Source organism: Hemiscyllium ocellatum, chromosome 8, assembly GCF_020745735.1.
Source record: "Hemiscyllium ocellatum isolate sHemOce1 chromosome 8, sHemOce1.pat.X.cur, whole genome shotgun sequence".
Taxonomy (NCBI): Eukaryota; Metazoa; Chordata; class Chondrichthyes; order Orectolobiformes; family Hemiscylliidae; genus Hemiscyllium; species Hemiscyllium ocellatum.
Genome location: NC_083408.1, coordinates 2543900 through 2615988, shown reverse-complemented (window position 1 = coordinate 2615988; position 72089 = coordinate 2543900).

The following is a 72089-nucleotide window of genomic DNA, read 5'->3' as shown; positions in this document are numbered from 1 at the left end:
AGGCATTTGTGTAGCCCCATCTCTGCAACTGTTCACTTCAGTTTTTGCTGACATTCCATCTGCCTTGTTATAAATGCATGGAGAGTTCCAGTGAGAGTGGGGTGAAAAGATGGACAGTGGTTACAGAGATAGGGATTAATTCAGAGACAAAAGGATGCTGCAGTGTTAATTATTGTTGACTGGGGTGGAGACAGTTAGTGGTAGAAAAGGGTTTTGGGGTGGTGAGTGGAGTGCAGACATGCCTTTTGGGAAAATCGAGAATGTTGCACGCTGAAGAATGGGTATTGCACTTCGGAAATATTACAGGGTATGGGGTGGACAGTACAAGCTGGATAGCGTTACGGAGTGAGAATGTACAGGCCTGAAGGTGGTTCGATACAGCGTTATAGCTGTAGGGTCTGGAGTGTGCTACCCAGAAAGCGTGGGTCAAAGGGACAAGAGGCATTTACATAGACAGGGAGAGTACTTGTGGCAGGTAGGGTTTACACAGATAGGGAGGACTGTATGCACAAGAATATCAAAGGGCGGCACGGTGGCTCAGTGGTTAGCACTGCTGCCTCACAGCGCCAGCGACCTGGATTCGATTCCAACCTGGGGCGACTGTCTGTGTGGAGTTTGCACATTCTCCCCGTGTCTGCGTGGGTTTCCTCCAGGTGCTCCAGTTTCCTCCCACAGTCCAAAAATGTGCAGGTCTGACCATGATAAATTAGTTAGGGGGAATGGCTCTGGGTGGGTTACTCTTCCGAGGGTTGGTGTGGAATAGTTGGGCCGAAGGGCCTGATTCCACACTGTAGGGAATGTAATCTAAAATGTAGGGAACCTAATCTAATCTTAGAGAGAACGAGAAGGTTGTAGAGTCTGGAGGATGGAACAGACATGGTGAAGTTAAAGATCACTCAAGTTGGTTCGAGATGAAATGAGATGAAGGGATGAAACATGTCACACAGATGTACTAGATTGTCAGGACTGAGGAGTTACAGAGATAGGGGCGGTTGTAGAGAGTGGAGATTATATGGACAGGGCGGGAGATGGAGATGCAAGAGTTTATGGAGATAAGGGGGCTGTAAGAGATTGAGGTCACACAGATGAGGGTTCTGGTTGGAGCTGTCGGTGTTTACTGAGGTGGGAAATTTTTAATATGCTGGGTCCCTTCACAAAACTAGAGAGAATTGTAGGGCTGCAGGGGTTCCACGAGTTAGCGAGGGTTTTGAACGCAGGTTTGCAGCAGTCCAATCAGGTATGCAGAGATGTAGAGTGCTGCTCTGGACGAGGCCGCAGAAATCGAAAGTGTTGTAGATGCTGGAAGATATTGCAAAGACAGTGACCTGTAGTACTTGAGGAGGTTACTTGGACAGGGTGCATTGAGGGGTTGCAGAAAGCGACAGCTTTTAAAATTAATGCAAGAGAAGATTAACCTTACTTCGATCAGGTGGGTTAGTAGGTCTGGAGACAGAGAACGATAGTTGCATTGACAAAAGAACAACAGTTTGAAAAGGAGTGATAAGGAAGTCTCCAATGCAAGACAAAGAAGGTGAGGTTCGTTGTTCTGAATGATCCATTACTACTTCACATTTGTTTTTACACAACGCACAGCAATTTGAAGTGGTAACAAACAACGAGGTCGTTTGGGACTGCAGGAGGTAACTGATCATGGCCGGGTTGTAAGGGCAGGAGGTGGTTGTGTGGTGGTGTGATATTCAGCAGCTGAAGTGGGTTACAGTGAGAATGTACTGCAGGGACTGGAGAATGGAACACACTTACTGAATGAGAGGGAGATACTCCTTGGCACAGGTTCGCAAAGATCAGGAAGACCCCACAATCCATATCTGTCGTTTACTGAGTGAGCTATTCTCACACAGTCTGGTGCAAAGCCTCAAATACAAACAGCATGAGGTTTCCCAGGTCCTGGTGCTCAGAGCTCAGTGCACTGACCTCTGGGCTAGTCGGTGAGACACCATCGGATAGTTAGTTACACTGTTACAGACTGTTCAGGATGACAGTCACCGAGCAGGGGTCTTAAGGTATGTGGTATTCAATTCAAATAATGACTAGCTCTGCGAATCAAACAAAACATGCATCCAGACGTCCCGGTTATTCAATCCCACTGCAGAAAAAAAAAGCATAATGCATGGACGTGCCCGGCATGGGTCAAGGTCAATGCCAAAGTTTTCATTCTTCCTACTGGAGTCCAATTTTTGATTTTCGTAAATCTTCCACTGAAAAGTCAGGTCAAAAATTCCAAACGAAGACTTTGATGAGGTGATCTCTGGTAAGCCATGTAGATCGGGAGGTCACCAGATGCACGGACAATGCCTTCTACCACAGCAGCACCAGGTCAGTGTCTGGGTCAGTGTCTGGAATGCAGGCAGAATAGGTGGACAGATTCACGTCAAAACTCACATCTCACAGCGTGGGATTCTGATGCTGTACTCATCCATTCCATTAATGAGCTTCAAAGATCACCTCAGCAAGATCCCATAATTGGGCATTTGCAGAAACAAAACATTTTGCGTAAAATTCCCATGATCCAATCAGGAAATTCCGTGATCCAAATTGTAACTTGCTTCTGGTTTTTGAACCCTTTATAATTCAACACTCTCCAAAAGGTTCTGTACTTCCTCCCATCGCTAACATCCTGCAGAATCCATGTCTTGTCCTGCATGTGCACCGTCGTCCTGATTCTGAAATACGTCCCACCCCTCTGTAACATGCCACTGGTTTTACACCCCATCCTCTCTCAAAAACGACTCCCAGGATGGCATTGGAGGTTAATCACGGTTACCAGGATAGGGAAGGATAACAAGTCAGGCAGACACTCCAGAAAGTGGGAAAGTCACGGTAACATGAAGAGCTTTCAATAAATTTGAGGGTCCATCATGAGCAAGTAGAATACAGAGAAAGGAAGGATTGCAGAGAATTGAAGATGTTTCAGACTTTCGCAATATTTTAGGGACTGGTGGAGGTGACTGTGATAGGGATAGTTTTAGGCACAGGAAGATTTGGCATCAATATGGACAGTCACAATGACAAGAAGTAGTTTCAAGAAGTGATGGATGTGGGCGGGCTGAAGGAGGTGACAGAAATGAATAGTTGCTGGCAGTGGAGGTGATTACAGTAACAACAATAATTGTCTGATCTGCGTCAGACTACTCAGACTAAGAGGGTTACAATTACTGGACGTGTTTCCTTTATGATGGTGAAGATTACAGAGGCACAAGAGGTTACACAAATGTGGAAAACTGTGTTGGGGCTGCATGAGTTCATGGAGTTGGGGAGCTTGGGAGGACTGGGGCAGTTTACAGAGTTAAGGATGTTTGTAGGTACGGGGTGGTTTACATAGACTGCCAGTGTTTTAGGGAACGTTGCAATTTACAGAGGTAAATAAGGGTTTTTCAAATTGGAAGAACTAAAAGGGATATTGAGGGTTATAGTAAATGAAGATATTTAGGGGAATAGGAAGGCTTAACGTCTTGAGGTTTTATTGCTAGGGAGGCTGTGAAGTCTGGAAAGGCTAACAGAGACAGGAACAGCAATGGGGCGGCTGGAGACGGATGCACAGATCGGGCGCATTGCACAAGTTGAAGGAGCTTCCTGAGGGAGGGATTAGCAATAAACCACTGGTCATCTAGAGACCACCCATGAGTGAATAAATACTCACTGGAAATGTGCTGGGACCAATCGTATCAGCAGGTTAATAGACACAGCTTTAAAATAATAGAGAGGTTGCAGGGACAGGTTTCAGGTGAAAGGAGCTTTCCACGTCCAAATACAAAAGATAGAGCATCATAAAAGCATGGGAGTGAGGCTGAAGACAAACAGAAAGGAACAACTAGGATCAGAGTTAAATTCAAACTGTACATCGACGGATAGGTTTGTGACTGGAAATTGTTCTGAAAACATAAATTATAATGTTTTTGAATGGACAAGTATCTGCAGTAAGACAGATGGCCTTGTGACACCGAGATAAATGGTATGGAATACACAGAGAGAAGTCGTTTCAGTGCGGTCAAAAGTTGTAAAATAACATCTATGCCTCAATCAGAACAATCATCAAGGATTTGTTTTGATAAAAAGATGCTTAGAAGACCAGAAGTAAACCTACCCATTCGGAAAAAGGCTAAAGTTATAGACACAGACAAAAGGCGGCAAAAAATTGGAAGATGGTGTTCAATGTACCTTAAGGAGTTTCCCAGAAGGAGGAGTGCAGTAGGAAGAGGAAAGAATGTCAGTGTTTTATATGATGACAGAAAAAAGGAGAGATGAAGGTGCTCGAGGTGGTAAGAGTGTTACCGAGAGTGGCCAGGGCCTGAATCGTATTGCAAAGCCAGTACGAATTGATGCAGCAATAGATGTTTGCAGAGTAAGGGAGCGAAATGTGCACTTACTCTTATTCATTCATGCAGTAAATGTTTCATGGTCTGAAGTCACACATAGACTCGAACAGGTAGGAATATCATATGTCCTTCCCTAAAACACGCAAGTGAACCGGACGAGTTTTTCCTGATGATCAACAATGCAGTTATGGTGGCCTCACCAATATCCTGTATGACCACAACATGATGTTTCAACTCGTACTGTCAATTCGCTGAGCAATGAAGTCAAGCATGCCAAATGCTTTAATCACCACTCTGGCTACCTGTGATGTCGCTATCAAGAAATTATGCACCTGCACCCGACGCCTCGTTGTCTGTCAACACGAGCCAGTATCCTAACATTGACTGTTTAAGTCCTGCTCTGGTTTGTCTGACAAAAATGAAACACCTCGTATTTATCGAAATTAATCTCCACTCTCGCGGTGGAGCAGGTAAGGGCTGTTTTGAAATGTCTGTTTGTAGACGCGGTTACGTTTGTTTAACGGTTTAAAATTAAAACATTTTTTAAAAAAAATTGGAACGGACCCGGAAGCTGGTGCAGCGCAAGCTTACCTGGGTAGGATTTTTTTTCCTATATAGGTGCGCAGGAGAGGAACCCGAGGCACCACAGGGGTAGTGCCTCCCACCCGCCCTCCTCCTCTAACCTAATAATAAGACCCGTTGTGGTGAGCAGGTAAGTGCTGCATTTTTGTTGCTCGATTCTTTAGACTTCGTTTTTTTTAAAGGTTACTTTTAGAGGGACGGCAGTGAAGGCAGTACAATGTTCCTCTTCAGCATGTTTGAGGGGAGGGATGCCATGGTCGTCCCTGCTGATTACACTTGCAGGAAGTGCACCCATCTCCAGCTCCTCCAAGACCGTGTAAGGGAACTGGAGCTGGAGTTGGATGAACTTAGGATCATTTGGGAGGCAGAGGGTTCATAGAACGGAGCTGTAGGGAAGTAGTAACTCCACAGATTGCAGACAGATGGGTTACAGTGAGGGAGACGGGGAGGAAGCAGCCAGTGCAGGGACCCCCTGCAGCGGTTCACCTCAAGAACAAGTATACCGTTTTGGATACTTGTGGGGGGACGACTTACCAGGGGGAAGCAATGGGGTTCAGGCCTCTGGCACAGAGCCTGTCCCCGTTGCTCAGAAGGGAAGGGTGGAGAAGAGCAGAGCAATAGTTATTGGGGACTCGGTAGTTCGGGGCACAGATAGGCAGTTTTCTGGTGCCGAGAGAGACTCACGATTGGTATGTTGCCTCCCAGGTGCAAGGGAACGTGACGTCTCTGATTTGTGCTTTCCAGGTCCTTAAGGGGGAAGGGGAGTGGGAGCAGCCCGAAGTAGTGGTCCACATTGGCAGCAAAGACATATATAGGAAGAGGGATGCGGATGTTATGCAGGCTTTCAGGGAGCTAGTGTAGAAGCTCAGAGTTAGAGCAAAGAGTTGTTGTCTCTGGTTTGTTACCTGTGCCACGAGATAGAGAGTCGAGCAATAAGGAGAGAGAACAGTTAAATGTGTGGCTAGAGGGACGGTGCAGGAGGGAGGGATTCCGGTATCTGGATAACTGGGGTTCTTTCTGGGGAAGATGGGACCTCTATAAACAGGATGGTCTACGCCTGAACCTGAGGGGCACCAGTATCATTGGGAGGAGGATTGCTAGTATTCTTTGGGGGGAGGGGGTTCAACTAACTGCAGGTGCATGGGAACCTAGACTATAGCTTTAGGGTGCAGGACGTTGTTTAGCGAGGTTAGGAACATGGCATCAATCTCGAAGGAGGGTGCCTGTAAACATGAAGGTGGCTTGAAGTATGTATACTTCAATGCGAGAAGTATACGAAATAAGGTAGGTGAACTTGCAGCATGGGTTGGTACCTGGGATTTCGATGTTGTGGCTATTACGGAGACATGAGTAGCACAGGGAGAGGATTAGCTGTTGCAGTTTCCAGGGTTTAAATATTTTCGTAGGGTCAGAGGTGGAGGTAAAAGAGGGGGAGGTGCGGCATTGCCTGTCATTTATAGTATTACAGCAGTGGAAAGGACGATGGATGAAGACTCGCCATCTGATGTAGTTTGGACTGAGGAAAGAAATAGGAAATGTGAGGTCACCCTGTTAGGAGTTTCCTACAGGCCTCCTAATAGTCCTAGAGCCGTAGAATAAAGGATTGTGAGGATGATTCAGGAGAAGAGTGAAAGTAATAGGGTGGTTGTTTCGGGGTACATTAGTTTTCACAGTCAATATCTGGAAAGTTATAGATCGAGTACGTTAGAGGGGTCGGTGTTTGTCCAACATGTTCTGGAGGGTTTCCTGACACAATATATAGACAGGGCCAACAAGAGGTGAGGCCATACTGGATTTGGTTCTGGGTAACGAACCAGGCCAGGTGTTAGAATTGGAGGTAGGTGAGCACATTGGGGACAGTGACCACAATTCGGTGACTTTTACTCTAGTGATGGAGAGGGATAAGTCTGCACTGCAGGGCAAGAGTGATCGCTGGGGGCGGGGAAATTATGATGCGGTGAGGCATGACTTAGGATGCATGGCTTGGAAAATTAGGCTTCAAGGGAAGGGCCCAATCGATATGTGCAGCTTGTTCAAGGAGCAGCTATTGAGTGTTCTTGATAAGTATGTACCTGTCAGGCAAGGAGGAAAGGGTCGTGTGAGGGAGCCGTGGTTTAATAAGGAATTGGAATCCCTTGTTAAAGGAAGATGGCAGCCTATGTAAAGATGAGGCGTGAAGGTTCAATTGGGGCGATTGAGAGTTATAAGGTAGCCAGAAAGGATCTAAAGAGAGCTAAGAGCAGCAAGGAGGGGACATGAATAGTCCTTGGTGGTAGGATTAGGGAAAACCCAAAGGCTTTCTATAGTATGTCAGGGATCAAAGAATGACTAGGGTAGGAATACGTCCAGTCAATGATAGTAGTGGGATGTTGCGCGTGGAGGCTGAAGAGAATGGGGAGGCACTGAATTAATACTTTTCATCAGTATTCACTCAGGAACAGGACATTGTTGCCGATGTGAATATTGAGTCACAATTAATTAGAATGGATGGCTTTGAGGTATGTAGGGAAGAGGTGTTGGAAATTCTGGAAAAGGTGAAAATAGATAAGTCCCCTGGGCCTGTTGGCATTTATCCTAGGATTCTCTGGGAAGCGAGGGAGGAGATTGCAGAGCCATTGGCCATGATTTTTATGTCCTCGTTGTCTACAGGAATAGTGCCAGAAGATTGGAGGATAGCAAATGTGGTTCCCTTGTTCAAGAAGGGGAGTAGGGATAACCCTAGTAACTATAGGCCGGTGAGTCTCACTTCTGTTGTGGGCAAAGTCTTAGAGAGAATTGTAAGGGATCGGATTTTGAACAACTGGATAGGAATAATGTGATCAAGGATAGTCAGCATGGTTTTGTGAAGGGCAGGTCGTGCCGCACAAACCTTACTGAATTCTTTGAGAAGGTGACTAAGGAGGTGGACGACGGTAAAGCGGTAGATGTGGTGCATATGGATTTTATTAAGGCGTTTGATAAGGTTCCCCTTGGTAGGCTACTGCAAAAAAAAAATACGTAGGTATGGCATTGAGGGTGCGTTAGAGGTTTGGATAAGGAATTGGCAGGCTGGAAGAAGACAGAGGGTAGTAATTGATGATAAAGGTTCATCTTGGAGTGCAGTTACTAGCAATGTTCCGCAAGGATCTGTTTTGGGACCATTGCTGTTTGTCATTTTTATAAATGACCTGGTGGAGGGGCTAGAAGGTTGGGTGAGCAAGTTTTCAGATGACACGAAAGTAGGTGGAGTTGTTGACAGTGAGGAAGGATGTCGAAGGTTACAGCGGGATATAGATAAGCTGAAGAGCTGGGCAGAAAGGTGGCAAATGGAGTTCAATGTCGGTAAGTGTGAATTGATTCAATTTGGTAAGAGTATCAAAAAGATGGAGTACTGGGCTAATGGTCGGATACTTTAGTGTGGATGAGCAGAGGGATCTTGGTGTCCATGTACACAGATCTCTGAAAGTTGCCACCCAGGTAAATACTGCTGTGAAGAAGGCATATGGTGTACTGGCTTTTATTGGAAGAGGAATTGAGTTCCGGAGTCCTGAGTCATGTTGCAATTGTCTAAGACTCTAGTGCAGCCGCATCTGGAGTATTGTGTGCAGTTTTGGTCACCATACTATAGGAAGGATGTGGAGGCACTGGAACGGGTGAAGAGGAAGTTTACAAGGATGTTGCCTGGTATGGTAGGAAGATCGCATGAGGAAAGTCTGAGGCACTTGGAGCTGTTTTCATTGGAGAAAAGAAGGTTTAGGGGTGATTGATAGAGGTGTCAAAGATGATTAGGGGTTTAGATAGGGTTGAACATGAGAACATTTTTCCACGTATGGAGTCAGCTATTACGAGGTGACATAGCTTTAAATTAAGGGGTGATAGGTATAGGACAGATGTTAGGGGTAGATTCTTTACTCAGCGAGTCGTGAGTTCATGGAATGCCCTGCCTGTAGCAGTGGTGGGCTCTCCCTCTTTATGGGCATTTAAACGGGCATTGGATAGGCATATGGAGGATAGTGGGCTAGTGTAGGTTAGGTGGGATTGGATCGGTGCAACATCGAGGGCCAAAGTGCCTGTACTGCGCTATATTTATCTATGTTCTATGCTATTCTGCGGCTCACTGGCTCAGCTGATCAATATCCCATTGTACTCTTCGATAACCTTCTTCATTGTCCATAATAAAATTTCAATGTCACAGTAAAAGCCTACTAACAATGACTTCTATATTCTTATCCAAATTGTTCGAATAAATGATGCACAACAGTGAACCCAGCACTGAACCTCACAGCACACCACTGATCATAAACTTTCAGTCAGAACATCAACTCTTTCCCACCATGCTCTGTGTCCTACCGTCAAGCCAGTGTTTATTCCGTTGGCAAGCTCTCACTGATCCTGTTTATTCTAACAATTTTAAGTAGCCTCCAATGTGAAAACATGTCGAAGGCCACGGTAAGGTCCCTGTAGACAATGGCCACCACTCCACACTCATCATACACTTGGCCACTTCCTCAAAAGTCTCAAGCAAGTTTTTGACACATGGTTTCTCATGCACAGGTCCATATTTACTGTCCCTACTTTGTCTGTCCTTTCCACATGCATGCAGGTCATATCTCCTCCAATGGTTTACCTAATTTCCTGGCATTTCCTTGCAGCCCTTAATTAATGGAACAACATGAGCCGCCTTCCAGTCTTCCAGCATATCACTGTGGCTATCGATGATACAACTATCCCTGCAGGGACACCACAAATTATTCCCCAGTTTCTCGCGGTGTCCTCGGATACACCTAACTAGGTCCTGAGGGGTTATATACCTTTATGTCATTTAAGACCTCTAGCACTTTCTTTTATATAATATGAACTCTTTTGAAGACATGACTGTAAATTTCCCCAAGTTTCCATCTCTTTCTCCACAGTAAATTGTGGTGTTAAATATTTGCCTCGGATTCTACTCATAAGTAGTGTTTTCGTACATAAATGTCTTCTTTGATCTTTAACGGGCCTCATTCTCTGCCTCGTCATTCTTTTTGCTCTGATTGAAATTTGTCAAACGGCTTTGAAATTTCAAAAATCCATATCTCCACCACTATTCCTTTCACCCACCCTTATCTATTCTGCCATCTAAAGCCATACCAAACATGAGATTCAACAGATTCATCAAGAGTATTTCCCTCTTATAAACTCACGTGTATCCCATTGTTTCTAAGGGTCCGTTATTGTTTATTGTTTTGTCCTTTATATTACATTCCACCCCGTTCCTGACTTACGGTCAGGCTAACACCGTTTAGTTCCAGACTGACAGCACACAGGGTTTTGGGAATCCTGTGTATCAATCTGAAAAAGGTAACTTACACGTTCAGTGGTTAATAGTGAAGGCTAATCAAATGCTGACATTCGTTACGAGGGAATTTAGCCCAAAATTAGAGAGAGCTTGAATCGGCAAATTATGACACAAACAACACATACAATATAATGAATAGTACTCATGTCCTCATGAAAGATATTCTTGCATTGGTGGCAGGCCAGAGAGGATGATCCTGGGAATGGAGGGATTTTCTAATGAGAAAAGGAGGAGTAAATTCCTGATGAATGGCTTATACCTGAAACATCGACTCTCCTGCTAACGGATTCTCCCTCACCTGCCGTGCTTTCCCAGCAACACACACTCAATTCTGATCTCCAGCATCTGCAGTTCTCACTTTGTCCAGGAGTAAACTGAGGTCGAACTCATTAAAGGTTCGAAGAATGAGAGAGAAATTTTATGAAAATTCCAGGATTCGAAGGCGCTTTGCCAGCGTAGATGCTGGGAAGTAAGTAAATTGAACAGTAGGGCACAGCAGTAGGGTGTTCGGCCCGCCATGGCTATGCGACCATGATGCTATTATAGACTAATACCAACGGTCTGTGCATGGTCCATATCCCTCTATTCTCCACCTGTTCATTTGTCTGTCGAAATGCTATATTAAAACCTTGCCAATATTTCTACTTCTACCACCTCCCCGGGGACCTTCCGTTTACTCTGGAAAAAAACGCTTGCCCCAAACATCTTTTTGAAACTTTCTGTTTCTCACCTTAAAACTGTGCATACTTGTAGTTGATGCTTCCACATGCGAAAACAGATTCGGACTATCTGCGCTATCCATGTCTGTATTTATTTTATGTACCTGTACCACGTCGCCCCTCAGCCTCCGACCCTCTGGCAAATACAATCCAAGACTGTCCAATCCCTGCACACGCTCATCAGACAACATTCTGGTCAACCCCTGTCGTACACTCAGCAAAGCGTTCACATCCTTCCTGTAGTGTGGCGAAGAGAACTGCACACAGGATTCCCAGTGCAGCCGAACTGAACTTTTATACAACTGCAACAAAACTCCCTATGTTCAGGGAGTCATAGATTGGCACGCAGAATGCTTTCCTCTTGCATTTCGCCACGTAAAATACTTCACCTCACACTTGTATGGAATAAATTCAATTTGCCATTTCTCTGCCCATCTTTCCAGTTTATCTATATACTGCTGTGCCCACTGATATTGTTCCTCATTATCCATCCACAAGTCGACCAACTACCCACAATCAGTACATGCCTTTCCAAAGGTCGTCTGAAGTGCCAAGATTACATACAAAGCGACCGACCCATTATTTACTCAGTGAGCTGCTCTGTCCCAGTCTGCTTCCAAGCCCCACATACAAAGAAAATGAGGTTCCAAGTTCCTGGTGCTTAGTGTCCTGTGTACTTACCTCTGAACCAGTCGGTGAGGTTACATTGAATAGGAATTTCAACTGTTGCAGACTTCCCACAAACACACCATCTGTTACATTCCCGTAACGACTAATTCTACCCAGCAACGACAATCTGCACTCATATTACCAGGTTATACTACCCTGTGAAAGACAGTCTTTTCTGGACAAGAGAGTCCATGAAAACCCAATGACTGCATTATCCGGGTCAATAATAAAGTTTTCATTCTCTCCACTTAGAGACCATTTCTTATAGCTCACAAAGGTGCCAGCAAGCATTCATAGTAAAAAGGAACATTCCAAACGAAGGCTTTGATGAGGTGAACTCTGGTCAGTCATGCAGATCTGAAGGCTATCAGATGCATGAAGAGTGCTTTCTACCAGAGCAGCACCAGGTTAGTGGCAGGTTCACAGACAGAATGTGTAAATACATTCACATCTGAACTCACATCTCCCAGCCTGGGAATTTTAAGCTGTGCAAAGCTATTACAATAAGGAGCTCGAGAATCAGCTCAACAGGATCATAAATTTGTACATTTACATCTATAAACCATTTCGTTGTTGAATCCATTGGATCCAATTGGAAAAATCCATGATTCAAATTGTAACATTCTTCAGATTTATCTTGCAGGTTCTATGAATCCCGCGACCTCTAACTTCCTGCAGGATCCATGGCCCCGCCGTCATTTGTATCATCTTTCAGGTTCTGCAGATCTTCCTATCTCCGGAACGTGGCACGTACCCTACAACACTTCCATCACTGCAATCTTCCCCAGAAGCGCACTGGACGATTGTGCAGGCTACAGAAATTGGGATGGATTTCAGGACCGAAGGATCTTGCAGATATTAGGAATGTTGCAGTTGCAAAAGAAGGCTTCAATAATGGGAAGGCTTATGGTGATGAAGGGGATGCATACGGAGGGAGAATTGTTGGGGTGAGATATTTCAGAGTTTGGGCATGTTGTAGGGACAGGAGGAGGTTACTGAGTTCAGGACTTTACATAAACCTGAGGGTTTGCAATGGCAGGAAGAAGATTCAGGAAGCTGGAGAGTATGGTGTTTGACCGAGTTTACAAAAATGGGAAGAGTACAAAAACGGGAATAGAGGGGGGTGCAGAAGACCCAGATTGAGAAGATTGGGGGGGGGGGCATGGAGGTAGTTTCACAATGTTTAATGAGAATAGATCCGTAAGAGGTGACAGAAATGTGGAGAGTTGTAGTGCCTACAGGGGTTCGTGGAGATGGGGAGGTTGGGAGGGTAGAGCAGTTTATAGGGATATATTTCAAGACACGAAGGGCTTACAGAGACAGAGCGTTTTTCATGGAATGGGGTAGATCACAGAGGTGAAAACAGTTGGGTAGACTAGAAGAACAATGTGAGATTGGAGTGTTGTGCTAACTGAAGCTGCTTATAGATATAGGAAGATTTTGATTTTCGAGGCTATTTAAATATGAAGGGTTTGGAAACTGGCAGAATTTCCCATTAATCGGGAGAGCGACATTGCTTGGAATCATTTTCACAGTTAAAGAAGTATTGTTCAAACTAAACGAGGTTCCTATAGTAGGGTGGGTTGTAGGTGAGGGTGACGTTTTCACAGACAGAGGTGTAAGGCTGGAGAAGCGTATAGAGATGAGTAGATGGATGGAAAGAATGGAGGAACTTACATTGTCAGTGTGGGTGAGAGCAATGGGAAAATGCATCATAAATAGCGAGTCTTGCAGTAACAGGATATGTAAAGTCACAAGCATTGGAGTGGATTCAACAGATCTGGAGTAGAGCAGGCACTTAGGAGGATTACACAGACAAGGAAAATTGTCGGATCTCCGCAGACTGTTGGTGGCTTTGGGACTGGAAGAGATTATGAAGGTCGGGAGTTCTGTTGGAGTTGCAACAGTTTATGGAGAATTGATGGTTTGGAGCAGTCCTCAGAGAGAGGGAGGTTTCTCAGACAGGAGCAGGTTACCGGTAGCGAGAGTTGTGTTGCCTGAGAAAGTTTAAAAATTGGGAGAGTATTCATGTCTGAAAGCGATTACACATGTCGATAATGCCCATGATGATAAAGCATTTTTCACGGAGAAGGCTACACAGATAGTGAGGGATTTAGGGACTGAGGGTGAATAAACAGGCATGGTGAGTGGTATTGGTAATTGGAACTTACAGGGATAGGGCTGCTATCGGGGTTTACAAAGGCAGGGAAGGTTATTATTTTGGAGAAGGATATGCTAATACAGAATGCTATGGAGAGTTTAATGGATTATTGAGGAGATTACAGGTAAAGAGATTATTACCGGGGATGGAAGGAATTAAGGAAATAACGAGGGCTGGAGAGTTGGCAAGAGTTTACCGAGATAGTCAGTGGTGCAGAGATGTGAAAAGGGCATATGCATCGTGAGGTGTGTCAAGATGATATTACTTTAATATTGTAGAGTGGAAGAGTGAAGTTTAAAGTCAACGTGAAGTTTGTCTAATCTAGAAGGGTTGACAGAGATATAAATGAATTTGGGCGTTGCAGGATGTTACGGTGATTTGAAATGCTAGATTATTTGCTGGCCACAGGTGAAGTGCTGAATGACTGAGGATATCTAATGTGATTCCTTTGTTCAAGATGGGTAGCAGGGTTGGGCAGGCAATTACAGAACAGGTAGTCTGACAGCAGTGAGAGTTAAATTATTGAAAAAGGTCGGGGGGACAGGACGAATCATCATTTCGAAAGGCAGGGATCAATTATGCAAACTCAGCACTGATTTGGTAGAGGAATATCCAGTCTGATAAATTCAGCTGGGTTTCTCGAAAATTATGTCTTAAAGTACTGATGAGGGCATTGCAGATGATGCTGTTCTAAAAGGTAAGAGCCTATGGGATTCCAGGCAAGTGGGCAGACTGGATACAAAATTGGTGCAGGGTGTTTTTTGTTATTGGAAGATTTGACCATAAGGTATATGACAGGTACTGTGCAGCAACCATTGCAGTTTATTATGCGCATTAATAGGGACATTGGTGAACAAGTCCACACATATCTGAAGGTGTCAGCACATGTAGGCAAGGTGGGTTAGACATCACAAGTGGGGGTGCTGGTACACATATCCTGGTGGGGAGAATTGATAGAACTACTTGGGCTGTTTAAACTAGTTTTGTAAGGGGTGCAGGAGGCTAGAAAGTAGTTTGAGGCTGGTACAGACATCCAAGAGAGCAACTACAATTGATAAAACAGGCACGCACATGTCACGCAATGAGGGAAACATAATGACTTAAGCTGCATTTATTTCATTGCAAGGGGCCTTTACAGGTAAGGCAGTTAAATTCAGTTCATGGATTGTAATATGGCATGGGATATCCCATGTATTGCAGAAACACAACTGAGAAGGACGGGACTGACAATTCAATGCTCCAGGGTAGATTTTGTAGGAAGAATAGAACAGGGTGTAAAAGGAAATTTAGACTGGCTTTCTTGATTCGCGAGAACATTACAAAAATACTTGGAGAGGATATTTCCGTAGATCGTCCAGTGGAGCCATGTCAGTGAAACTGACAAATAAGAACGAATATTCACTTTGATACGATTGGACTACTGATGACATATAGTCAGCCGGTAGTTTAAACCCGAATGTGAAGGTACTTTCAGACATCTGTAAGAATACTAGGGTTGTAATGATAAGGGATTTTGACTTTACAACTTAGACTGAGATGATAATGATAAGAGAATTTAACTTTACAATCTAGAATGGAACTGCACTGGTGTTCTTTTATTCGTTCTTGGATTGTAGTACTTTGTTAATGTGTCGAAGAAAACTTTCTCAATTAATATTTAGAGGGCCCGACAGGAGAAAGGGGAAAAACCTGACCTCCACTTCGTAATAAGGCAAGGCAAGTGACTGAGCTTTCGTGGAGGAGCAGTTTGGCTGAGTGACTACAATTCTATTAGCTTGCAAATAATTACAGAAGAGCTCAGAGTTTCGTCCACAAGTTAATGCGATAAACTGGGGCAAGATCGATTATTAGATTAGATTAGATTACTTACAGTGTGGAAACAGGCCCTTCAGCCCAACAAGTACACACCGACCCGCTGAAGCACAACCCACCCATACCCCTACATTTACCGCTTACCTAACACTACGGGCAATTTAGCATGGCCAATTCACCTGACCCGCACATCTTTGTGACTGTGGGATGAAACCGGAGCACCCGGAGAAAACCCACGCAGACACGGGGAGAACGTGCAAACTCCACACAGTCAGTCGCCTGAGACAGGAATTGAACCCGGGTCTCAGGCGCTGTGAGGCAGCAGTGATAACCATTGTGCCACCGTGCCGCCCACTAATTATGGCGGTTTTATACAGGAAGTTTTACAAGTTGATCAAGGAGACTATTAGTCAATAAAAGGAAGTATGGCATGGAAGACTATTTTGAAACTGAGGAAAAACAAGGGGTGGCATGGTGGCCCAGTGGTTAGCACTGCTGCGTCACAGTACCAGTGACCCGGGTTCAGTTCCTGTCTCTGGCGACTGTCTGTGTGGAGTTTACACATTCTCCCCGTGTTTGCGTGCATTTCCTCTGGCTGCTCCTGCTTCCTCCCACAGTCCAAAGATGTGCAGGACTAAATTGCCCATCGTTTCAAGTGCATTCGTCAGAGGTTATATAGAACGTATCTGGGTGGGTTACTCTTCGGGTGGTTGGTGTGGACTTTTTGAGCTGAAGGGCCTGTTTCCATAGTGTCTAACCTAACAGCATTCCTGGGCCAACATTGTTAGTGTGCCGGTCAATCCTGGCAGAATTAGGAAACACTGGCAGACGACTGAAGTGCTGGTCAAGAAAAAGGTGACACTGTATCCTTGCTGTACATCTTCATGACTCTATTAGTCAGAATATTGAAAAAGGTTCACGTTTCAAAGGACGATGAGCTGGGTATTATAAAACACAAAAGATAGATAAATCTGCCGGACATGATCAACTACCTCAGGACAGAGTGAGAAGCTTTGGAAGAAATGGCCGTGGTTTAGCAGAGATATTTATAATACTGAAAGCCATGAGTGATGTGTTGGATGACTGGAGGGTGGCCTAATTAACAGTGAAAGAGGTTTTCCAATATTACAATGCGATCTTGATGAATGTGTGAAATGGCTGAAAAAATGGCATTTGGAGTTCAGACTGGATAAATGTAAGTTAATGCATTTTTGTTCAACAATCAAGGGAAAAAACTTATACTGTCAATGGTGTCCTCTTCTGTAGTGTTACAGAACAGAGGGACATCGGGGTGAAGGAATATAATTCGTTGAAGTTTGCATCACATGTGGAAAAAAAGGCCGTTGGCATGCTTGTCTACATTCTCAGAACTTTGAGTACAAGATTTGGGAAGGCCTTTTGAGATTGTTCAGGACATTTGGTGAGGCTTTTTCTGGAATACTGTGCCCAGTTCTGGTCACCCAGTTATAGTGTTGCAAAACGGGGTAAACCCTTTTGCTAATTTGAACCACACACAAACGCTCACTTCGCATCATAATTTGTAGAAGTATGAGTGACCAACAACAACCTAAATTCCACTACTTAAGTTATAAAAAAAGGTACCCAAATCCCATTCTTTAAAGAAAAACAATTTTTAACTCTCAAAAAACAGAACATATATTAATAACTACGCCCACTGTAAACCTCCGTCTTCACAATTAATCTACCTCACTAAACAACACTATACTGATGCGATAAAAAATGGTAACAAAATTCAAATTTGAAAATCAGTCCACTGTCAACCTTTCCTTTGTATCTTCCTCTGGAGATTTTCCTGGGTCTTTACTTCAGTCTTCTGCTGCATGAATTTCATGTCTTTCAGAAAGGGGATCTGTGAGCTGTCCATCTGTGTTGTTCTTTGGCTCTCTAGCTACCTGTTCAAAATGTCTGCTTTTTGTACCCCAACACATCGGATAGTCCCATTGGTTTGATGTCGTCTAAGCAGCAAATTTCGAATTCGATTGCGTTTTAGTATGTTGGGGCATAATGTAAACTAATTGGCTCAGTTTGTACTGTTTTGGGACGTAACAACTGAGCTCAATTGTTTGTTCCACAGCCAAATGTTACATTCATAAAACATTGAACACAATCTATGCTTGCAGACAATTACATCACAGGTTTGAGACCGTTCCCTCTGCCTTAAAGGAACATTACACGACTGCTCCTCCCAAAAACCTCCCCACCTAAGAAAAACAAATCATCATTATGAGAAGGTGCTTTTTTTCTGTTTCTTAACCACATTACCATGACATGCATATGACGTTAATCTAAGTTCATATTAACCTCTCCTGATATATATATATATATATATATATATGTGTGTGTGTGTGTGTGTGTGTGTGTGTGTGTGTGTGTGTGTGTGTAATTACATATAAAATATTAAACCTCTATTAAACATCATCAATACTTTCTCTGTTTAATCCGCGATAACCCACCTGCTATCACGTCCGGACGATCCACAACTTGCATGATTTGTAAATTAAAAGTCTGGAACAAAAGGACTCCAACGAAATAATCTCATATTCTTGTATTTCAAGCATTCCAATAATTTAAGAGGATTGTGATTCTTGTTCACAACCATCTCCGACACATTATTTAAGACATAAACCTGAAAATGTTTGAAGGCCAGTTCCAAACTCAATAATCCTTTTTCGAATGAATACTATTTTCCCTGGTGGTGTTGAGTAATTTTACTTTGAAAAGCAACCAAATGGTAGCTGAATATCACCATCAACAGTCTGTAGCAGTAAAGCTCCAACGCCTAAGTCACGAACATTCATTGCAACTTTGAAAGATTTCAAAGAGTTTGGGGTAGCTAAAACTGGTGTGGTGGTTGATTTTGCTTTTAAATTGTTAAATGCCTCATGGAATTGTTCTTTCCACGAAAAATTTGTGTTCTTTTTCGGCAAATGTGTTAACAGTGCCAGTATACTGCTGAAGTTTGCAACAAAATTCCATTAGAATCCGCTCAAAATATCGAAGTGCCTCTTCCTTCCAGTTTGATCGTGGAAATTCATCGATGGCCTTCGTTTTTGCGTTCCTTTGAGTAAAGCTTCCATGACCGAGTTTATGTTCCAAGAATGTCAACGCTGCTTTGGCTAATCCAGTTCTATTTAACTTTGTTACCAGGTTTGCTTTCCGTAGTCATTCAAAGAGATTTGCAACTGTACCATGTGATATTACCAGTGGTCGCTAAAGATCACTATAGCATCCAAATCGACTGCACAGTTTGTTAACCCATCCATAACTCTGTTAACGAGTCTTTGGAATGTGGTAGGTGCTTTCTACATTCTAAAAGACATTACTTTGAATTAACATAGAACATTTGGGGTTACAAATGCAGAAGTTTATTTCCTCTTCTCTGATGAAAGAACTTGTGAATAACCAAGCAGTAAGTTCACTTTGTCATGTAACTGGCTTGTCCAAGTTTCTCAATAAAGTCCTCATATCTCAGTATTCGGTATGGGTCAGATTTTGCGACAGCGTTGATCTTCTGATAATCCACGCAAAATCGGTGAGCCCCATGAATAAAAATGATTGTCAAACTCGTTCTGACTCGGTTCGATGCTATCTTCAGTGAGCATCGACACCACGCCCTTCTGGACCAGTAAGATTTTCGATGGTGTTCGAGGAGAGCTAATGGCATGGATTGAGGATTGGCTGTCTGACAGTTGGCAGAGAATTGGGATAAAAGGTGATTTTTCTAAGTGACAACTGGTAACAAGTGCTTTCCCGCAGTTTCAGTGTTGGGGAAGCATCTGTTCAAGTTATAGATCTGGATGAAGTGACTGGGGACATTCTGGCGAAGCTTGCCGATGAAACGAAGTTAGGTGGACAGGCAGTTAGTACCGACGAGGTGAGGAGGTTGCAGAAAGATTTAGACGTTTTTGGAGAGTGGTCCTGGAAATGGCTGATGAAATTGAATGTGAGCAAATGAGAGGGAAAAAAGAATACAGATATGGACTGGTTTCTAAACAGTTCGAAAATTCATAAAGTGAAAGTGCAAAGGGATCTGGGAATGCAAGTTCAGGGTTCTCAAATGGTTAAGTTGCAGGTTGAGACTGTGATTAAGAAAGCAAATGTAATGATATCATTTTTCTCGAGGGGGTTCGAATATAAAACTAGTGATGCGCTAATGAGAGGTTATAAAGCTCAAGTTTCGCCCCACTTAGAGTATTGTGACAAGTTTTGGGCCCACAACTAGGAAGGGCATGCTGGCACTGGAATATGCCCAGAAGAGATTCACGTGGATGATCCCTGAAATAGTAGGCCATACATCCAATGAACGACGTTAGGTTTTAATTCAGTCGAGTTTAGATGGTTGAGGGGAGATGTCATAGAAACTTACATGATAATGCATGGCTTAGAAAGAGTGGGCCCTGGGAAGTTGTTTCCGTTGGATGGGGAGACGAGGACCCCTGGGTACAGCCTTAGAATTAGATGTGGTAAATTTATAACGGAAATGAAGAGACATTTCATCAGCCAAAAGTGGTAGGCCTGTGGAATTCATTGCTGCAGAGTGCAGAGGATGCCAGGGCATTAAACATTTTCAAGGCAGGGATTGGTAAATTCTTCATCTCACAAGAAATTACGGGCTACGGGGAAAATGCACGTAAGTGATGTTGAAATGCCAATAGCCATGTTAAAATGATGGAGTGGACTCAATGGGCCGAATGACCTTACTTTCACCCCTATGATTTGTGGTCTTATGATCTTGTGACCTGACTGGCTTTGAAAGGATTAAGTTGATAGGGATGTTGTTTTATTGGAAAAACATTCACTATGTCTACCTTATGCACAATAGCATTAGTCCTCCCAAAGTTATTCCTGCATATAACCTCATACTGCAGGAACAAGCCTTTCAAGTGCGTTCTTTTCTCCTGAGACAGGTAGTCTACTAAACTATCACACTCCTCAAGGACATCCTTATTGTTTAACATATTTTAAGGTACATCAAATTCCACAACAACTGGATTTGAATCCGTACTCTGTTAGGCAGCATGAAACACGGATTTCTCCAGCTCTTTCTCTCCATTATAATGAGGTTTCATTTGATAAGCCCGATCTTTATTTTTACCCATCTGGCACCTTACGATATAGATCACCTTAATCAACGTTCTCTCACTTTGATATGGTCCACTAAACCTGGCTTTGGTGGAATATCCTATCACTGGTATCAAAACGAATACGTCACCCCCAAGGAAAAACATCCGAGTCACAGAGTTTTTTTTCATCTCCCACCTGCTTCATTATATGCTGTGTCCTCCTTAGGCCCTATTTAGCTAAATCAACTACTCTGGTAAATCTCTCCGTCATCACCGATACATAATTTAACTGAAAGCTCTCTGATTTTTGTATTGTCAATTTTTCCTGAAATAACTTCAAGGGGCTGCACACTTCATGGCCGAATATTAACTCGAAGGGTGCAAACTTATTCGATACATTTGCGGCATCACTTTAAAAAAAAACGCCATTATCCCAATCATTCGGGTAATTCTGAAAGTATGTTCTCAACATGGTCTTCAAGTTCTGATGCCACCTTTCCAAAAAAACTCTGGGATTCAAGATGACACGCATTTGATTTCAAGTGCTGTCCACCTCTGCTCTCAATGACTTCCTTTAAACAACATAGCAATAAACTTACACCCTTTATCTGACTGAATCTCTCTAGCAGCACAATCAGCGTGAAGAAACCGATTAACTCCTCTCCCACGCTTTTTGCCTTAAGACTGCATGGTGGAATTGTCTCCGAAAATCTGTTAGACATATCCATTATGGTTAGCAAGTACTGGTTCCCAACTTTAGTTTAAGAGAGTGAACCTATACAATCAATTATAACTCGCATGAAAGTTTCTTTGAAAACAGGTCTGGACAACAAATTTGCTGGTTTTATTCGCGCCCGAATTCTTCCTACCATTTAGTATGTATTACAATACAAAAACGTTAATCACATCCCTGTGTGATCCAGGCCAATAGGAATGCTTTTCTACCTTAGCCCAAGTCTTCCCTCCACCTAGATGACCTTCTACAGGTAATTCATGTGCTACTTGTAACACTTTCTATCTGTATGCTATCAGCAACACAATCTGGTGCACTTCAGCCCATTTCTCCTCTGTACAAAGCTGCAGTCGTCTCCATTTTCGCTTCAAGATTCTATTTTTTAGTCACTTGCCCTGAAGAATATTCCCTGCTTCCTCTGCGGCAAGTCCAGTAGCCTTTTAGGACAAAACACTTCTGCTTGACTCTTTGCCTGTTCTGGTTTATCCTGTACCATAATGTTAAATAAGATGTCCGCTAACTATTTCATTTTTCCCTTCAGTTTTGCTTCCTGCTGTGACATATGATAGTAGATTTTGTTACTACCCTGCCTGGCAAAATACCAGGGTTTTTTTCTTTTGGTTTGAAAACGCCTGGTTGTCCTGGTCTTGACCTACTCCACAACAAGGGATGTCACTCCCACCTTGGACTCTGCTCAAACATTCCCACGAACAAACAAGTTTCCTGGAAATGACGCTCTGTCAATCACTCCCACTGGTACATCCCTAGTCTTGCGTTGGTTCTCCAACGTGATCTTACATAGGTGAACGCTAAATTTCGGTCCACCTGTCTCACAAATTACCACGCTCTCCTGTAACAGACCAGAAAGATTGCATACTCGTTCTTCTGTTGCGATAAGAGACTTTTATCTCATGTATATCTCAAAACTATAACTTCTTGCCCTTCTCTCCCTTTTCCTTTTGATAAAATTTACCCATAGCGGCGATTTCTTTATCGAGATCAGGCAGTAACTCTAAACCCAGCTTCTGCCTCGGCTGTACAAATCCCTGCAGTTCATTGACTCTCCGTGGGTTTTCCTTTCCAATTTTCATTCATGGCATCGTCTTAGTTTCTTTTGCCACATATTTTCCAACAGTACCTTTCTTTAACGACCAGCACTGTGACATTACGTATGCCACGTTCTGACAGTGATAACAAACTTTTCACAATGCCTTTCTTATACCACCAGCACAAATTTTCTGAGCCCCACTCCATTGAACTTTAAACAACGGAGGCCTTTTCCCATCCTTTCAACTGCTTGGGGGTCCTTTTAAAAACTGAGATTAACTCTTACTAATATTCTCTACTCTTTGTTTCTTTTTATTACTTACAGTGTGGAAACAGGCCCTTCAGCCCAACAAGTCCACACCGACCCGCCGAAGAGCAACCCACCCATACCCTACATTTACCCCTTACCTAACACTACGGGCAATTTAGCATGGCCTATTCACCTGCACATCTTTGAACTGTAGGAGGAAACCGGAGCACCCGGAGGAAACCCACGCAGACACGGGGAGAACGTGCAAAGTCCACACAGTCAGTCGCCTGAGTCGGGAATTGAACCCGGGTCTCAGGCGCTGTGAGACGGCAGTGCTAACCACTGTGCCACCGTGTATGATCTCTCCTTCTTCCAACTTCTATACATCACAGGAGGAAATTATTGCCAGAAACTTGCATTAAACATCGACGTATATTCATCTGCCAACTCTGCTGCTCTTCTTATCTCCTGAAATGTCTCTTCATCCACATGAATTCTTATCATTTCCAAAAGTGAGTTTCATCCTCCTCCAGCAGAATAATCTCCAGAACAGGATCATAGATCTTATCTATTTTAACGGTCCACACTCATCTATCAAAAGACAATGTTTCTGTCACGGTTCCTTCTTTTTTTGCTTCTGAAACACTGTGGTTATGCTTCTGGTACCAATTGATAAGCACTTTAAATAGCCTGTTTCACCTCGTCATAATCTTCTTGATCCCTCATCTAACATCACAGAAAATGCCTCACGAGCTCTGTCGACCAGTTTAGTCAGAACTAGCATTTCCACAAGTCCTTGGACAACTCCATCTGCCTCTCCAATTCTTCAAAAGAAACAATGAAGGCTTCTATATCTTCCTTATCCAAATTTGGCAGTGTTTTAACAGATTTGTGGATATCATTACCGATTCGTTCAATCTCTATCCTGTTAACTTGACGTACCTGTCTCAGTCGCAATTCATGAATTCAAACTCTCTCAATTTTTCTCTTTCCTTTTTCCTTTCTCTCTCTCGCTTTCTTCTCTCTTTTTTCTGTTTCTCTTTTTCTCTTCTCTTTGCTCAGCTAAGAATCTACTCTCTCTTTATTTTTCCTTTCTCTCTTTCTTCTCCGTCTCTTTCTCTCCTGACTCTCTTTTCTCCCTCTCTCTTTGTTTATCTTCTATCTTCATTTTCTCAATTGTAATTAAAGTTTTCTTTCTAACTCGACTACACTTGTCTATTTCTCTGACATACATAAGTGTTTGTGTAATTCCCTTCCAATGTCGCAAAAGCACAGCAGGTGTGGCAGGATCCGAAAATGCAGAAAATCGACGTTGCAGGCATAAGGCCGACATCAGAATTGTTCATTCCTGATGAAGGGCTTATGACCGAAAAGTTGATTCTCCTTCTCCTCGATGCTGCCTCACATCGTGGGCATAGCCAGCACCACAATTTCGACTCTGATCTCCAGCCTTTGCAGTTCTCAATTTCGCCTAACAATTTCAGATCAACATTTTCCTTGGTTAAAGCCAAATCTAACCTCTTTACTAATTCTAAGGGTGTGTTATATTCTCTTTAAACTTGCTTGGCAAATTTGGTAATCAACGTCAAAGCCCAAAACTTCATTAGCAATTTAAAGAACCATTTCTCTCGCTTTTAATTTAACCAACCACATGTAACCGAAATTGACTAAGTTGTCTCACCTACGTTTTAATTAAGGATCTTGCACACTAACCAGAAAGCCTTTAAATCTACTGGGCTTTATCCATTGCCCAAATCTATTCAAATATGTCCAAATTTCAGACGGGATCTGTCTTAGTCTCATGAAATCACGGACGAGATTCCGAAATTGTTACGCTACGGGGTAAACCCTTCTGTTAATTTAAACCAGATACACAGAAAAACCTCGTAATCTGTAAAAAGACGAATGAGAAAGAACTATCCAAGTCCCACTGTTTCAACAAAGAAATGAGAATTTATCTTTAACTTTCAGAAAACAGAATATTAAACAACCACTATCTACACTGTTTACCTCATTTGTCTTAACAATTAATCTAATCCCCACTATTCAACAGTATACTGATGGGGTAAACACACCTCTCCCCACAATTAGGTATATGAAAAATCAAATTTCAAGAGCAGACAGATGTCAGTCTTCCATTTATCTATTGCTCCGTAGATTTTCTTGGAACGTTTCTTAGTCTTCTGCTGGTCAGATTTCAAAAACCAGATGCCATTCAGAGAGCGGATCCTTGTGGAGTCTGTATATGGTGCACTTTGCCTCTCTAGCTACCTGTTAAAAATGCTGCTCTGTGTGCCACAACACTTCGAATGGTTTCGTTATTTTGATGTTTTCAAAACAGTAAAATTCAAATTTGATTTAGTTTTAGTATTCTGGCGCATAATTTAAACTGCTTGGCTTATTTAGATTTATTGCGGAACATAGTAATTCATCTCAGCAATTGGTTTCATAGCCAAATGTTGCATATTTAAATTTTCTTTCCAGCACACTCTATACTTGCAATCAGTCACATGGCAGGCTTGCCAGCTTTCGCGCTCTCTTACCGGTACAGTACGGGTACGGGTACACCTACAAATTCATAACAATAGGAAACATGTTTTTAATCTGGCGAAGGTTGAGAAGAAATTTACTAGGAAGTTTCCTGGTATGGGACGTTCGACTTATAAAGAAAGGCTGAATAGAGAGAGACTAATTTCACTAGAGTCTGGACGCTGAGAGCTGATGTTATGGAAGTTTATAAAATAATGAAGGGTACTGATATAGTCTTTCACCAAAGATGTGTATGTTTCAAGATTTGGGCCATATTTTTAAGGTTAGAGGAAAGAGATGTAAAATAAAAGACGAGTGTCAAATTGTTATACAGTGGGTAGTTTTTGTGCATAATGAACTTCCCAAGGAAGGAGTGGACGCCAGCACAATCACAGCATTTAAAAGACATTTGGATAACCCCATGATTAGGAAAGGTTTGGCGGGATACGAGCCAGGAACAGACAGGTCGGAAGAGTTTAGTTTTAGATCATAGTCGGCATCTGACAAAGGGTCAGTTTCTGCGTTGTTCGACTCCATGACAATGAATATAATCTCGCGTCATTATTTAACAAAGGCTGCAAGGTAAAGCTGGGGAAGAACAGGCCAATGAACCAGATGTCAATGGTGGGTAAGTTGTTGGAGGTCATTCTGATAGAAAGGATTTACATGCCTTCAGAAAGACGATGACTGATTGCAAATAGTAAGCATGGCATGGGAAATCAGGTCTCACAAAGTTGATTCGATTTGTTGAAGAGCTGCCAACAACATGGATAAAGGCAGAGCAATAGTCATATTTTCTGCCTTCAGCGCAGCCTTTCACAGGATTCAGTATCGTAAACTGGTTAGTAAGGTTAGAAACCATGGGATCAGGGAGAGCCATCCAACTGGATATAAAATTGGATTGACAGTAGGAGACAGAGGGTTGTATTTGAGGATTGTATTTTCAGACTGGAGGCCTGTGACCAGCGGTGTGCCATAGGGATCGGTCCTGGTTCCACTGATTTGCATCGTTTTCATAAATGCTCTTGGTGAGAATATAGGAGTCATTGTTTGTAGGTTTGTCGATATCAAAATTAATGGTACACTTAGCAGTGAATACAGTTATCAAAGGATATCTTGATGAATTGGGCCACTGAGTCTTTTCTCTGAGCGGTAGCAGCAAGTCATATTATTGACTTTGGAGCTGAGGTGGTTGACCAGTAATTTCGATCAGGTGAAGATTTGTTTCCAGGACATTTGATTTGGAGAGAGGCAGAGGGAGAACATATTCATATTGTCACAACTTTTAGTAACTACTTCCAAGTAATTGGCAAACAATGCAGAGTAAACATGTAAGGATTATTTTACTCAATTAGTTCTGAGCACCTAGAACTGTCTGAACAGCAGGTGGATACAGATTCGTCAGTTTTCTCAAATAGATGTGGAATTTAACATTTTGAGTGCAGACTTGCGGGACCATGGACAAATGGTAGGTGAGATGGAATAGATTCGCAGCATATCCACAGGGAGAAAGTACAGCCCCAATGGGCTGAATAACCCTCAGCCCCAGTGACCTGTGATACATCCTCATTCACTGTGGATGATGAAACTCATCCCAGGCAGAGCGAGGAGGCATCACAGCACTCAGCTCACAATGAGGCCTGGTTAATTGACGGGAGCTGCAGATCAATAGGAGGAGAGTCAGTGTGATCCTCCAGCTAATGGGCATGAATGAGGTGCCGTGTCAGCAGATGCCAATTGACCAAGAGCTGTGCAGGGTAAGTGTAACTGTGAGGGGGTAATCAGTGACTGTGAACGGAATGGGAGAGATAGCAGAGACTGTGAGAGAAATTGACTGAGTGTGGACTGGGAAGGTTCATAAACACGTGGTGTGGGCTGCTATATCCGAATTACAAACTGTCGCTAAATCAAAAGTAAAAGATCTGCAGATGCTGAAATCAGAAACAAAGACAGAAGTTGCTGCAAAATCTCAACTGTTGTGGCAGCATCTGTGAAGAGAAATCAGAGTTATTGTTTCGGATCCAGTGACCATCGTCAAAGCTGATAGACAGAAACTGTTGGTTTATGTGCAGAAATTGGGTAGGTGGGAGGGTTTAAGGAGTAAATGATAGGTGGGGATAGAGCGAAAAGAGCAGCTGGATAAAGGAGTGTGTAAAGATTTGGCTGGGAGAGTGAATAGCTGTTCATGGAGACTGTTAGTGGTTAAGCATAGGTAGTGTGTAATGACAGGCTGTGTGATAGAAAGGTCGGGTGTGTAGGCTAGGGGTGTGGGACATGAAGTAGTTCAGGACCGAAAATTATTGAAGTTGGTATTGAATCCTGAGGACTGCAGGGTTACCAGATGGGAAATGAGGTATTAGTCTTTCAGTTTCTGCTGATCTGTTCTGGGGGACTGCAGCAAGCCTGAGACAGATGTTGTTAGAGAAAGTGAGTACCGCAGATGCTAGAGATCAGAGCCGAGAGTGTTGTGCTGGAAAAGCACCGCAGGTCAGCCAGCGTCGGAGGAGCAGGAGAGTCGACTTTTTCAGTGTAATTTCGTGATTAATGGGTTATGCCCAAAACGTCGATACTCGTACTTCACCCGCTGAGGTAGATGTTGGTGAGGGAAAAGGGTGGTGTGTTCAAGTGACAGGCCACTGGAAAGTCAGGGGCTTTTTGAAGGCAGAATGTAGATCACCAGCTGTTATTTCCGTCAACTCTGAGATGCCACCATCAGACACATATTCCCCTTCCCATTCTTGTCCACCTTCCTCAGTGATTGTTACCTCTTGGACACAGTGGTCTACACCTCCTTCACTCTCAACATTGCCCCCCACCCATCACCTCCCCCTGCAACAGCAGGTGTAATACCTGCCCATTGTCCTTGCCCTTCCTCAGTATGCAAGGGCCCAAACACACTTGCCAAGTGAAGTGGCATTTTACCTAAAAATTACACGCGACTCTACGGCATACGGTGCTAACAATATGTTCTCCCCCTTACAAAACCAAAAACAGACGCTAATCTGCCAGTTGCCTGTCTGCTTAACACACTACCCGTTTCCCTGACAAACGTCTCTGTCTTAGGCTTGCTGTCGTGTTCATGAGGACTGATGGAGCGAGAATGGCTGTACTATATTTGCGCTGTGTTTTTGTGTTCAACGTTCCTGGGCAATGTTCCACATTGTCCGTAGATGCTACTGCTGGAGCTCAAACCATCAGTTTTATTGCCAGAGTGTTGGCAGCGACCATAGTCTTTACACTAATTTGTCCATTTGTTGATGTTAGTTGACGTGAATGGAATTGTTTTGAAATCTGGGTACTGTGACATTGGGTCCACTGGAGCAAGCTGAGATTGATTCTCCACTTGGACCTTCTGGCTGAAGCTTGCTGCAAATGTCGTCTTATCATTTGCATGGATGGTTTAGGCTCCTCCATCAAGAAGGGGGTTGGATATTTGTGGTCTATCACCCAGCAAGTTGATTAATTGTCCATCTCCATTCACAACTGTGTGTGGCAGAATTGCAGGGCATAGAGCTGATGCATTAATTGTGGGATCGCTTCGCTCAGTTTCTCGTTGCTTGTGATGTTTGGAACGCAGGTAATCCTGTTTGGTAGCTTCGTCAAGTTGGCACTTCAATTTCAGTTATGACTGGTGCTACTCAGGGCATGCCTTCCTTTACTATCCATTTCACTCCTGTTGGTTCCTGACCACCTGGTACAGACGCAGTCGAGCAGTTATATCCTTGATGAACCAACCAGGTCGCTCAGATATCCTGCTACTAAGTTACTCTTGATAGTGTACCCAGTACCTGTACCACGGGTATGATTGACGCCATTTACATACTCAGTGCTTCCTCCAAGGATTTTCAAGGTGTAGGAGTACTGATTCATCAAACGAGGAGGAACACTGTGTGACAACAGTAGGAGTCATGAGACTTCCTGTGTTCTAGAGTCAATGCTGAGTGCATCGAGGACAAATCATTCCTGTCTGTACACCAGTTTGCCGCCACCTTTGCCTGCTCCGTCCTGCCGGTGGGACAGGACATATCAAAGGATGGTGATGGTGGTGTCTGGTCATTGTCTGTAAGGTATGATCCCGTGACTATGACTTGTCAGGCTGTTCTCTCCACATTTTGGCACGAGCCCCCAGATGTTAGCCAGGGTGACGGACCAGGTGGAGGTGATTGATTAAGTGGTTTTATTTTCTGGTGGCTTGATAGATGTCATGTGGTCCATCCAGTTTCATTCCTTGGTTGAGGCTTTGTAGTGATGCATACAATAATTGGCTTGCTAGGCCACTTTTAGGTTACCGATTTTCTTTTCTTGAATGACATTAGGTATTTCTACTGCCATTGTCACTTATTCCAAGGCAATCATTAGATTCTTAATTCTTGTTTCTTTATTTTATAAAAAATCAGGTTCCACCATCGGTCGAGGTGGGATTCAAACCTCGTCTTCAGTTGTGCAGTTTAAAGTTCTGGATAAAGGTTAAAATATTAGGATCTTTCACTATTTTTATATCTCACTAAGACAGATTTTGTTTTGTAAAACATTGTCCATCATCCTGTCTCCTCCAGCTTCCCCTATAACAAGAATGAGGAACACATGGAGTTTCTCTCTAATTAAGATTGAAACCATCCGATCAGCTGCCTATGCTGCTTCCTTCCACTCTACAAGCCTTCCAAGCCACACTGCCTCGCATGGTACTCCTTGTTTTAGTACCAAAGTTAACTCTTTCTGCAGTCTCTTTTCAAGCCTTAGCAGAATTCATCTTGAACCTTTTCACTCTTCTCTCTAAACTACAGACATCCAATCTCGATCTTATCTGGCACTTTTTATCAACCTAAACACCCCCTCACCATTTCACATATATTGCAACTTGTTTTGTCTGTATTTTCTGGTTATATCCTTCTCACCCATTCTACTTAAAACTAATAGTTGACTTGATCATCGTTGGAAAATTCTGCAGAATCTCCCTTCTACGTTTCCTTTCAGATCCCTTGTATTTCGCGTCCCTCAAAGACTTATCCTTGGCGCTTCCTGTTTCTCACGTTCATACTGCCTGGAAGTGACATCGTCCAAAAGCATCGCATTAGTTTTAACATGTTCACTGGCAATGCCAACTCTCCATCACCATGAATTTTGAATTTTGTATTGAATTAATTTTCATGTGTATCGAGAGACAGTGAAAAGCTTTGTGTTGCGAGGAACAGAGGCAGATCACCGAGTTAAGTAGCGTAGATAAGTAAATAATTGGTAAACATCGGCAAAAATAAATACACAGTTACAGACGAATGTTTAGAGTTGTGAGTCCGTTCAGCATTCTATCCACAGTCAGATTGAAACTGTTTCGAAACCAGCTGGTGCGTGTGTTTAGACTTCTCTACCTTCTACCGGATAGTTGAGATTTTAGAAAAGCATTGCCAGGATGGGATGGATCTTTGAGAACACTGACAGCCTGTCCTTCACAGCGGACATGGTAGCTGGATTCTATAGATATGAAGCTGTCCTTTGTGACTGTCTAGGTCGATTTCACCACTTTCTGTAACTGTCTCCGACCATGAAAGTTACAGCTGCCATAGCAGGTAGTGAATCATCCAGGGAGTATGACCTCAGTGGGGCACCTCGAATAGTTGGTAAGGGTATCCGCCTTCATGCCAAATTTCCTTAGCTGCCTGTGGAAGAAGGCATGTTGTTGGACCTTCGTAAAAAGTGCGCCCGCAAGAAGAGTATAATAAAGCTTGTTGTCGATGACCACTGTTCATTCGCTCCACCTTAGCGCTGTTAATCTGTAAGGGGGGCTTGGGTAACATCCCGCTGAAGGTCAATAATGAATGCCTTGGCTTTGCTGGCATTGAGAGTTAGGTTGTTTTTAATTCACCATTTATCCTGATCTGTAGTCTGTTTCATCGCCATCTGAGATTCTACCAAATATAGTGGTGTCATCAGCGAACTCGTAAGTGGCGTTAATCTGTATTGTCACTGGTATACAGTGTGTACACTGGGTGGCTGAGTATGCAGCACTGTGGTCCTCCACTGTTGAATGTTAGGGAGGATGAAATGATTGTGGTATGTTGGTCCAAAAACTGAACATCCACTTGCAGAGAGTGAGCCTTAATCCGAGATTACGAAGCTTCATAATCAGTCTCCAGGTGATAATAGTGATGGCGGCTGAACTGTAGTCAATGAATTAGACTCCTACGTTCCTGTTCGTGGTGTCAAGATATTCTTGCGAGGAGTGCTATCGCATCTGACGTGGATCTGTTGGTCCGATAGGCAAATTGGAGTGGGACAAGAGTAGTGAGGAATCTCGAGTAAATTTATGCCATGACCAGGCTTTGAAAGCACTTCATGACCATCGACGTTAGGGACACTAGGCGTTAGTCATTGAGACATGTTGCATGAGCCCTCTTAGGCACCGGGATGATGTTGGCCGTCTTCAAACAAACAGGAGCAGTGGTCTGCTGCAGGCAGAGTTTGAAGATGTCCTAGAAGATCTCTGTCATTTGTTCTGAGCATGCCCCCAGTGCACGGTCTGGTACTGTGTCTGGTTCCGTCGTTTTCCTTGGATTCACATGAAGGAAAAGTGCTCTGATCTCTGATAAACTGGCTGTTGGGATAGGTTCGCCAAGACTTGTCAGAACTGGTGTTACCTGCCCGCCGAAATTCTGGTCAAAACGAGCATAGAAGACGATCTGAGGCGGATGCGTCATCATCTGCGATCTTGAACTGTCCTTTTTCCGTACCTGTGATGTCATACAATCCTTGCCATAGTCGCCGGGTGTCTGTCTGGGTCTCTAGCTTAGATTGGTCTTGGCATTTGATGTCTTAATTGCTTTGCGAAGGACGGCATTGGATTGTTCATCCTTGTCCGTTGCTCCAATGTTACTCGGTTATTAAACTGTTGATCTCGCTTCCACGAATCAATCCTATAACGAAACATTGCAATGGTTAAACACATTGCCTTCACATTGCCTGCTGTTACAAATTACCTCCATTTACTTCTGAGACACTTCCTTTCACTGCGAACTTCCTGAGACAGAATGAAACTCTTCACAATATTGGTTTCATATCTGACCCGAAGGTGACCTTCTGACCACACACCTACTTAACGACAAAAACCAGGAATTTCCATCTGAGGTGTCGATTCCCTCCACCTCATCCGAGAGGCTACTGAAACACACTAACTGTGCATGTGTTTCAAAAAAAATGGTGGTTTAGAAACTGGATCCTTAATTCCCTGACTGATCAAGAATCTGGTTTTAGACTACCCACGTAGGGAAACATCCTGTCAGCATTTATCCTGTCAAATCTGTTAAGAATCCTACATGCTTCAATGCAATCACATCTCATTCTTTCAAAACCTAGCTAGTAGTTTCCCAAACCTGTTCAACGTTTTTGCTGAAAATATAATCCTCCAAAGTGGGCATCATCTGAATGAAAATTATCTGGAATATCTCCAATAAAGTCATATATTTCCTTGGGTAAGTCGAGCAAAGCTGCTCACATTTCTGCAGGGGTGGTCGCACCAATGCTTGTGCAACTGTCCCTCGATACATCATGTAATCTATTATATTGCAGACAGCTTGAAAGAAGGGACAACATTCCATTCTCCTTTCTGATTACCTGTTGTCATTGTGTGCTGGTGTTATGGTTTCTCGCACAACTATCACCAACTCACTTTGTGGTGCAAGTTTCTGCAGTTTTCACCATTTAAATAGTACTCTATTTTTAATTATCTCCTCCAATATTAACAACTTCACAATATCCCAAGTTTGCTCCATTTGCCAACATGTTGTTCACATCTGGACAGCAGTAACAGGATAGGTCGGTGTCAGCATGGATTTATGAAGGGGAAATCATTCTTGACTAACCTTCTGGAATCTTTTGAGGATGCAACTCTGAAGTTGGATAAGGGAGTTCCAGTGGATGTAGCGTACCTGGACTTTCAGAAAATATATTGGGGACAAAGTAATCACTTGGACAGAAAATTGGTTGGCTGACAGGAAATCAAGTTTAGTGATAAACGCTCCCTTTTGGAATGGAAGGAAGTGACCAGTAAAGTGCTGCAATGATCAGTGCTCGGACCGCAGCTTTTCACAACATATATTAATGATATAGAAGATGGTATTAATGATAACATTAGCAAAAGTGCTAATGATACAAGGCTGAATGGCAGGGTGAAATGTGAGAAGGATGTTAGAAGATTACAGGGTGTCCTGAACTGATTAGGTTTGTGGACAGATGCATGGTAGATGCAGTTTAATGTGAATAAATGCGTAGTTATCCACTTTGGTGTCAAGAATAGGAAGGCAGATTATTACCTAAATGGAGTCAAATTAGGTAAAGTGGCAGTACAAAGAGATCTGGGTGTTCTTGTACACCAGTCAATGAAAGCAAGCATGCAGGTCTAGCATGCAGTGAAGAAAGCTAATAGCATTCTGGCCTTCATAAGAAGAGGGATTGAGTGTAGAAGCAAAGAGGTTCTTCTGCAGCTGTGCAGGGACCTGGTGAGACCGCACCTGGAATATTATGTGCAGTTCTGGTCTCCAAATTTGAGGAAAGACATTCTGGCTATTGAGGGAGTGCATCGTAGGTTCATGAAGTCAATTCCTGGAATGGCGGGACTATCTTATGTTAAAAGATTGGAGCGACTGGGCTTATATATACTTGAGTTTAGAACACTGAGAGGGGATCTGATTGAGACGTATAAGATTATTAAAGGATTGGACACTCTGGAGGCAGGAAACATGTTTCCACTGATGGGTGAGTCACGAACCTGAGGACACAGCTTAAAAATAATGGGCAGGCCATTTAGGACAGAGATGAGGAGAAGTGTCTTCACCCAGAGAGTGGTGGGTGTGTGGAATGCTCCGCCTAGAAGGAAGTGGAGGCCCATTCTATGGATTCATTGAAGAAAGAGTAGGATAGAGCTCTCAAGGATCGTGGAATCAAGGGTCATGAAGATAAGGCAGGAACAGGATACAGATTGAGGATGATCAGCCATGATCATAATGAATGGTGGTGCAGGCTCGAAGGGAAGAATGGCCTTCTCCTGCACCTATTGTCTATTCTCCTGTCACTACCTCTTTGTAAATTGCTTATAACCCTCGTAGAACATCACTGCCGTACCTTTCCAAGGATTTTCCAGCACCCCGCAACCACCAATTCTTGCAAACCTTTACCGGGACTACTGGGCAATGTGAAAGCATGCGCAGTTGCTGTACTCTTTGAATGACTTGGAGGAGCTTGCTGCCCATTTTTTCAGAATGCAGACAACTTGCCCATCAAGCTGCATTAGTTTTTCACATCCCATGTCTCATTGATGCGGCAAAGTGGCTGCATGGGAAGAAAGGAAAGGAAGCAAATCCTGATCTCCACATCTGTCTAACTCTAGGAACATTCTGTCCTATGTGTCACAGATCTGATCAGTTCAGACACATGATATTCCACGTTTGAAGTGCATAGAAATCCACATAGGTTTTCCCCTGAATTGACTGTTGACGTCCATAAGGGGTGACATGTCGCAGGGAGAATGCATCGGTCATCCTGGGTCAAAAGGAGGAGATGTTGTTGATTTTTACCCTGGACTGACAGTGATGGTTATTATGAACTTGAATTACAGGATATCACAGGTGGACATTCAGGTGGTAATCCTCGTAATTGCAACGCCAAACTCTGACAGAATTACTGAATTCTTCAGTACTTGTATATTTGCATTGTGTGTGAAAATTGAGTTTCAGCTCATTCCCACTTGCTGGATAAAGTTACTCCTTCGAATCATTCCATTCTCTCAGTAGCTGTACCCGATTAGCTTCAATGTGTCCTGTAACTATTTTACGTTCAGCAGGTGAGTGTAAGTTTTAATATCCCAATTCTTTTTGTGAACACCTCTCTCACAGTTCCCCTCAATTCCCTTTGCTTTAAGGAGAAAAACCTTACGTTTCCCGAAATGGCTGATTATCCAATTTATGTTTGCTGCCTTTTAGGTGCACATCTGGATGATGTAGGGGCATTGTCCAATTGCATGAATCAATGGAGCCCGCAACAATATTAAATAAGTTGATATCCTCCAGGGAAAGAAAAAGTCTTGTGCCTGACCAGGAAACAAATGAAAAATAAAAATGTGCTGTCTTCATCATGATGCTGTAATTAGGGCAAAGTACATTTTGCAGGGATCTTTGAGGCTGGAGCGGGATTGCAGAGGCAGGTCGGGTAGTGATGTTGGAGGAGAAAGTGAGTTCTGCAGATGCTGAAGTATCAGAGCTGAAAATGTGTTGCTGGAAAAGCGCAGCAGGCCAGGCAGCATCCAAGGAACAGGAAATTCGACGTTTCGGGCATAAGCCCGTCATCAGGATTTGAGCTGAAACTCAATTCCTGATGAAGGGTTTATGCCTGAAAGGTCGAATTTCCTGTTCCTTGGATGCTGCCTGACCTGCTGCGCTTTTCCAGCAACACATTTTCAGTTGTGATGTTGGAGGGAGATTACAGAGATAGGGAGGTTTGTGAGACTGGAGGGGGATCATCGAGCTAAGGAGAGTTATCAAGCTGAATGAAAAGACAGTGATGGAGAGGGTAATAGCGGCTGAGAGAACTTATGGAGCTATCAAGAATTAGAGTGCTAGAGTGGTACAGGAAGGAAACAGACCTTCAGTCCAACCAGTCAATGCTTACCATGATCCCAATTTGAAGTAGTCCTGCCTGCCTGTTATTGGCCCATATCCTTCCAAACATTTCTTATTCATGTACATGTCCAAACATCTTTTAAACCTTGTGTCTGCATCCATATCCACCACTTCCTCTGGAAGTCCATTCCACACATGGACCACAGTCTGCAAAAACAAACTCCCCTAATGTCTTTATAAAATCTTTCACTTATCACCTCAAAAAAATTACCTGAGTCTTTGAATTCCCCCATCCTTGGAAACGGATACCATTTGCCTTATCTATGCCCCTCGTGATTTTGTAAAGCACTAATTAGGTCGTGCATCAACCTTCTATGCTCCAGTGTAAAAAAAATCCTGTCCGAGTCAGCCTTTGCTTATAACTCACACGCTTTGTTCCCAATAGCATCCTGGTAAACCCCTCCTGAACCCTCTCCAGTTTAACATTAACCTTCCTATAACTGGGCGACCAGAAATAGACATTCTCAAAGAGGCCTCATCAATATCCTTTGAGCCCCAGCATAACGTCCCAATTCCTTCACTCAAGTCTGAGCAATGAAGGCAAGTAAGCTAACCAACATCTTAACTAGCGTGTCTGTGATGTAAAAGTTAAAAACCTGCATCTCTGTCTCTCTGTTCGACAACGCGACCAAGTCCGTAATTTTAATTGTATAATTCCTGCCCTTGTTTGTTTTACCAAAGGTAAATCCTCTCGTTTATCCAAAACAAATCCATTTTCTGCTCTTCAACCCATTGATACAATTACTCAAGGTCCCTTTGTAATCCTACATATGCTTTATTTTTACTGGCCATGTCAACACCAAATTTGGTGACATCCTTAAACATACTAGCCGTGTGTTCCATATTCTCATCTCAATCATTTATATAAATATCAAACAAAAGTAGATCCTGCAGCAATCACTGATAAAGCACCGCTGTTGTTTGGGCTCTGAAAATTAAACCTCCACCATCATTCCATCTCCGACTGATAATCCAATTTTGTATCCAATTAGCAACTCATCCTGATTCCCATGTGGTCTAATTTTACTAATTAGTCCACGATGTGGAACGTAAGCAAAGGTGTCACGAAAGCCCAAATGAACATTGTCTCCCTCTCTGCATTAATCTGTCTTCTTGGTTATTACCTTAAAACCTCAATCAAATTTGTGAAATAGAGTCTCAGAAAGACATGCTGACTATCCCAAATCATTCCATTCATCGCCAAATGTATATGAATCCTGTCTTTCATAATCACCGCCAACAAATTATTCACCACTGACGTCAGGTTCGCAGACTTATCGGCTTCTCCTTCCATTTCTTCTTAAACAAACGTTCGACATAAGCTATTCTTTAGTCATCAGGCATCTCACCGGTAGTTAAAGTTTATTCAGGTAATTCATCAAGGGACCCCACAATTTCCTCTATTTCTTGCGACAAATTCCTGGGTACACCAGATCACCTTTTTTTCACCTTTTTTCTGAGATTTTTAGCACATCCTCTTCTGTAATGTGAACTGTTTTCAAATTATTACTATTTATTTCACTGAGTTCTCTGGTCTCTATTTCTTTCTGCATGATAAAAAGAAAATCCTGCAAAGTATGTATTTAATAAGAGGCTGGAGGGGGATTACCGAGATGGGGAGTGTTGGAAGTAATAAAATGAAGACGGGGAAACCATCTGCTGAGGATCAAAACAAAGGCATTGGCTTCGATCATTGAGGATCTTCGTGTCTGTCTGTCTCTCTCTCTCTCTCTCTCTCTCTCTCTGTCTCTCTCTCTCTCTCTATGGTGGCTCTTTTGTTCTTAATACATTGCAGAATCTCTTTGGAATATCTTTCGCCTTGGCAAATAAGGTTATCTCATATCTTTGCATTCCTGATCTCACCATTATGAGTACACGACATTATTTTATTGTTCAAGAGATTTATTTGAACTCACTTGTCAATGTCTAATGCGTGATTTTTTTTCGTCTTGACGAGAACCTCAATATCTGAATTCATCCGTTGTTGTCTATCCTACCAGCTTTACCTTGCACTCTCAAAGGAACATAAAGCTGTTGAAGTCGCGTTATCAAACCTCTGAAATTTTGTATTTATCAGGCGTGTCTTGAAATGCAATCAGTCAACTACAATCACCTTTTGAAAGTTGTTGTCTCATTTCATTTACGTTTGCCTTATTCCAATGTAAAACCTGGTCCCTGAAATCACTCCATTCACTTTCCCTATCTTATTATGCATGACAAAGTCAAGTTGTACTCCTTCTCTTGTTGGAAAATTTACATGTTGATAACGAAATTTGTCTCTAACTCACTTAAGAAATTCATCACAATCTAAACCTTTAAAACTAGAGTATTCCCAGTGAAAGCTGGAAAATTAAAATCACCAAGTATTATAAACTCACTATTCATACATGAAACTGAGAGTTTTTATCATATTTGGTCCTAATTTCCTTTGAATATTGGTGTTCTATTGTACAGTTCCAAAAGGTGATCACTTCTGGATTTGAACAATAATGTGAAAACAAAATCGTTAAAAAAGAATTTCGACCTCCAACCTGAAACATTTTTAATTCATTTCGAGGATATGGGCACAAATGTGCAGGCCAGCATTCAATGCACATTCTAATTTTCCATTTGTCAGCTGAGTCAACCATGTTACTATGGGTCTGCATTCATGAATCCACCAGACTACGTAGGGTAGCAATTTTTTGTCGAAAAGACATTAGAGAACTAGATGAGCTTTTACTGACGATCAACAATGCCTGAACGCTCATCATTAGACTTATTATTCAATTCATTGGCCCATCCCCTCCAAGTTTAGTCATGTTAAAAACAAATCTCTCCTTCTGCATGCATAATTTGGGCAAAAAAATGATCTGGCCATGTATCAGCCTCTCCAAAACGTCTGTCACCGGAACGCTGTTTGAAAGAAAAACACGCTTACTTTGTTGGAATTTGGTTTTGCACTGTTTCACTTTTACAAAATAACCACAGATGAATCAAAATAAAATTTTAACACCATGGAACTATAATTTCTGATGCTGGAGATTATAGAGATGTGGGCGGTTGTGAGGTTGGAAAGGGAGTAAAGGTAGACGGAAGGCTGTGAAACTGCAGAGGGCTGACAGAGTGACGAATAACGGAGCCTAATGAAGGATCAATGCTCCAGATGCGAGTGCATCCAAATAAATTTTCTGACCTATAAACTGGTGTGGCGTGATTTTTAACTTTATAAACCCCAGTCCAACACGACACCATCAAATCAGAGATAGGGACAGTTGAGAGGCTGGAGTCGGATAGAAGGGATAAAGAAGGTTGTGAGTTTGAAAATGGATTAGAGTGATAGGGAGGGTTGTGTGACTGGAGGTAGATTACAGGGATAGGGAATGTTGTGAGGCTGGAGGAAGATTAAAAAGAAAGGGGGTTTTGAGGCTAGAGGAGGATTGCAATGATTGGGAGGGTTGTAAAGTTGGAGGAGGACAACAGAGTTGGGAGAGTTCTGAGGCTGGAGGCAGAATAAAGATAAAGGGGAGGTTGTGAGGGGGTTACAGAGATGGGGTGGGTTGTGACGCTGGCAGGCATTATGGAGTCACAGAAACACAGCATGGAAACGGACCCTTCACTCCAACCTGTCCATTCTGACCAGATATCCCAACCCAATCTAGTCCCATCTGCCAGCACCCGGCCCATATCCCTCCAACCCCTTCCTATTCATATACCCATTCAAATGCCCCTTAAATTTGTAATTGTACCAGACTCCACCACATCCACCAGCAGCTCATTCCATACACATACCACCCTCTGCGTGAAAATGTTACCCCTGAGGTCTCTTTTATATCTTTCCCTCTCACCCTAAGCTATGCCCTCTAGTTCTGACGCCCCGACCCCAGGGAAAAGATTTTGTCTATTTATCCTATCCATTCCACTCATAATATTTTAAACCTCTGGCTCACCCTCCGAGCTTCAGGGAAAAGAACCCCAGCCTGTTTAGCCATTCCCTATAGCTCAAATCCTCCAATACTGTCAACATCCTTGTAAATCTTTTGTGAACCCTTTCAAGTTTCACATATTTCCGACAAGAAGGAGACCAGTATTGCAAGCAATATTCCAACAGTGGCCTATCCAATGTTCTCTACAACCTCAACATGACCTCCCAACTCCTGTACTCAATACTCTGACCAATAAAGGAAAGCATACCAAATGCCTTCTTCACGATCCTATCTACCTGCGTCTCCACTTTCAAGGAGCTATGAACCTGCACTCCAAGGTCTTTTTTTTATCAGCAACACTCCCTAGGACATTACCATTAAGTGTATAAGTCCTCATAAGATTTGCTTTCCCAACATGCAGCACCTTGCATTTATCTGAATAAAATTCCATCTGCCACTTCTCAGCCCATTGGCCCATCCGGTCATCCTAATCTGAAGTAACCCTCTTCGCTGTCCACTACATCTCCAATTTTGGTGTCATCTGCAATCTTACTAACTGTATCTCAAATGCTCGCATCCAACCATTTATGTAAATGACAAAAAAGTAGAGGAACCTGCACCATTCCTTATGGCACTCCACTGGTGAAAGGCCTCCAGTGTGAAAAGCAACCCTCCACCACAACCCTCTGTCTTCCACCTTTGAGCCAGTTCTGTATCCAAATGGCTAGTTCTCCATGTATTCCATGAGATCTAACCTTGCTAATCAGTCTCCCTTGGGGAACCTTGTCGAACGCCTTACTGAAGTGCATATAGATCACAACTACTGCTCTGCCCTCATCAATCTTCTTTGCCACTTCTTCAAAACACTCAATCAAGTTTGTGAGACATGATTTCCCACGCACAAAGCCATATTGACTATTCCTAATTCGTCCTTGCCTTTCCAAATACATGTACATGCTGTCCCTCAGGATTCCCTCCAACAACTTGCCCACCACAGAGGTCAGGCTCACCGTCTATAGTTCCCTGGCTTTTCGTTACCGCCCATCTTAAACAGTGGCACGACGTTTCCCAACCTCCAGTCATCAGGCACCTTACCTGTGAGTATTGATGATAAAAATATCTCAGCAAGAGGCCCAGCAATCACTTCTCAACCTACTCACAGAGTTATCGGGTACACCTGATCGGGTCCTGGGGATTTATCCAACTTTAACCGTTTCAAGACATCCAGCACTTACTCCTCTGTAATCTGGAAATTTGGCAAGATATTGCCATCTATTTCCCTGGAGTCGATATCCTCCATATCCTTTTTCACAGTAAATAATAATGCTAAATATGCATTTAGTATCTCCCCCATTTTCTGTGGCTCCACACAAAGGATGCCTTGCTGATCTTTGAGGTGCCATATTCTCTAACCCGTTCCCTTTTTGCCCTTAATATATTTGTAAAAACCCTTTGGATTCTCCTTAATTCTTTTTTGCCAAAGCTGTCTCATGTACCCTTTTTGCCCTCCTGATTTCCGTCTTAAGTATACTCCTTCCTTTATAGTCTTCTCAGGATTTACTCGATCTATCCTGTCTATACCTGACATATGCTTCCTTCTTTTTCTTAACCAAACCCACAATTTATTTCGTCATCTATCATTCCCTATACCTACCAGCCTTCCCTTCCACCTTGACAGGAATATCTTTTCTCTGAACTCTTCTTATCTAATTTCTGAAGGCTTCCCATTTTCCAGCCGTCCCTTTACCTGTGGACATCTGCCTACAATCAGCTTTCTAAAGTTCTTGCCTAATACCGTCAAAATTAGCCTTTATCCAAATTAGAACTTCAACTTTTAGATCTGGTCTATCCTTTTCCATCACTATTCTAAAACGAATGGAGTTATGGTCCTGGCCCCAAAGTGCTCCCCCACTGACACTTCAGTCACCTGCCCTGCCTTATTTCACAAGAGCAGGACAAGTTTTGCACCTTCTCTATGAGGTACATCCACATACTGAATCAGAAAATTGCCTTTAATGCACTTAAGAAATTCCTATCCATCTAAACCTTTCACATTATGGCAGTCCCAGACGATGTTTGGAAAGTTAAACTCTTCTACCATAACTACGGTATTATTCTTTCAGATAGCCGAGATCTCCTTCCAAGTTTGTTTCTCAATTTCCCTCTGACAATAAGGGGGTCTATAATACAATTCCAAAAATGTAATCATCCCTTTCTTATTTCTCAGTTCCCCCCAAATAACTTCACTGGATTTATTTCGGGGAATATCCTCGCTCATCGCAGCTGTAATGCTATCCCTTATCAAAAATGCCACTTCCTCTCCTCTCTTGCCTCCCTTTCTATCCTTCCTGTAGCATTTCTATCCTGGAACATTAAGCTGCCAGTCCTGCCGATCTCAGATCCATGTTTCTGTAATCGCTATGATATCCCTGTCCAATGGTTCTAACCATGTCCTGAGTTCAACTGCCCCTTGCATTGAAATAAATGCAGTTTAATTTATTAGTCTCAAATTGATCTGTTTCCTCACTACCTCCCTTGGTCCAACACCGCCCCCAACCAACACCCCCCCCCACCCACCCCACACACATTACTAATTTAATTCCTCCCAAGCAGTTCTAGCAAATTTCCCTGCCAGTAAATTCGTTCCCTTCCAATTTAGGAGCAATCCGTCCTTCTTTTACATGTCATTACTACCGCAAACGAGATTCTAATGATCAAAAAAATGGGAATGCTTCTCCCATACACCAGCCCCTCAGCCATGCATTCATCTGCTTTATCCTCCCATTCCTGCCCTCACTACCTCATAGCACTGGGATTAATCTCGATGTTATCACCTTTTAGGACGCCCTTTTTAAATTTCTGCCTAACTCTCTGTAATCTCCGTTCGGAATCTCAACCTTTTCCCTTCCTATATCTTTGGTTCCAGTGTGGACAATGACATTTTGCTGGTCTCTCTCCCCCGTGAGATCATTCTGCACCTTTTCTGAGACATCCTTGGTCCTGGCACCAGGGAAACAACACACCATTCTGCTTTTTCTTTGCTAGCCACAGAAAGGCCTGTCTGTACTTCGGACTACAGAATCCCTGAACACAATTGATCTCTTGGAAGACGACGTACACCTCGTTGCATGAAAGCCAGTCTCCATACCAGTTACTTGGCTGTTCGTGCTATGTTCTCCTGAGAATCCATCACACCCTACAATTTCCAACACGGTATCTCTGTTTGAAATGGGTATATCCACAAAAGACTCCAGCACAAAGTGCCTATTTCTCTTACCCTCCCTGGAGCTAACCCATCTATGTGTCTGTATCTGAGACTTTCCCCCCTTCCTATGACTGCCATCCATCGCATACTATTGCTGTTGCAAATTCCTCATCGCTTTTATCTGTCTCTCCAAGCGATCCACTCGATCTTATAAGATTCGCATCCAACAGCAATTATGGCAGATATAATCCGCAGTAACCCTTAAATTCTCTTTAAATTCTCACATCTGACAAGAAGTTCATATGACTGCAAAAGCCATTTTTGCTCCTTCACAATCTCCAGACTCAGAAAATAACACTGTCTTATTCCTCTACAAAACACAGCACCCGTTTAAATTAATAGCCATGGCTTATATTTTAAGTTTAATCAAGAGACGTAACTCCAAAAACATATAATCAAGAAAGAAACCACTGTACTCAATAATGCAGCTTTTCTCTTGGACAGACTTAAGATAGGGAGGTCGTGAGGGTGTAGGGGTTTGCAGAGACAGGGAAGTTTGTGAGGCTGAAGGGACATTGCACAGTTAGGGGGGATTATGAGGCTGGAAGGTAATTACAGAGAGAGGGAGGGGTCTGAGACTGCAGCTGGAATACAGAGAGAGGGTAGGTTGTGATGCTGGAGGGGGATTACAGAGGGTGGATTCAGAAGCTTAAGGGGTATGTAGAGATAGGGAGGGTCGTAATGCTAGCGGAGTTTACAGAGACAGAGAAGGTTGTGAGGCTGGAGGGGAATTACAAATATGGGGAGGTATGGACGCTTTCGGATCATTACAGAGATAGGGAGAGGTGTGAGGTTGGAGAGGGATTGCGGTGATAGGCAGGGTTGTGAGACTAGAGGAAGATGATAGAGAGGTGGACATTTGTATGGCTGGACGAGGATTACAGAGATAGGCAGTGTTGTGTGGTTGGAGGAGCATCACAGAGACAGGGCGTGTTGGAATTAAATAAAACGAGGATTGGAGGGTCAGCTGATATGTTAATTCTGCATGATGTTGGAGCTGGTGGACCTCAGTATGATGACCACTGCCCGCAGCGTTAGTAAATAGTGGTTGAGTGAGGAAATCCGGATCAAATTGGATGAGCTGAAGTCTTAGCTTCAAACATTGCTATACATCAGGGAGTATGTGAATTAGCCAAATGCTATGTCTCAGGAAGCAATCGCACTCCTTCGACTAGCCATCTCGAACTCAGCTAATTGTCAGTGAAAGGAGGGTATGACTGTGAGTGAGGCAGTTAAAGGGATCCAGGAGTTAGATTTACAGAAGCCTCGACTCCAGTCAATGTCTAACAGGATTATTTATGTTTATATGGACAGGAATGATGAGGAAGGATGAGCCAACTGACCACAGCACTCTGGAGATGGGAACGATTCAAGTGGGGCGAGAGAAAAGTTGTTTTAGGGCATAGATTGTATAGTAAAGAGGCATAAATACTGTTCTCCATGAACTGGATTGAGATTACGAAAAATTGTGTGGCATATCTGATGCTTGGGTTTGGGGTATTTCATCTGAGCTGCAGAGGAACTTCGATTGGGAGCGTACTGATCCACTGGATGTGGTCCACTGAGGTACCAACGACAAAGATAAAACTAGGACAGAGGTTCTACTAAAGGTGCATATACAGCAAGGGGCTAAGCTAAAAACGCTGAACCACAAAGTTAAACATCTCTATATTAGTACCGGTGTCACGAGGCCAATAAGTTCAAGCACGTGCATGCATGACATCGAGATTGGTGTGAGAAAGTGGGCTTGAATTAGTGGGACTTTGGCAACAGTAATTGTAAAGAAAGGATGTGTTCTGCTGGGACGCAATGCGTCTGAACAGAGTTCTACTGTGTAGTGTAACTCGGGATGTAGACGTTGGTGATGCGGGGCTGGGGTCACTTGTACAAGAAATTAGAAAACACAGATCAAAGGAGGAGGTTGGAGTGCAGGTTAGCAATGTAATAGATGGTTTCCAAACAATAAAAGTGTGGGACAGAGCAAGTGAATGTCGTTATGCAATGAACAATTTGTTATGAGAGTCGATAAATTTACAAATTCGAATGCAAGAGTTAGTGAGGCTAGTAGAAGGATCCAAAAGATAGAGTTGTGTCGAAATGCACACTATGTTCAAAACCAACTTAATGAGTTAATGCTGCAAATAACAATAAATGATTATCATATTGCAATGATTACTGAGACATGTTTACAAGGAGACAACATCTGGAAATGGAATATTAAAGGCTACTTAGCATTTTGGAAAGTTAGACTGAAAGGAAAAAGAGATGAGTGAGGCCTTGTTGGTGAAGGAAGTGATCAGTTCTCTAATGCAAAATTGCATACGCACAGGAGATCAAGATATCAAATCAGTCTTTGTAGGAATAAGAAATAGCACAGGGAAGAATTACTTGGTCGGAGCAATATACAGGTACCCAAAGATTGGTTCTGTACAGGGGCACGGTAAAAAAACAAGAGCTATTAGAGGTTTCCAAGAAAGGTACAGTAATAACCATGAGTAATTTTAACATTCAGACAGAAATTGAAAAAAGTCATATCGGTCAGGGTAATCTGGAGGGAGAGTTCATTGAATATAATAGAGATTGTTTTTTGGAGCAGATGTTGTGGAATTACCCAAAGGGTAGGCTACTCTGGATTTTATTTTATGTAAACAGCAGAGATTAATTGATGACATTATAGTCAAGGGTCCTTTCGAAGAGTGCTGACCACAGTATGGTAGAATTCAACATTCAACTTGGGTGTGAAAAAATGGAGTCCCACACTAGTGTTTTGGAATCAAAGAAAATTGTTAAGTCTCTGGCACTGAGCCTTGGCCAATGGTTAAGAAGGTAAAGGGACAGAACAGAAAATGCGTTAGTGGTAGGAGGCTCAATAGTTAGTATTATGAACACGAGATTCAATGATCGTGAACGAGACTCCGTAAGGGATACAACTTTCCAGGTGCTGTGTTCTTGGATGCCTCTGATTTAGACGACAAAAGTCTGAAGGGGGTGTGGTGAGCAGCCAGAAAGCCGTGGTGCATATTTGCACTGATGACGTGGCTAGGAAAAGGGACAAGGCTCTGAAAGGTGATTTCAGTGAGACAGGTTGCAAGTTAAAAAGCTGTACGAGTAGAGTAGTAACTTCAGGCTGACTATTGGATCCAAGTACTGGTGACGTGAGGATGAGGGGACGAGTTCAGATAAACACGTGGCAACAGAGCTGGTGTACGCGTAGGGCTCCATTTATGTAGAACTTTGGGAACCTTTCGAGGAATGTGAGACCTGTACATGAAGGTAAGGTTATGCTTAACCTGGAGGGTCATGATATCCAGGGGAGTGGGGAAAAATTGCTGGAACACTTCTGAAAGGTTAAAAGTAGTTTGCCAAGACAATGGGGAACCAGAGTTACATATCAGAGGAGAGAGTAGTTATTGAAAGGGCAGAAAACGAATGCAGAGTGTCTGGCAGGAAGGATACAGAATTGATAAGGCAAACGGATGAACTGAGAGCAAGCATCAGTACTTGGACCTACGATGTAGTGGCCACAATGGAGATAAGTATTTCATAGCGGCAGGAACGATTACGGGATGTTTCAGTGTTTAAATATTTAAAAGAAAAACACAGAGTGGTGTCAACGAGGTAGGGAGTAGCATGGATAATTAGCGAGTGCATTACTGCTTCAGAAAAGGAGATTGCTGAAGAGCGTTTACTCACTGATTCAGTATTGGTGGAAGTCAGTAACAGGAAAGGAGCAGTTACTTTATTGCGTATTTCCTAAGAAACCACTAGCACCACGAGCAGCAAATAATTGGAAGAACAGATTTAACGGCAAATCTTGGAAAGGTGCAGATATGGCAGAGTTAGTCGTATGGGTGACTTCAGCTTCCCAATATTTATTGGAACCTCCTTAGTGCGGATGGTGTGAATGGATCCGATTTTGTCAGGTGTACCCAGGAAGGATTCCTGACTCAATGTGTGGATAGGGTAACGAGGGGGAAGGGTGTATTGAATTCATGTCAGGCAACGAACCAAGCCAGGTGTCAGATGTCTTGGTGGAAGAGCATTTCAGTAACACTGATCAGAACTGTCTAACCTTTAACAGGACCATGGAGAAGGATAGGAGCCGGTAGAATGAGAACGTCTTTAATTGGGGGAGGGGAAATTATATTGCTTTTAGGCAGTAGTTGTGGAGTATAAATTGGGAAATATTATTCTACAGGAAATGCAAAACAGAAATGTGGAGGCTGTTTCAGGAGCGCTTGTTGTTGTATTGGGTAGCTTTGTCCCACTGAGAGAGGCAGGGAACAGTAAGGTGAAAGCGCTTTGGAAGCGAGAGAGGAGGGGCTTCTCGTCAAGAAGAATAATGAAGCTTGCTCATAGGTGAGTGCTTTATTACCCTTAAAATGATCATGTGCGTGTGTGTGCATGTGTGATAAGAGAGAGAGGGAGAGAGAGATAGAGAGAGAGAGAGAGAGAAAGAGAATCAACGCCCATTCCCTTCAGTTTGCAGAAAGTTTTAACCTTTCAGATTCGGTTTGGGTGCACATTTGCTTTTTGATGATTCAATGTTTGTGTTTTCTTCCCTGAAGTTCGAGGTCTGGGACTGTTTTGAATTTGATTTTCAATTTAGAAATTCCTTTTAATTTTAAGGATCCATCAGTGATTATGGAATGAAATATCAACCATTGTTTTCCTTATGGGCCAAGGCTGCCCTCCTGTCAATTTCTACCTCATCACTTTTATGCTCAAGTGAAGGCCAGTCATAATTAATTTCAATTCAGTGTAATACGGTGGAAGACGGCATACTGTTTTTTTTTAAAAGAATCATGTTTTCTCCTTCGATTTTGCACTATTTAACATCAGCATAAACTTGCTCCCAAATTCTCCATTATTTCATGTTATGGCTATAGATCATTTTCACCCCTCTCACCCCTAAGTGTTGTACTAATGAAAGAATTGGCGAAAGGCAGTAAAGGAGTAGAAATAAAACTGAGCCTCGTGTGCGGAATCATTCTGTTCCAAGATGAAAGCAGGTCTCGACTGAATTTTAGTTGTATTCTAAACCTAACATTAAGAAAAATCACTTCAGACTTTATTGTCGTTCATTGAGGGGTGCAATTCCATGAAATTTCTTTAATTTCGCTAAATTTTGTGAAACTGGAGGCATAAAGATACATCCAAATTATCCCAAACCAACAACATTGTTTTCAAAAAATGATACTCACAGATTTAGTTTTTGTTTCAGATTCGTATGTTCACACTCAATTTTAAGACTGCTGGTGTTTCATTGGTGATTACAGCATGACAGCCGTAGCTTTACTTTCTATCAATTCCCCTCCTTTAATGAAAACTGAAGTTTCAGTTCAACTTTAAGTTGTGATAAATCATGTAACAAAATTAATATCCCATGGTCAATATCTGTGTCATTGGATTCTGCCATTATTCGTGCATAAGAAGTTTTTTTTGTTAACATGTGAGTAGGCCCACCATTTAACGCAGATGCAGTGATTTCACGGCCTATAGCATTTAACATCAGCAATGACTGGTCAGGACCGAATAAGGAAACGAATCTTGGATTTAAATTAAGCTACCAGAACAGTGATTATAGTGTATTTCAGACTTGGAAACTGTTAACATATTACATTTCAATATTGAATACTGAACAAATAATTTTCCAATTCATATTGATGCCTTTTAAAATGCCAAAATTACTTGTTCATTTCTTGCCTCTGAATTACAGTTAGTTATTATTTCACCTAATCTGTTTTATATACCGATTTGTATTAGCCCTGATTCACAAAATCTAAATTAATTGGCAGGATCGCTTGATTTTATTCCTTTCCACAATGTCAGTGACCTGTATCATTGCGTCATGGTTACTTTGAAACATGGCTACATTAATTCGTTGCTATCTAAAGAATGGAAAGCTATATTACTGGCCAATTGAATGAATTCTGCAAGCGATAGGAGAATAGAGGTATATATAGCAGAGGAAAATCTCAAAAGCAGGGAGGTGTTCAGAGCAGACTGTAAATGGGTTTATGAAAAAATTAAAGTGACATGAGATGAAAAAAGGGATATGAGGAATAGTGTAAGGCTACTAAGGTTGAGGAAAATATAGTCAGGGTTAAGGCAACAATGCTGTAAATTACAGAACTTAGATTATAATCGGAATCCCGAGCCTATGTTTGGAATGCCGACCCTATTTGAAGATTTGGATTTTGTGCCTGGATATCTTCTGAGCCCCGAACATTTCATGTCCCCAACACACCCTCCTTATTACAAACCTTTCCTTCTTTTAAAAATGAAGAATCCAGCTTTCATAGCTGATTTCTTGGGAATGAGTGACCTGCGCCATCCTAAACCAAGGCTCACCCCGGAAGGTGGAGTAATGTTAATGGGGCATGGCACTGTTCGCAAGATCAAACTTGCTCAGTTTGCTCAATATGTCCAAGGCTAATGCGGATGTAAACTCAGCAAAAGTTTGGGAGTAGCCAGCATACGAAAGGCTCGTGTGACAAGACTGAAATATGTGGCTATCTGTCTGACAGAAGTGAATTGAAAAATAAAATAATAAGAAAGTTCAGTCACCTTTGTTTAACCCGATGTTTTTGCAATGTTTTCCTTCTATTGTCACCGACAGGATCCATACAAACACTACGACACAGTCCAGGAATTTCCACTAACCAATAAGGTGAGCGGTGACTTTCTATTGAGATGGCTAAATCCTGATTGAATTAAGCTGCAAGTTGCAGGTAAAAGGGATTAAAGCCGGCGTCCTTCTCGATCCCAAATCCCCTGAAAATGGGGACAGGCATGCCCCAGTATTCCACCTTTGAGACTGGGATCAAGACAGCTAAGTCCCCAGCGGGAATGGTTGGCCTTTGCTTTAACTGTCGAAATGTGGCCACTGTGGAGTGATGTGCCTTCAATGTTAACTTGGAGCGAACATGAGGAATTGATATGTGCGCATCCTAGTGAAAGGAAAATATGCTAATATACACTGACTCTTCGTTGTGTTTCGGTGTGATCCATGATTTTGGAGCCTTGTGGCAACATAGTGGATTATTAACCCCCATCGAGCAGCGTTGTAGTAATGTTGTTTTATCCGATCAAGATGTTTGGCTCACGCTGAGACAACTGATACAGTTTCCAACGTGATAGGAATGTGGATGCTGCTGATAAGCAAGCAGCCTTATATCCCAAACGTCTGGTCCCATTGGGTCCCCCGCAAAACCCGGACAGAGACAATATGGTGACAGGTATGTCAGACTTTGGTAAGGTATAGAAATGACAGGGGATACCCCTGTCATGGAGCGAAAAAATATGGCCTTAAATAGGGTAGTCCCTCCATACTCAAATGAAAATATGGTGACCCCTGCTGGACAAGCTTGTGTTCCTCTTTGCTGCTGCCTATTTTAATTGATTATGTGCCTTATTTACACATTTAAGTGAGGAGGGAATGGTTTATACCCTTTTACCATGGACACGCCGCAACATCCAACATCAATGGGATGTACCCTATCAGATTCTCCTCACCCAGCCCTACTGCCGATAAGGTCTTCCCAGTTCCTCCATCATTGCAAGGTCATCAGACGAGCCGCTTGTGAGTGGGGAGATGATGAAGTTTGAACGTACCCTGTTATGTGGACTCCTCGTCATCGGCATTACGACTCAAGAAAAGGCGATTTCCCAGTGTGATCCTGAGAATCCAGAGACTGTCTATTATTTATGACAAAAATATGCCCTTGTGCGTTGAGAGACTGATTGCTTCGATACATGCAACATTACCAAGTATGACTGATGCAATCGTCAACTGCATCAAAGAAATCTGGCAGATCGTTTATAGGACAAGTCTCAGTCGTCTTGACCCTGTCAAGGTGTTTTATGCCAGTTTGATTTCAGATGCGCTTTGGGCTCCCCTGTGAATCCTTGCCTCTATTCAAAGAGGTGTAATTTGACAAGTCACAAAAGATAAAAGGAAGAAATGTTAACTTTAATTCACAATTCGTTTCTTCAAAGTCACAATAAAATATTCGGCCGGGATGGAGTGGTCTGTTACGCCCTCACATCAGCAAAGGACACTTTGACCCCCTTCCACCTCCCAAATCGCAACGACGGAGTGTGGAATACTTTTCAGACATAATGTTTTAGACTACAACGAATTCCCACTTGCTGGTTGCTTGTGGACTTCCGGTAATAAATGCAGGGTAGTCTATCCCAATTGTTACGACAGTACGAGACGGGGTGCACTTATGTGAATGTGGCTAAGACTATTCAATGTGCCTTGGACAAATTTATCTATCGCTCCGGTTCCCGTGTGGGGCCTTGCATCCGATACGTATGCATACTGGAGGAGTGTGTTCTTGTTATTACCGGCTTTCAGACTCATTGTGGTATGGGTGACAGCACCACTCATCTACACCATGAGACCCCTAATGGTACATCATCTTCCCAATTGTGAGATGGAATGAAGCAGTATAAGACAACAACAGCAACTCTTAATGAAAGACCCACTTCTTCTTGTTGAACAGCTTTCACCCAGAACTCCCATGGAGATCACAATTTGTAGACAAGGACGACCTATATGTTCAGGTAAGTCGCAAAGCCTGGCCTGCTTCTCAATGTGAAGCCACTTCCATCTATACTAAATCCAGTTATTCCTTTTTCAGCCAAGTCAAAGCGACCACCTTCCTTTTTCTTGATGAAATATATACTCCCCGTGCTCTAGCCGGAGGGACACTTTTCCCGCCTACTGTTCCCAGTCAAACTACCTGGGAATGAGGTTGGGGTTTCCTTACCAAACGCATGTTTCACCTGAATTCTGTGCGCAGTGGAAGGGAGCAAAGGCTTTCAGTAGCACGAAAGCTCATTCCGTGGGCTTCACATTTCTAAGAACATTTTCCATTGTAGGATCCGTAGAATCTATTAACCATCAAAACCGAAATTATGTTATTTGCGGTCTCACCCTCTTTGGCAGCGAGACGGCCTCAGCCTTAGCTGAAGTTAAGGACATGGTCTCAGATTACGTCTATTTTCCCAGCAGAACCGGTATACCTAGTTGCAAAACGTGTTTGCGTCATAGTTAAATGCAAGTGTGTGATGCTGGTTATTGACCTCATCGAGAATTTTACCAGGCATGTAGGTAACTTCCACATCTTTATCAATCAAATGACAGAAGGCAATGAATGGGGAGTTGGGATTTTAGCTTAAGTGACAACTGGTTGATAAATCTGCCCATGAGTATCAGTATTGTTTAAATTTGTCTCTTTGCTGGCATTACTACTGTTAAATGTATTATTGCTAAACTAGTATCCTCTGTTCACAACATCGGTTGCACCAGAAAATGCTTCTTCTCCTTTTTAAATGAAAATGAGTAACATTGGTTGCCTACCCCGCTTCCTTCTCTCAGAGCAGGAAGTATGGCAGTCTCTAGCGTCCATTCGATTCGATTGATCTATTCTGTGCTCTCCAATCCGATGATGTAGTCATGGAATGACCAACGGATGGAGATGAGGATCTGAAACCTGAATTCAGGCTGAGGTAACCAGTTGTGTCAGGACTTAACACATGCTCTTACTAACTTACGTAGCAATCAAATGCCTTCTCAATGCAAATTAAATGGCAAAATGGCTTCGAAGCTGCAAATTGACAATTCTGCAAAAAGCTGCATAAAATGGCTTTTACTCTGCGACAGCTGCATAATTTACAAAATACAGTCGGCTTCAATAGAGATTAGCTGACAATGCTTCTGTTACAGCATAGCATTAACTATATTAGATATTATTGGCCATCCTAACTGACCTTCAAGTGCAGCTGAAAATGCTCGGTTCGTGAAATAACTTTTTCCACGTATGAACTCAGATATTACGAGGGGGCATAGTTTTAAATTAAGAGGTGGTAGGTATAGGACTGATGTTAGGGGTAGATTCTTTACTCAGCGAGTCGTGAGTTCATGGAATGCCCTCCCAGTAACAGTGGTGGACTCTCCCTCTTTATGGGCATTTAAACGGGCATTGGATAGGCATATGGAGGATAATGGGCAAGTGTATGTTAGGTGGGCTTGGATCGGCGCAACATCGAGGGCCGAAGGGCCTGTACTGCGCTGTATTTTTCTATATTCTATATTCTATAAGAATTGTTGAGTGTTCGAAAACAAATTTGATTCTCAAGAAATATCACTGGACCGAGTAACTGTCAAATAAAAATGAAATCGTAAGTTGATTGGTAATTGTGTGAATATAATGGACAATTATGGCTTGCATCTTTCTTCAAGAAAATTATGAAAATATCTTTGCTTTAAGCCATGTGTGCAACTCTTCTGAGGAACACTGAAGTGTATAACTTCTGTGTTTCTGGATAATCTATGCCAGGCCGTATGAAGAAAATAAAGTATGAACTCTTTAAAAACCAGACCGACTGTGAGTGCTTATTGACCGATCACGGAACAGAGAGACTCCATCTCCACCCCCAACCCCCCCCCCACCCCCCCCCCCTCCGTGGGTGTCCACATCTTCAATGTCACAGGTAGTCAGGGTGGTGAAGAAGGAATCTGGCATGTTTTCGTTCATTGATAAGAGCATTGAGAGTAGTTTTTTGGGGCACCCTGCTGTGGGTGAGCAGGGCACTGCACAGCAAATTTATTGTCATCCAATGATGAGCGTAACAGCATTGTTGATTATGAAGAAAAAAATCATCTGCTCCATTTGTGTCCTCAAGTGAAGGGCATGCGACATTTTTAGTTTGTTTTGTCGAAATGTGACTTCTTCTCGCAGCAATATGGCTGGCTCTGAGCTGCCCTCTGGCAATTAGCAGTGGGTAATGAAAGCTGATCCGGCCAGTGACACCCACATTCGATGAACGCATCAATAAAAGTACATTTTGCTAGTGGAAAGGAATTTATTGGGAAAGGGCCAAGGGATCGGTTAAAGTGTGTTTGCTTTAATGCAAGGAGTATCAGGAATAAACGTGATGAGCTTCGAGCATGGATCAGTACCTGGGGCTATGATGTTGTGGCCATAACAGAGACGTGGGTTTCTCAGGGGTAGGAATGGTTGATGGATGTTGCAGGTTTTAGAACATTTAAAAATAATAAGGACGGCGGAATAGAGGAGGGGGTGTAGCACTGCTAATCAGAGAGGGTATCAGAGCTACACAAGTTACCATTGTCGAGGAGGGTCTGCCTACTCAGTAGGTATGGGTGGAAATTAGGAAAGATAAGGGAGCAGTCACCTCATTAGGAGTTTACTACAGGCCACCCATAGCAGCAGGATTATTAAAGAAAGCATAGGTTGGCAGATTTTGGAAAATTGTGAATGTAGTAGGGTTGTTGTAATGGATGACTTTAACTTTCCCAATATTGATTGGAACTTCCTTCGAGCAGATGGCTTGGAAGGAGCTGTTTTTGTAAGGTGTATTCAAGAGGATTTCCTAACACTGTATGTTGACAGGCCGACCAGTGGAGAGGCCATGTTAGATTTGGTGCTCGGCAATGAGCAGCGGCAGGTGTCAGATCTTGCGGTGGGAGAGCATTTTGGTGATACCGACCACAACTGCCTCACATTCTACATAGCTGTGGAGAAGGAGAGAAGCAGGCACAATGGGAAGATATTTAATTGGGGAAAGTAAATTATGATGCTATCAGATGTGAGTTGGGAAGCATGGACTGGGACCAATCGTTCCATGTGGAGACTGTTTAAGGAACAGTTGTTGCGAGTGATGCATACATGTGTTCATCTGTGACAGGCAAGAGGATGTAAGATAAAGGAGCCTTGGATGACGAGAGCGGAGGAGCTTCTCCTCAAAAGAAAGAAGGCAGCTTACGTAAGGTGGAGGAAGCAAGGGTCTTACTCAGTTCTAGAGGAAGGAGCTCAAAAATGATCTGGGGAGAGCCAGGAGGGGGCAGAAAAACGGCTTGGCAGGAAGGATTAGGGAGAATCCAAAGGTATTTTACACGTACGTGAGGAATAAGAGAATGATCAAAGAAAGAGTAGGGCCGATCAGGGATAGCATAGGGAACTTGTGAATAGAGTCTGAGGAGGTAGGGGAAGCCCTAAAAGCTTCTGTCTTTATTAAAGAAAAGGACCTGGTAGAGACTGAAACCATTGGGGAGCTGTTAAGCATGCTGGAACGGATATATGTTGAGGAAGCTGACTGTCTGAAAATTTTAACAAACATTAAGATTGACAAGTCGCCAGGGCCAGACCAGATTTGTCCTCGGCTGCTTTCGGAAGAGAGAAATGTGATTGCTTCGCCGCTTGCGATGATCTTTGCATTCTCGCTCTGGAGGATTGGAGGGAGGCAAATATAAACCCTGTCTTCAAGAAAGGAAAAAGGGAAATCCCTGGCAATTACAGACCAGTTAGTCTCATGTCTGTCGTCTGCAAGGGGTTAGAAAGGATTTTGAGGGATAGGATGTATGACCTTCGGGAAGAGCATGGCTTGATTAAATGCAGTCAGCACGGCTTTGTGAGGGGTAGGTCATGCCTCACAAATCTTATTGAGTTCTTTGAGGATGTTAATAGACAGGTTGATGAAGGTAGTGCAGTGGACGTGGTGTACATGGCCTTCAGCACAGCATTTGATGAGGTTCCCCATAGTAGGCTCTTTCAGAACGTCAGGAGGAATTGGATACAGGGAAATGTAGCTGTCTGCAGACAGAATTGGCTGATTGACAGAAGACAGCGAGTGGTAGTGGAAGGAAAGTATTATGCCTGGAAGTCAGTGGTGAGTTGTGTTCCACGGGGCTCTGTTGTTGGGCCTCTATTCTTTATAATTTTGATTAATGACTTGGATGAGGAGATTGAAGGATGGATTAGGACGTTTGCAGACGACGCAAAGGTTGGAGGTGTCGTTGGCAGTATAGACGACTGTTGTAGGCTGCAGCGTGACATTGGCAGGATGCAGAGATGGGCTGAGAGGTGGCAGATTAACGTCAAACTGGATAAATGCGAAGTTATGCATTTTGCAAGGTCGAACTTGAGAGTTGAGTACAGAATTAAATACAGGATTCTTGGCAGTTTGGAGGAACAACGAAATCTTCGTGTGCAGGTCCATAGATCCCCAAAATTGCCACCCAACTGGACAGGGTTGTTAAGAAGGCATATGGTGTTTTGGCTCTCATTAACAGCGTATTGAGTTTAAGAGCTGTGAGATCTTGTTGCAACTCTATTAAACTTTGGTTCGACGGCACTTGGAATACTGTGTCCAGTTCCGGCCGCCCTATTATAGGAGAGGTGTAGATGTAGAGAAGGTTATTTCAGGATGCTGCCTTACGAAGAGAGGTTGAGGAAGCTCGGACTTTATTCATTGGAAAAAAAGAAAAAGGAGAGGCGACCTAATTGAAGTGTACAAGATAATGACTGGCATAGATAGAGTTGATAGCTAGAGACTAGTTCCCAGAGCAGAAATTGTTAACACTAGGGGTCATAATTTTAAGCTGTTTGGTGGAAAGTATGGAGGGGATGTCAGAGGCAGGTTCATTACGCAGAGAGTTGTGAGGGCAGCAGTTGTGGAAGCCAGGTCATTGGGGATATTTAAGACACTGATGGGCATGCATATGGTCAAAGACATTTCAGGGTTCGTAAATTAGGTCTACCTCACATGAGAATCAATGGTAGGCACAACGTCGTGGGCTGAAGGGCCTGTTCTGTGCTGTACTGTTCTATGTTCTATGTTCTATATGTCTTTCCCTAATTCACACACAACTGACACGAGTGTGTAATTAATCTTTATCCTGCAGATTGTGAATGCTTGTATATGGAGTGCTGGCGCAAATGTTTAGTTATGTGTGTGAGTTTTAGTATCTCTTCCTCAAGCAGTAGAAAACTCCCTTATCACTGCATGTTTCTCCAGTCGCGTCGGCATTCCTTATGTCTGCAATTGCCTATCGACCCAAACATCCTCCTATGTTCCTCCCAATATCGAACCTCCTTTATCTCCTACTGCCTGGTTAACGTCGCGTCAGAAACCATTGACACGTTCTATCTCTCTAAATTATTTTGGGTCCCACAGCACTTTCTGTATTTACAATTCTTTCCATGTGCCATAACTCGCCATATCTCTTGAACAAACTCCGATAGATATTATCTATGCTAACTCTGTGAACTCCTCCTGCCACACCAATTCATATTGCTTTACAACATGGTTCAGACCCTTATCAAACTTCGAGTGTCTGCCAGCACTTCCAACACATTTAAGTCTCCCTCATCATTTCATTAAAGACCAACAATATTTCCGCGTCCTACAGCACTCCTGTTGCGAGGATAACACTTGCGCTCACTTCAAAATATGCTCCAACATTTTCGTAGCCCTTTTTCAATTTCTAAGACACTATGCCCTCACAATTGTTAGGTTTTAATGACTGACTTCGAAGCCTCTTTTTATCTATTATGATCCTTAAAGATCTGAGTGAGTCTTCGATTGGTCTTCCGTGCTGATGTTTTGTCCATGTAATTTTCTTTGTCTCAATTTCTGATTATTGGGTGCACTTGGGATGGTCTCTGTAAAACTTAATAATCCGTTTGAATTCCATCTTATCACACAAACAACCAAGGAAGTAGTGATTCTGATCAATGGCAAAAAAGACATCAACCATCGCTGGGGGAGCACTTCAGAGACCTCTTCAACCAGGGCTCCGTCATCGATCTGAGCGTCATTGACCAAATCCCACAGCACGCTGCACACCACGGGCTGAGCAACACCCCAGCCCCACACGACGTCGAGAAGGCCATCCGCTAGCTGAAGAACAACAGGTTTGCTGGAGCATAAGGTATCCTCACTGATGCATTGAAGGGTGGAGGTGCAGAGCTCCCAGTGCAGCTACACCTCCTTTTCTGCCGTATCTGGAAGGAGGAGAGCATCCCGGGGGAGCTAAGAGATGTCACCATTATGAACATCTGAAAAGGGAACAGGTGCTTCTGTGGTGATTACAGGGGAATCTCCCTTCTGTCGACCATTGGAAAATTAATCGTCGAGGTCTCCCCCCTCAACTGTCTCCTCCCTGTGGCTGAAGAATCACTCCCAAAATAGCACTGTGTTTCCCCACCACGGAGGGACAGAACTGACTTGATTTTCATCGTGTGACAATGCATCAGGACAAATGAAGAGAACAGAACCATTTTCTGCATGTGGCCGCTTTCGACCTTACAAAGGCCTTTGACATCATCACCTAGGAATCATTATGGAGTATCATTCTCTGTTTTGGCTCCACCATGAAGTTTGTCTCGATCTTTCGCATGCTCCCCGATGACATGGACGTTGTGGCAATGACAAATGGCTCCATCACCAACCCATCCCCGTTCGGACCCATGTCAAACAGGGATGTGTTATTGCCCTATCACTGTTCCCGACCTACCTCGCTGCAATGCTTCAATTCACCGAAAACAAGCTCTGCACTTGAGTGCAGCTAACTTACCAAACCAGCAGGAACTTATTTACATTCCCGCCGGCGTTAAACCAAAACTGAATTCACCCCAACCCACATGTCGAGGTACAGTATGTTGATGGTGTTTGTGTGTGTGCAATTTCAGAGGGCATGTTCCCGCCCATTATCAGCACCTTTACAGGGACATATGAGAGCATGTGCCTCACTCTGAACATCCACATGACAAAAGCGCTCCATCAACCCAGCCTGGCTTTGCAGAGCAAATCGTCAATCATCATAACCTAAGGAAAGGCCTTGGATCGTCCAATTCCTCAGGTGTGTCCTTTGACCAAAACAGATATGATGAAGAGATCCAGCGCTGCCCCCAGTGTGTTAGCACAACCTTCGGCCGTCTGAGGGCAGTGGTAATCGGGAAGAACAGCAACTGATCCAACTTCAAGCTCATGGTACGCAAAGCTGTGGTGGTTCCACCGACCCTCCGATATGTCTCTGAGACGTGGACTGTTTATGACAGGTACCTCAATCTTCTGGAGCCGTCCCACCAACGCTGCTTGTGCAAGATCCTGAGAATTCACGAGCAACATAAACACATCAATGCCAGCGTCCTCGAACAAACCAACTCTCCCAGTACGGAGGCACTGGCGCCTCACTTGATCGGCTATGATAGACTGGGCACGTCGTCCTCATGTTCGACGCGATACTCCCCAAGTAGGTGCTCTCCTCCCAGCTCCGAAACAGCAGGCGATCCCCAGCTGAATAGAGGAAATGCATCATAGATAACCAGAAGCTCTCATTGGGGAAGTGCATCATTCACACTGGCACCTGGGTAATATTGGTGTGGAAGTAGCATTGGGAATGTGTCGAAAATCTTCGAGATTTGCTGTAGGGCAAAAGCAGAATCCAGGGGTAAGCAGCAGAAGACGCACAGTGCTACCCCAACGCCTCACCCACATTTCTAATGGCCACTTTTGCCCCAAGTGTAACCGATTCTGTGGAAGGCCACATCGGACTGCACAGCCACCGACAGACTTCCTCTGAGAGTGTGAGAGAGTCATCCCCTTCTGTGACCCACCGTCAATGAGATGATGCGACAGGAAGATTGAAAGCCCTCTCAATCATCCCAGTGATTTTGTGACAAATTCCAATAATTCCCTTGTTCATGTAATGTCTAACAATGTAATAATGTCCTTCCACTTCTGTGTTCTGACCCGCATTACACAAAATATGGTTTCCGACTGATACAGAATCTGAGGCCACTTATTTTCTTGGTAGTCCCATTGCTGAAGAGTTTAAGAGCCATGAGGTTTTTCTGCATCTCTAGAGAACCCTGGTTATACCACACTTACAATAATACGCTCAATTCTGGTTCTCTCATTACAGGAAGGACGTGAACGCTTTAGAGAGGGTGGAAAGGAGATTTAGCATGATGCTATCTGGACTGGAGGGCAGTTCTTACCGATAAAAGGTTAATGAAGCTCAGGCTTTTCTCGTTGAACGATGAAGTGTGAGGGGCGACTTGATGGAGATGAACAAGGCGATGAGAGGCACCGATCGGGAGAATACTCAGCGATATCTTTTCCCATGGCAGAAATGGTTATCATTAGGGGTATTATTTTAATGTGATTGAAGAAAGATTACATGGAGATTACAGAGTTTGGTTCTTCAAACAGAGTGGAGGATGGGTGGAATGCACTGCCAGCAGTGGTACTATAGTCAGATAAAGCAGGGATATTTAATAGATTCTTGGATAGATACATGGATAATAGTAAAATGAAGACGATGTAGTTTAGTTTGATCTTAGTGGAGGACAAAAGATCGGCAGGACACCGAGGGCCAAAGGGCATTATACTGTGCTCTTATGTGTTCTATGTTCCGTTTGGTAGACTGTGTAATACGTTCAGATCAATGTAAAGTCGTATGGCATCCAGGAGGAGCTAGTCAACTGAACATAGATTTTGCTTGATGGACGGAGAAAAACGGATGTTGGGAGACATGTTGTTTTTCTAATTGGAGACACGTGACTGGCGGTGTAGTGCATCCACTGTTTTTATCATATGGATAAATGATTTGGATGGGAATACTGGTTTCTTGGTAAGTAAGTTTGTGGGGATACGGATTAGGTGATATAGTGGGCAGTGAATAGCGTTAATGGTGATACAACAGGATAAACTGTATTGTTGGAATAGTAGAATGAAGCTTCGTAGGTCGAGGTGAATCAGATAAGTGCGAAGTGATCCATTTTGCTGAATCAATCCAGGCGGGATTTGTACAGTTAATGTTCGGGCTCTGGGTAGTGTTGCCAGTCAGTAACTTTGGGCTGCAGGTACACCGCTCTTTAAATGTGGTCACACAGATGTGCCGGATGGTGAAGCAGGCATTTTGGATGATTGCTTTGATTGGTCAGAGCATTGAGAGTAAAAGGTAGGATGTCATGGTGTTTCTGGACAAGACATTGATGGGGCCACCATAAAAGCATTGTTGATCGGTATGAAGGACTCATCTGGTTCATTTATGTCTTTTATGAAAAGACATCTGACATTCCAACATCGTCTGTCTAACATGTAGCTCCAGACCCACAGCAATATGGCTGACTCTAAGCTACCCTCTGGGCAATTAGCAATGGGGCAAAGAATGCTGATGCAGTCAGTGATACTACATCCCATGAATGAATAAATTAAAATACATACGCCCCTCCCTATCTCTGCAAACAATGTTTGCGTCAGCAAATCGTGCTCCCTTTGTAACACCTTTTTTGGCCCAGGCCACTCTTCAAAACACTCTCACGACCTACAGGATGCTCACGTCTCCCTGTTGATATCATCTCTTCAAACCTGACAAAGTTTCCTGAACCCACTGCTCTCTTCTTGCTCGGAGTCCCTTTGCAATCCCTTTAACATTTGCTCCTAAAACACACTCTCACTTCAGAATTTTAACTATTGTTTGGCTATCTCCTCAGTCTGATAATCTAATATGAGCCATTTCGTCCTAGGTGAGCGAAGGATGGGAATTTCTTAATGAAGTTTAGTCTGTTTTAATAAATGTCCTTTTGTTGAATATTTTGCATTTTTTCTTCGAATGTTTTCTTCTCTTCGTTTACAGACACACTTCTCAGTCTGTTCAGTTTATTTATCTTGGTCAATTATCCCACAACTCATGCAATTGTCTATTTTTGTTTCTATTTGTAGCGTGTCCTTTCTGTGAGTCACGTAAAATTCATTTAAACTGCACTTTATCCCAATTTCCAGGTGGACCTGTCAGTGTAACATTACTCATTTCCTCAGCTTCGTGACACAATGGTCGACCTCAGATTGTTACATCCACAGACAGTTGCATGATCTGTTATTCAAAGAAACACTGACCGAAACATCTTTGAACTCCTCTTCCAATATCAGTCTTGCCACTGTGACTGTCCAAATTATATGAAACTTGAAGTGTTTCAAAATTGACACAATGCCTTGTTTAATAATTCCAATGAACGCAGTGATGAGCAATGAAACTCTGTCAGGTGACCGAAATCTACTCTGCGGCTTGTGTCCTTGGCAAGCATTTAGCCAGTATTTATATTCATACTCACTCTACTTCATTACCTGAGGCCAAATACTTTCTCTTTAATGCCTTTGTTACCCATTGTTGTCAGTTTTCCTCATGCTGCTTTCCCAGTCTCCCGAAGACTCCGCAAAGTTGTGTACCACTGAATTTTTAAGTTCCACCTATTGTTTGTCCAGTAACCATGTCTCTCTAGTGTCTAAATCTCATTTATTTCTGTGTCGTAAACACATCAACCTTTTTGTCAACTCCAAAAAGAAATATAACTTACTCTTTCCCACAATTTGCTGTCACAAACCTCTCCGTTGATGTGTAATTTTATTTAAACTCTGTTACTTCCTGTTTCTTCCTAATTGTCTTCAGACATATCCCTTTGCTGTTCCAATTTCTGACCTTTTCTCTTTGGATTTGGAGAGCTGATTTCGCCTGATCCCTGTCTCTGCATTTTCTCAGTCAGTTTACAGCTTTATCTAAAAATCTACCGACATGATTGACCAGGAGATTGGTCCCTGCACGGTTCCAGTGGGGCGATCCTAATGGGTTATTTTTAATGCACGTATGAGATGTGGGTGTCTCTGGATGACTAGACTTTTTCGTCCAACACTAGCAGCCCTTGAACTGAGTGCCTTGCGCGGCCATTTCAGGGGGTATTTCAGAAGCAAAAACTTTGCTGTGGATATGTCGTGCAGACCATGTAAGCCTGGCAGACGTCCTTCATGAAGAACAAGTATGCATCGGATGGGTTTTTTGAACACCATCACTTGTTTCATACTTCTTTACAGATGGTTAATTATTATGTTTAAAACTATTGATCTGAAATTCCACCGTTTCTGATGGGGGGATTGAAATCTGTCTGCCATGAACATTTGGTGAGGTTTTAGAAACATACTCGAGCAGCACTACCACTCGGCCAAAACTTCGTCTGCTCACAGATTGCTCATACCTGAGCACGCATACCAGTGCACCACGAAACAAAACCCTATCTTTTTATCCAATTGTTTGATTCTGAAATCTCCATGTGGTATCCCTCACTGTGAGGGTCTAATGGTGTCTTCATCATCGTCTCTCTCTCTCTTCCTGTCTCTTTTTTCTCTTTCCCCACTCTCTCTCACTTTCTCTCACTCTCTCTCTCTCTCTCTCTCACATACACACACACACACACACACACACACACACACACACACACACACACACACACACACACACACACACACACACACACACACACACACACACACACACACACACTCTTTCTCTTTGCATCCAGCTGAAGAAATACTCCACAATCGAAAATGAACTCTTGAGTTTGGTACTGTCTTTTGAACATTTTAATGTGCATATCAGGAACAATGTGCCCAAGACAATTGTGTACACTGACCACAATCCGCTTTCATTCTCAGAACGTTTTAATGATAAGAGTATGAGACTATTTCGTTAGAGTCTTACATTACAGAATTTTATTAAAAATCATACATGCTTTGTACATCAGCACAATGCAATCGCAGAGACGTTATCGCTGATTTAACTGATAGAGTTCAGATGAGATTTGTCTTCATTTAATGTTTTGTGTACATGTACGTCGGAAAATGGGAAGCATTTAAGGTGAACTTACATTAATGTTGTCAGTATGTTCGGGTAACGTGTTTAAAAAGTAGAGAACGAAGAAAATGATGCCATATTTTCATTATGACAATACATTTTTCCAAATGGGGAGGTGTTATGAAGATGTGAGAAATCTTTAAGGGAGGTAATAGCAGTGGAATTACCGGACCATGTACCAAGTGTACTCAAAAATGGTAACATTGTCACATTGGGTCGAACCAATCGATTGGTTCATTGCTTGGAGACAAAACAAATCCGAATTCAGCCAATCAGTTTAAATTATACCCAAAACACATCAAACTCCAACCAAGATTGATTTCAGTATATTGACAATCTTAAAAGCCAATGACACAATCCGATGCTCTGGATACTCTGGGAAAATTGAACAGTTGAGAGGAGAACAGCATAGCCCAGCATGCAAGTGGAGTGCTTGAAAGTTGCTGTTTCTTAAAAGTATCTTTTCGATCAGTAACCTAAAACGCAGAATTTACAAAGCAGGAGCAAAGGTGATACGGGGAGTTTCAAAGACAAGAACTTACAGCTGCCAGGTTTTGAGACAAGAAGCGTTGTTTGTGAAGCTTAATTGGGACGTTTTTTGGACTCATATTACACAAGGGAAGCTAAAAGTAATTTGGAGAAAGCAATTGTAAATAGTGGTTCGTTACTTATTCTGTTATACTTAAAGAAATAAAGTTCTTAATTTTTACTTTAAATTGTAGTTAACCACTTGAATTTTGCTGATTACTGCACGGGATGAATATTTTCTGCGTTGCTAGTTCTCAATTAAGCAGGAGATTTTACCCCGTGTCATAAAATTAGTTCCTTGAAGATAGAGTAGCGAAGAAGGTATTTGGAATGCAAATATTATGTGGGAAGCAAGAGAGGAAATTGCAGAGCAGTTGGAAATGATCTTTTCGTCTTCACTGTTAACGGGGGTGATATCACGGGACTGGAGAGTGGCGAATGTTGTGTCCCTGTTCAAAAAAGGGAATAGGGATAACCTCGGGAATTGCAGACCAGTTAGTCTTCCTTCGGTGGTCGGCAAAGTAATGGAAATGGTACTGAGGGATCGGAGTTATGAGTATCTGGAAAGACACTGCTTGATTAGGGACAGCCAGCACTGATTTGTGAGGGGTAGGTCTTGCCTTACAAGTCTTATTGAATTCTTTAAGGAGGTGACCAAGCATGTGGATGAGGGTAGAGCAGTGGATGTAGTGTACACGGATTTTAGTAAGGCTTTTGATAAGGTTCCCCATAGTAGGCTTATGCAGAAAGTCAGGAGGCATGGGATAGTGGTACGTTTAGCCAGTTGGATAGAGAGCTGGCTAATCGGCCGAAGTCAGAGATTGGTGGTAGATGGTAAATTTTCAGCCTGGAGCCCAGTTACAAGTGGAGTTCAGCAGAGATCAGTTCTGGGTCCTCTGCTGTTTGTAACTTTTATTAATGTCTTGGAAGAGGGAGTCGAAGGGTGGGTCAGTAAATTTGCAGACGATACGAAGATTGGTGGCGTTGTGGATCGTGAGGAGGGCTGTTGTCAGCTGCCAAGGGACTTAGATATGATGCCGAGCTGGGCTGAGGAGTGGCCGATGGAATTCAATCTCCATCTCCAGCTCCTCCAAACCCGTGTTAGGGAACTGGAGCTGGAGTTGGATGAACTGCGGATCATTCGGGAGGCAGAGGAGGTCATAGATCGGAGCTATAGGCAAGTAGTTACTCCGAAAGTTCAAGATAGATGGGTGACAGTGAGGGGGAGTGGGAGGAGGAAGCCAGTGCAGGGACCGCCTGCGGTCATTCCCCTCAAGAACAAGTATACCGTTTTGGATACTTGTGGGGGGGATGACTTACCAGGGGCAAGCAACGAGGTTCAGGCCTCTGGCACGGAGCCTGGCCCCGTTGCTCAGAAGGGTAGGGTGGAGAAAGGTAGAGCGATAGTTCTTGGGGACTCGATAGTGAGGGGTACAGACAGACGGTTTTGTGGGGGCGACAGGGACTCACGTTTGGTATGTTGCCTCCCAGGTGCAAGGGTACGTGATGTCGCTGATCGTGTTTTCCGGGTCCTTAAGGGGGAGGGGGAGCAGCCCCAGATCGTGGTCCACGTTGGCACCAACGATATAGGTAGGAAGAAGGGTGAGGATGTCAGACAGGCTTTCAGGGAGCTAGGTTGGAAGCTCAGAGTTAGAACAAACAGAGTTGTAGTCTCTGGTTTGTTACCCGTGCCACGTGATAGAGAGTCGAGGAACAGGGAGAGAGAGCAGTTAAATGCGTGGCTACAGGGATGGTGCAGGAGGGAGGGATTCCGGTTTCTGGACAACTGGGGTCCTTTCTGGGGAAGGTGGGACCTCTATAAAAAGGATGGTCTAAACTTGAACCTGAGGGGCACCAGTATCCTTGGGGGGAGGTTTGCTAGTGCTCTTTGGGAGGGTTTAAACTAACTCCGTGGGGGCATGGGAACCAGGACTGTAGCTTTTGGGTACAGGACCTTGAGTGTAGGGAGGTTAGGAATAATGCAGCGATCTCTAAGGAGGGTGCCTGTAACCAGAAAGGTGGATTGAAGTGTGTATACTTCAATGCCAGAAGTATAAGGAATAAGGTAGGTGAACTTGCAGCGTGGGTTGGTACCTGGGACTTCGATGTTGTGGCCATTACAGAGACGTGGGTAGAACAGGGACAAGAATGGCTGTTGCACGTTCCAGGGTTCAAATGTTTTAGTAGGATCAGACATGGGGGAAAAAAAGGGGGAGGCGTGGCATTACTTGTCAAAGACAGTATCACAGCAGTGGAATGGACGATGGAAGAGGACTTGCCATCTGAGGTAGTTTGGGCTGAGGTTAGAAATAGGAAAGGTGAGGTCACCCTGTTAGGTGTTTTCTACAGGCCTCCTAATAGTCCTAGAGAAGTAGAGGATAATATTGCGAGGATGATTCAGGAAAAGAGTGAAGGTAGCAGGGTGGTTGTTATGGGGGACTTTAACTTCCCAGATATTGACTGGGAGAGCTATAGCTCGAGTTCATTAGATGGGTCGGTGTTTGTACAATGTGTGCAGGATGGTTTCCTGACACAATATGTCGACAGGCCAACAAGAGGGGAGGCTATATTGGATTTGGTTCTAGGTAATGAACCAGGCCAGGTGTTAGACTTGGAGGTAGGTGAGCACTTCGGGGACAGTGACCACAACTCGGTGACTTTTACTTTAGTGATGGAGAGGGATAATCGTGCGCCGCAGGGCAAGAGCTATAGCTGGGGGCAGGGAAATTATGATGCAGTGAGGCATGACTTAGGATGTGTGGATTGGAAAAACAGGCTTCAAGAGAAGAACACTAATGAGATGTGGGGATTGTTCAAGGAGCAGCTACTGCGTGTCCTCGATAGGTATGTACCAGTCAGGCATGGTGTAAAGGGCCTTGTGAGGCAGCCGTGGTTTAGTAAGGAATTGGAGTCCCTTGTGAAAGCGAAGAAGGCGGCATATGTAAAGATGAGGCGTGAAGGTTCAGTAGGGGCGATTGAGAGTTATAAGGTAGCCAGGAAGGAGCTAAAGAGGGAGCTAAGAGAAGCGAGAAGGGGACATGAAAAGTCTTTAGCTGGTAGGATTAGGGAAAACCCAAAGGCTTTCTATAGGTATGTCAAGAATAAAAGGATGACTAGGGTAGGTATCGGTCCAGTCAAGGATAGTAGTGGGAAGTTGTGTGTGGAGGCGGAGGAGATTGGAGAGACATTAAATCAGTACTTTTCATCAGTATTCACTCAGGAACAGGACACTGTTGCTGATGTGAATATGGAATCACAATTAATTAGAATGGATGCCCTGGAAATATGCAGGGAAGAGGTTTTGGGAATATTGGAAAGGATGAATATAGATAAGTCTCCTGGGCCTGATGGCATTTACCCCAGGATCCTATGGGAAGCTAGGGAGGAGATAGCAGAGCCATTGGCCTGGATTTTTATGTCGTCGTTGTCAACGGGAATAGTACCAGAGGACTGGAGGATAGCGAATGTGGTCCCATTGTTCAAGAAAGGGAGTAGGGACAGCCCGAGTAACTATAGGCCAGTGAGTCTGACTTCAGTGGTGGGCAAAGTCTTAGAGAGAATGGTAAGGGATAAGATTTATGAACATCTGGGTAGGAATAACGTGATCAGGGATAGCCAGCATGGTTTTGTGAAGGGCAGGTCGTGCCTCACAAACCTTATTGAGTTCTTTGAGAAGGTGACCAAGGAAGTGGATGAGGGTAAAGCAGTAGATGTTGTGTATATGGATTTTAGTAAGGCGTTCGATAAGGTTCCCCATGGTAGGCTAATGCTAAAACTTCGGAGGTATGGCATTGAGGATACATTAGAGGTTTGGATTAGGAATTGGCTGGCTGGAAGGAGACAGAGGGTAGTAGTTGATGGATTATGTTCATCTTGGAGCGCAGTTCCGAGCGGTGTACCACAAGGATCTGTTTTGGGACCATTGCTTTTTGTTATCTTTATAAATGATCTAGAGGAAGGACTTGAAAGCTGGGTAAGCAAGTTTGCGGATGACACAAAAGTCGGTGGAGTTGTGGATAGTGAGGAAGGAAGTGGTAGGTTACAGCGGGATATAGATAAGTTGCAGAGCTGGGCGGAAATGTGGCAAATGGAATTCAATGTAGCTAAGTGCGAAGTCGTTCACTTTGGTAGGAATAACAAGATGATGGATTACTGGGCTAATGGTAGGCTACTTGGTAGTGTGGATGAGCAGAGGGATCTTGGTGTCCATGTGCACAGATCTCTGAAAGTTGCCACCCAGGTAAATAGTGCTGTGAGGAAGGCATATGGAGTACTGGGCTTTATTGGCAGAGGAATTGAGTTCCGGAGTCCTGAGGTCATGTTGCAGTTGTATAAGACTCTGGTGCGGCCTCATCTGGAGTATTGTGTGCAGTTTTGGTCGCCATACTATAGGAAGGATGTGGAAGCTTTAGAACGAGTGCAGAGGAGGTTTACCAGGATGTTGCCTGGAATGGTAGGAAAATCTTATGAGGAAAGGCTGAGGCACTTGGGGCTGTTCTCATTGGAGAAGAGAAGGTTTAGGGGAGATCTGATAGAAGTGTATAAGATGATTGGGGTTTAGATAGGGTAGATACTAAGAACCTTTTACCGCTAATGGAGTCAGGTGTTACTAGGGGACATAGCTTTAAATTAAGGGGTGGTAGGTATAGGACAGATGTTAGGGGTAGATTCTTCACACAGCGGGTTGTGATTTCATGGAATGCCCTGCCCGTATCAGTGGTGAACTCTCCTTCTTTATGGTCATTTAAGCGGGCATTGGATAGGCATTTGGAAGTTATTGGGCTAGTATAGGTTAGGTAGGATTCGGTCGGCGCAACATCGAGGGCCGAAGGGCCTGTACTGCGCTGTATCCTTCTATGTTCTATGTTCTATGTGTCAAGTGTGAGTTTGTCCATTTTGGAAGACAAATAATAATGCGGAATACAGGGTTAACGGTAGGATTCTTAGTAAGGTGGAGGGGCAGAGGGATCTTGGTGCTTATGTTCATAGCTCTTTGAAAGTTGCCACTCAGGTAGCTGGAGCTTGTAAGAAGGCCGATGGTGTATTAGCGTTCATTAGCAGAGGGATTGAATTCAAGAGTCGTGAAGTGATGTTGCAGCTGTATGGGACCTTGGTAAGGCCACATTTGGAGTACTGTGTGCAGTTCTGGTCGCCTCACGTTTGGAAAGATGTGGAAGCTTTGGAGAGGTTGCAGAGGACATTTACCAGGATGTTGCCTGGAATGGAGAAACGAGGAAAGTTTGAGAGTGATAGGCCTTTTCTCATTGCAACAGCAAAGGATGAGGGTGACTTGATATCGATTTACAAGAAGATCAGGGGAATAGATAGAGTAGACAGTCAGAGTCTGTCCCGGGTACAATCGAGTGTTACAAGGGGACATAAATTTAAGGTGAAATGTGGAAGGTATTGGGGGATATCAGGGGTAGGTTCTTCATGCGGAGAGTGGTGGGGGCATGGAATGCGCTGCCTGTGGGAGTGGCAAAGTAAGAATCATTGGTGACCTTTAAGCGGCAATTGGATAAGTACATGGATAGGTGCTTAATCTCGGAGAAATGTTCGCCACAACATTGTGGGCCGAAGGGCCTGCTCTGTGCTATATTGTTCTATGTTCTATGTTCTATGCTTCCCTTTATTGGGAAAAGCATTACGTTTTGAAGTTGAAAGGTCATCTTGTGGCTGTTTAGGACATTGGTTCAGACACGTTTGGAATATTGCGTGCAATTATGGTATCCTTCCTGTCGGAAGAGTGTTATACAATTGTAAAAAAGACTAACAATGAATTGCCAGAATTGGAAGATTTGAGTTATAGGGACAAGCTGAATAGACTGAGGCTGCTTTCCCTGTCGCGTCCGAGGCTGGGGATGGTGCCCTTACTAATGTATAGAAAAACATGAGGGTCATGGATGGGATAAATAGACACGTACTTGCCATGGGGTCATGGAGTCCAGAACTAGAAGGCATAGTTTTAGGGGAGAGGGGAAATATTTAAAACTTGAACGTTGCTGAATTTGCAACGTTTTCATGTCGACGGTGGTGGGTGTACGGAATGAACTTCCAGAGGAAATTGTGGAGTTCGGTACAATTGCAGCATTGAAGAAGCATAGGCATGGGTATATGAATATGAAGGATTGAGAGCAATATGAGACAATTGGTGGCAAATGGGACTAGATTATGTTAGGATATTTAGTCACCGTGGACGAGTTGGACCGAAGCATCGATTTCTGTGCTATATATCGCTATGACTCTCTGACTCTTAATGATTTCCACTGTTTATCGACAGCATGACATTTAAGTCTGTTTACCTTGTTTTCCTTTGTCTGTTCTTCTCTCAAACTTATGTAATTGTCTTTTTTTCTGGATAATCTTGTGTGTTTTATGGTCAAATAAAATTTCATGATGTCTTTGAATTTCACAATGGCACAATTTCCTGGAAGATCGCTCATTGTGTCATTATCCTTCATTCAGCTTCATCACCTAACGGTTGACCTGACATAGTCATGCCCCAGCCAGTTGTACAATATGTTTTTAAAAGAAACACTGACAAAAACATTCGATGAGTCGTTCGGAGAATGTCACTTTTGCCAACGTGAATGTCCTGGATTATACAAAGTTTGAAGTCTCCCAGAATTATCACAGTGAATTTGCATTAAACAGGAATTCATTGAAATGCGTAACAGTGTTGAACAATGAAATGCCGATGGGCAGCCTAAAAGACGTTATCCCGATAGTGTCTTTGACATCAATGATCAAAATTTACGTTCAGACGTATTCAACTGCATAATCTGGGTCCAATCCTTTCCTCTGTAATGGTTTTGTTACCCATTACTGTCAGTGTTATCCATCTTGATTTCCCATTCTGTCTGAGTCCCCACAAATTTATGTATCATTAAATATTTACGTTGCTACCATTGTTCACCCTGCAATCACGTCTGTGTGGTGACTAAATCTGATCTATCTCTGTGTCACAGATACTTTTTCCATTCCAAATAATAACATAATTTACACTTTCACGCAATTTCCTGTCACAACACTATTCAGTGCTGGACAGTTTTAGTTAAACTCTGTCGCTTCGTTTTCCTCTGTGCTTGTTTCCTGCCACATCCCCCGACTGTTCTGAATCTTCACTTCTTCTCTTTGGACTTGGAAAGCTCTTTTCACCTGATCCCAGTCGCTGCATGCTCTTTGTCAGTTTATAGCCCTGTTCATAAACTTATCGATATGATTGGACAGGACATTGCAGAGTTATTGTTAACTGACAAGAGGAATGTGGGTGTTTTTAGCTGGCCAGCATTTCATGCCCAACCCGAGGTGCACTTGAAGTGCGTGGCTTGCAAGATCATTTCAGAGCGCAGTTGAGAGTCAACACCATTGCTCTGGGTCTGGTGTCATATGTAGGCCAGACCCCTTGCCTATCACAGATTTCCTTTCTTAAAGGAGTTTTAGCAGTCAGATGGGTATCCGGCATTAATTTCTGGATAAACAGGAGAGGGAGAATCATACTAGGGCATCACCTACCACACTCGTAGCTCAACTAACATGGAGTACTGATACAAGTGCACCATAAATCGAAACCCTTTTTACCTGACCATGTTTTAATCGTGAAATCTTTCAGACCTCTAGTGGAATCATTCAGTCTTTCTCCATGTTGTATCCCTCACTGTTTGTGTCTAATTGCTGCCTCTGTCAACGTCTCTGGCTTTTGCCGCTAATACACCTCCTAAGCCAAAAGAATTCTCCACTCTAGAGGAACAAGGCAGCACAGGCAAGGGATGGAGGCTGGGATTTTCCAGATCTCTGTGGTATTTTACATGTGTAACCCTCACTCTATCTGTCAAAATTCCCAATCTGACTATTTCTCTCTTCTGTAGGTATTCAGAAAGTTTCTGATACAGTAGGTATCTCAATCGCTGGGTGTCTCGTCCATCACCTCATTGAAGATGGTTCGTCAGCCAGAGAGACAAAAGGTAGGGCGATATGGAGC